Raw genomic sequence first — 56,715 nt, 5'->3', positions numbered from 1 at the left:
TTGCTAACTTTTTAAGACTGCTGCAAGGAAGCACAGCAGACAAACATTTTCGGGTCTAATCCGGGTGTTTAGTCCTTACTAGAGTTTTTCAGAGTGGACAACTGCACTGAAAAGATGTTCTTTACAGAGTAACTAGGTCTCGAGCAATGTCAGCCGTTGCTGAGGCCACTTCGTCCACGTGAAGTGCGGCTGACGCAGCGCGCAGGAGCCGCACCCTTCTTTCTTTTTTCTCTCTCTTTCCTCTCCTCACTTCTCTGAGAAAACAAAAACGTTTACGACAACAGCAACTTAAATGTTTATTAGATTTCTAGCATGTTTACTCTACGCCCCTGTACAGGTTCCACTTTTGTCACGGCGCCCGTCTTAGGCCACTCCGTCTCTCAGCATGGTCTCTGAGAGGTGAAAGAAACTGTTTGGCAGGAATAACCTCGCACCGTAGCCTCCACTCCATTGAGAACAAATTATGAGGGTTAGAGAGGCCTCGAAAGATGTAAAGCACTGCGCTCGAGCCGTCGTGGGAAAACTGTGTGCTTGTTTATGCAGTCGCTCTTTCAAGTCAACCGCAATTGCAAGCTCCTGAACATCTCCTGTGCGAACAGCTCCTGTAAGAGGAGCGCCGATAGCCCGTTAAACGACTGGCAATGCTCGAGTGTTTGGGCACACCTGTAAAACGTAATCGACTGCTTAGCACTCCTCCTTACAGAGCAGGAGGTTGAAATTATCGTCGGCGATATCTATGGGCATGTGTCCCAATAAGCTTCCTCAAGCGCATCTATCTAAGCTTTCCTGCAGAGTGCCGAAACGTCCTGAATATAGGATGTGAAAGACTCTGCAAACGTTTCGCCGCGATATTAAAGTTTGTTCGTTGCGACGAGCCGCCGTCCAATAGGCTCACCAAGCAAGTCCGGGAACTTTTGTTTGCATACCACCCAGAAGGTCAGTTCTTCGTGGGTTTCAAACTAAAGCCTCGCGCTTCCGACCGGATAGAAAATCACGCTGGCGAGGATGAGTGTCGCGTCCCACCTGTTCTGTTTGCCAACGGACTCATAAAGCGAGAGTCAGTCTTTGAGATCAATATTTTCTGTCTCGCATGAAGTTCTGGGGTTTCGTGGGTGGGCCATGATGACTGTCGGCATTGTTGGCGTAGCGGAATACACTCCGGTAGACACTGAGATGATGCCAAGACTGCGGCCTATGTAAAGATCAAGCTTGCGGCAGCGGAGTTCAACCCCGCACCTGCATCAAAAAGGTTTAGCAGGAAGGTCTCTACGAAGGTCTCTACGAAGGACGTACTCCAATCATAGGAACTCAAGGTCTGAGGCTTGGCGGTAACTCACGCAACCACCACTCATTCACTCAACGTCGTCGTCGTGAGCATAGAAAGTCACTTCACCATCACAAACGTCAGGGATGGCGGCACGTGGTGCGCCGCACAGTTGTCGAGCCCGAACATGACCTTCCCATTTTCATTTTGTTTCTATGTCATGGTCGGACCAGACACGTCACTGGGCAAACAGGCCGTGGATCCTCATCCTCCATATAAACTTATGCGAACTCGCTCGCTAGTCAAATAAAAAGAAGCCGCGCGACATCCATACCTTTATGTCGTGGCTGCATGTGCGAACGAGAACATAGCTCCCAGAGCACCGGCTGGCGAGACTTGCCGATAATAAAGCGCAGCCACCGGTCGCTGCCGGTGTTGCTCGTGCACAGAAGGCCGGTAAAACGAAGCTTGTGCTCTCCGCTGGCGCAGATGTCGTCTTTCAAGGCATGCGTTTTTGACAGAATTTAGTAAAGCAGTGCAATTTGATCGGAACTGGAAGTGTTTTCATTGCTATTTTGAGCGACGGCGTTTTCAGCAGGGGGGAATATCGAGCTGTTTTTTTAGGATTTTTTTTGAGGAAACAGCGTAGCGATGAAAGCTACTTCAGGACAGCCGCTATAAAATTAAGCTTTTATTTGCTAAAACAAAAAAGAACAATATACACGGTCTAAAAGAAATTAAGCAAACGTTGATACTTCAATCAGTGCTTTATCAACTAGCTTAACTATCTTTTTATTGATGTTGTCAGGGGGCGGTGAGACGTTCTTCAGTATTCGTGACTGCGGAAAAGGCAAGTTTCTTTTATAGTGGAGACGAATCTTTATCGTCTCGCGGTTCGCTCTTACTGAGTCATTCAATCACGAGTTTTCGTTGTATCCGAAACGCAGTAACATTTTCCTAATGGTTATTTTGACCCAGCAATGCAAATGTGGGCGTTCGTTATACTGCGGCCGTTATGAGGGGGCTCGAATGCATAGTTTTCATTGCAGATATCCAGGACTACCTCTTTATTCACACGTATAACAGTCACCCTGAAATTCTATTTTGCTCATTTAATGTGCTTACTTCTTTCACTCCCTCCTTTATCCCTTCCCTTACGGCGCGGTTCAGGTATCCTAAGATATATGAGGCAGATACTGCGCCATTTCCTTTCCCCCAAAACCAATTATTATTATTATTATTATTATTATTATTATTATTATTATTATTATTATTATTATTATTTAATTACGTCAATAGAAAACGCGAAAATTCTCCTTTACGTTATTTGATCTTTGTCGCAGCCGAGTGCAGGGTTTGTTTTACTATAGCACAGGCAGCTAAAAGGGGAAAAATTTCGTTATCGCCAACATTTTGCTAAAACTGGGAGGGTGCCCGCTCTTCGATATCACAGAACCCGGTAAAGGGTCCCGATTTTGGTTTCTTCAATGTTAAAAAAAAAGTACACGGAACAATTAACACCACGTGTGGTGTAGCCCTACATCACGACTTTACTGCAGCGGAGACACTTGAGACAGGACACTTTTCAAGTCCTGTAATATGGCGAAAAAGCTTCCGGGAGTGGCTCATTTCCTGAGAATGCCAGCAAAATTAAAAAAAAAGCAACTTTTGCGGGTTAAACTGCAAGGCAGTGTCTACAATCAGAATCTTCCCAAGGCAGACACTAAAAAAATTGATGAATGTTTAAAGACAACAATCGTCTCAATGGTGGCTACAGTGTGGTCGAGCTTTAAAGGAAACGCTCGCTAAATTCGTGACATGAGCCTGCAGTTCTACTACCTTAGCACCGTGAGCGGGGCCGTGCTTCAGCTCTCTTTTCCTTATATGGCGCTTCAGAACTGTCGGAACCGCTTTTCATCGCACATTCTCTTTTTATATCAACAGGCATACGAAAGTTTTCAATGCTGCCCATAATATCGTCATAATATCGTCAGCAAACAAGACGCTAGTTCTCCTCAAGCGCCATCTTCACCATGCTCCCCAACATGTAAAGCTATTAGCTTACAAGTCATTCGTCAGGTTCAAACTAGAATTTGCATCGCCCATTTGGAATCCTCATCAAGTATACCTCATCAATGCCCTCGAATCTGTTCAAAATCGCGCTGCTCGCTTCATTCATTCATCTTACTCTTACGACATCAGCGCTTCCTCCTTAAAAACAGCATCTGGATTATCGCCCTTATCGCTCCGCCGTCGCATTGCCAGCCTGTCTTTATTTCACAAATTCTTCCACAGCCCTATGCACATCGCACCTTATATTCTTCTCACAGCACGCATACCTCATCGCACCAGCCATCACCTACAAGTTGCCCGTCCGCGCTCACGCACCATCATTTTTTCTAATTCGTTCTTTCATCGTGCAGCCGCAGACTGGAACGGCCTTCCAATCAACGTTGCCATCATAACTTGCCCACGTCTTTTCGCTGAAAATGTAAAAAACTTTCCTGCTATTGTGAATATGTGCTTTTAATTGTTGCCACCTCTTATGTAACACCCCTCTTTTGGGGCCTTTAAGGCAATAAAATGAAATGAAATGAAAAGCTGACATTTACTGAATATTTAAGCCATGTGTATGGAAGCGAGCTAAATGCACAAAGACGTGCAATAGCTGTGCTCGCAAATAGTCATAAAAAGTTCATGTCTGCATTCGTATCTAAGCAATAAAAGCTTGCGCTCTGACGCTAAACGCACGAGAGACAGCAGTTGTTTGAAGCAATATCAGCCGACCATATGCCATAGCGTGACTTCCTTGCTTTCTGTGGCTTAGAATCACCCTTGAATGGTGAGAGTACCGGCGACGACCTCTTGAAGACGCGCGTAAGTTGTTAGGGATATTTAAAGTCAATGCTTGCTCTGTGAATACTCGGGTGCAGCAGGACTTCCTCGCACGCAGACATCTTGACACGCAGATCGATCTCTCTTTACCAGGATTTGAATTTGATTAATTTAACCTGAAGACGGGCCTCAGGTTAGTGAAAATTTTTTGTCTGAAGGTGGATTCAGAAGAGCGGACTGGATCACGGAGGATCCACGCGGACCACCCACCACGTCACGAAAACGTCACTCCTCTGAGTGACTGTCAGCGTCCTGCGCTCACTCCTCTGAGTGACTGTCAGCGTCCTGCGCTGAGCTCGATTGGCAGCGGCACTCTCAAGGCCACTTAGAGAAGTTCCTCAAAGGAGTGACCTAGAGCTCGCCTGAACCCACCTTTACTAACGACAACATCATCCTTGTTTTGACCCGCACTCCTGATACTAAACTGGACGAGTGCAAAAACATAGCACCGCAGTCAGACTTGACGGTACGACGTGAGCATTGGACATGTAATGAAGTGATCCGGCGTTCTCTGTGATGAAAGTGAAAATATTTTAAAGAACACTATATGTTCTTTCGCTGTCTCCTAGGATTTCTAATCACCCTTTCAAGAAAACTGCAAGGCTCCAGGCTTTGAAAAGTAGTAGTTACATACATACATACACGAGATATCCTTTCAGGGGAAACTTTATTAAGCACTAAGACTGGTTGTGTTCAAGCAGCGTGTTAAGAAAAGAGGTGTTTGCACACAGGGCTTGTACACAAGCTTACATTATCTGCAAAGACGTCCCCCCCCCCCTCCCCCTCCCCACCCCCGCCTTCCGCGCACTTTGCTTTTAATGACAGCCGACAAACGCTATTGTAATATAGCGAAAGCACGGAGAGCTCAGATACCGATGTTGCAATATATACAGATCATGACGCCTTTAACCGCGCGAAACTGGACTACTTCATTTTTTCCAAAAATTTCTTGCAGAAACTCTTTACTTCAACAAAACTTCGTAAATTCTCGGTTAACACGAAACTTTTCATTGAAACGAGATCCAAATTTGCCTTAAAATGCTTCAGTGTATTTTTAGTATCGACAGTTTCATGCATCTTGCATGCTCTCTCATCGCCTTCAAGGACTATCATTGAATGAATTTACAGCTCCATCGTTCTCTGCTCGCTCAACACATTCACTCCTCAGCACCTTTTGCGCAGGCTTTATTTTCGCTGCCTTCTCACACAACCGAACACCTGCTCACATGAGCAGTATACCGATGGTGAAACGGGTCATTAGCAGAAGTGTCTTCACTGTGGTGTAAACGACTTTCCCGTGTAGGCAATGGTACCTTCGCCAGAACATCTTTTTTCTCCACCTCTTCTTCAGCAATGACTCGAAGCGGCAGCAAGTGGATGGTGGCTGGGCTGATTGCGTACGCCTACAGCCAAAGCTCCGTCCAAAAGTGCGACTACGGTGAGAACCAATCCCCTTCCAAACACGGGTTTCAGGCATGGTGGGAAGGAAGAAATCTAGCACTGAGACTCATCAGTCTTGTAGTGATCGTGTTTGATTTGCGTATGCAAGTGTGTCTGGTCGATTGAAACAAGAGAGCTGGAAGAACTTATTAAAACGCTCATTACATTGAAACAAGAGAGCTGGAAGAACTTATTAAAACGCTAGTTACTATTGTACATATTTTTCAGACAAGCAAGAAATAAAACAGCTCATTCACTGCGCGAAAAGGCACTTCGACAGCATGGTAAGGGATAAATCGTTTGAGTCCGAAATGTCTCATGTTCTCATGCTTTAAGCTGTGCGCACGATTTCATAACTTCATCTATGAATTTCTAATTCTCACCTTTTCCACATATGTAACTCGTATTGTGAAATATTTTTTTCAACAAGAAGCCATACGTTTCTAGGGCCCTTTCAGTGAGGTCTGGTCTTTTATCAAGCAATTTTCTCCACTCCACATTCCTGGTGATTCTAATGACGTGTGCACTTAAGAGTGTGAAATCTGGCAGTGCATTAATGACAGTCTTTTTTTGTTTATTCATGCATGACACCGTTATCACAATCATTCCTGCTACATACCTGTTGGACGTACAACACCATAATCGAAAGCTTTAGGAGGTGTTTGAATTCTGCAGCCTCAGAACCTGAGACTGACATCGTCTAAAAGGCTTCTACACAAACGGCTGGTCGGGATTGCAATGAATTTGGCACAGCGGAAAGAGATATATATTTAACTGTCGAACTTCAATCGAAATTAGGTGGTGTTAACACAGATCAACTCCTCAAAATGAAGCAGGCAGAAAAGTTGTGCATTCCTTCTTGAGAACGAAACGCGTAAAAAAAATCACTGAAATGAGCATCTTACTTTGCAAAAGTAAGCTATAGTAACATTTATTTTTTTCGCACTATTTTGAGTTGTGTTACAGAGGTTTTGTAGCATTTATCATTGTGGTGGGGAAGGAGTAGGCGAAATTAATGGTTAGCTGTGTAGACGAGGCCACGCTTTGTCGTTCGCGCAGAAATAGTTTAGAACGAAAAAAATTGGCAGGGCCTTAACTTGGCTAAACCTGGAATTCAGCGAAAATCAAGCACGCTTGCTAAGCGTCTGAGGCACGTCCATGGCAGCTCCGCTGCACGCTCGCGACAGCTGTTCGATATATACCCACATGACCACGTGGCTATGATGTGCTATCACATGGTCATACGGCACCCCCATCATATGTCATCAGGCGGCTTCACATCACCCATCGGATGTTGTTAAGGTCAAAGGTGAACCCAAATGTCACCCAATGTCCAAGGTCAAAGGTCAGAGGTCAAATAAAGATAATGGGTCAAGGTCAGGTGTTTAGGGTTCGACAGCATAAATGTACCACGTATTGTCATACACGGCTACCGCGCTTGGTCTGAAGGTCGTTCAAAGTCATTCTCCGGCATACGCGACGACCACTTTACCTAGCGTAGTGAAGCTTTTCGCTTCAATGATCTATGCTTTTACCATTCTCCATGGCAGCTCTAACAAAGAAGCATAATCTACGAGTTAAACACTCACCCCAGGCGCAGTTAAAGTTGAACAAACTGCTTGCACGACTATTCGCGAGCCTTGTTGTTGAGAACGGATTGATAACAACAGCCAAATTAGGTGCTTGTCTGTTTTGATTTCCAGATTTTGAGGAATGTTTCGATTAAGGTGACTAGAAAGATTATTCACGATGTGCTGCGACGTGAGAACGTTACCAGCGGCTGTAGAGATCCTCATGTGGTGAGTCCAGTGCACGCGCTCGCACTGTCGTTATTGATGGACAGCGGTGTTGCATGAAGAATTGACAACGGTTAGGCGCTTTGTACTTGTCTAAGCAGAGAAAGCTCATGGGTATGAAGAACGCCGCAGTGCAGTAACTTATGTGGGACTAAATTGCAGCGTTGCTAGAGCAAAAAAAACGTTTGACAGAATCGTGTACGCAGTTAAGAAGTTTTAGGTGGGCGAGTGATATGTTTGGTACGCTTCACTTGGAATAAGATATTAAGTAGTTTTCGTCACATCAGTATTCACCAAAGAAGACATTAGCGCATTCCCTGACTTAGATATAATCCAAGATATTTGCATGCCTGAAATAGTTATTAATGAAACTGGTATTTTAGCTTTATTAAACAATCTTAAAATAACTAATAGTTCGGATCACCTCGGTTTCAACAATAAGTTGCTGAAGAACACATCCCAAAGCATTAGCGCTGTGTTGTCCTGTTTGTTTTCGCAATCATTATCGCACGGATTAATTCCTAATGACTGGCGGATAGCCAAAGTAATACCTATATTTAAATCAGGTGAGCGTTCCTCTCCATTAAACTATCGACCCATCTCGTTAACCAGCACTGTTTGCAAACTACTCGAACATATCATTCACAGCCAAGTCATCAGCTATCTCGAAGATCATAACATTATTTTCGATTATCAGCACGGTTTTCGCAAGGGATTTTCTTGTGATACTCAGTTAGCTGGCTTTATTAATGACTTACAATTATCACTTGACGCGGGCTTTCAGGTCGACGCAGTGTTCCTGGATTACTCAAAAGCTTTCGATCGGGTTCCTCATCAAAGACTTCTACTGAAACTAGCACAGCTTAATATACACCCTAACGTGCTCGCTTGGATTAAGGACTTTCTGTCATCTAGAACTCAGTTTACCTCCGTTAATAATTCTAACTCTTCCACTGCTAATGTGACATCTGGGGTACCACAAGGAAGCGTGCTAGGGCCTTTGCTTTTTCTAATCTATATTAATGATTTACCTGCCTGTGTAACATCTAGACTTCGCCTTTTCGCTGATGACTGCGTAATTTACCGTAACATTACTACAGACAGTGACCGCCAATCTCTACAATCTGACCTGAACGCAGTAAGCTCTTGGTGCTCATCATGGTTAATGGCAATAAACGTTTCTAAAACTAAACTAATATCTTTCACTCGCCGTACAGCTCGCATTCCAACCACTTATATTCTAAATGACAATACTGTGGAACTAACATCAACATACAAGTACCTTGGGGTGCACCTTCAGTTTGACCTAACATGGCATCACCATATCGACCTCACCCTAGCATCTGCTAACCGCTCACTTGGTTTTCTTAAACGTAACCTCATATACGCCCCTATACACGTTAAAAAGCTTGCTTATATAACTCTAATACGCCCTAAAATCGAATATGCTGCGGCCATTTGGGACCCTATTCAAGCCTACGTTATCACTAACATTGAATCCTTGCAAAACCGTGCTGTTCGTTTCATATTTTCAGACTACTCACCCTTCACAAGCCTTTCAGCATTAAAAAAACGTGCCGAACTGGAAGATTTGTCATATCGCCGTAAACTTGCTCGCTTAACCCTTTTCCATAAGCTTTATCACCACCCATCCCTTCGCCGTGATTTGTTTCAGTCACCTGATGCTCTCTTTCCACGCCGTGATCATTCTTTCAAAGTTAAACGCGTAAACTGTCATTCATCGTCTTATGCCAATTCATTTATTCCCCGTACTATCACTGAATGGAATAGTTTGCCATCAGTCATCGCCACAGAAACTGACAATAAAAAATTCCAAGAGCTTCTTCGCTGTGACGGAAATGTGTAAATGTTTGCTGTTTTTGTTAGTGTTCAATTTTTCTTTGTGTGATGCCTTATGTTTTAATTAGCGTTTTTTTTTGTTACACTTACTTGTTGAAATGTATCGCGATTACTTATGATTGTACCCCCCCCCCCCCCCCCCCCCTATGTAATACCCTCTTCTGGAGGGCCTTTAGGGGTAACTTGAATAAATATCAGTTTTAAGACCGCACTTATTTCAATACCAGACACTACAATGCATGGGGAGCGTGGTTTATAAATTTGCAGTGGATAAAACGCATCAAAAGCCGCCGCGGTGGCTGAGTGGTTATGGCGCTCGACTGCTGGCCCGAAAGACGCGGGTTCGATCCCGGCCGCGGCGATCGAATTTCGATGGAGGCGAAATTCTAGAGGCCCGTGTACTGTGCGATGTCAGTGTACGTTAAAGAACCCCAGGTGGTCGAAATTTCCGGAGTCCTTCACTATGGCGTCCCTCATAGCCTGAGTCGCTTTGGGACGTTAAACCCCTATAAACCATACCAAAACGCATCAACTGAAGAAGCCTAGAAGTTCTTAACTCGATACTAATATGGAAAATCAGAAGTTTTTTCTTTTTTACTTTCACTTGAAGGCTACCTCCCATGCCAAAGTGTGCCCCTGCGCTGGAGCTCCACAAAACTCACTTTCGACTTTTTTCTCGATTTCATAAAATTAGTAAAGAACTCTTTCTGTATGCTAGATTTGCGGTGCCACATAGCTCGCAAAATATAGTTGAGAGGGACCAAATCGTGGTGGGGATATGACATACGATTCCTTATTTTATGCCTCAGCACGGTGATTTTGTTGGAGCCGATCCTTTGCTTCCATTGCACCTTAATGATGAGTGGCTGCATACTGTTGCGTTAAAATATTGCAGCATCAGAAATAGAAATTATGAAGCAGTTTAGACTGCGACTTGCTCTATTATACTGTACATCTACATTATTATTATTATTATTATTATTTCATGCAGATAGCAGCAATTCAGATGAAGGTGTTTCTCAACTTCACAACTAACATGGTGCGTTTCCTACCATTTCAATTCTAAGCGTTTCTGTTCTGGATAGTAGGCAGGAGTGCCTCGGTTGGCGTACAGTGATGCTTCTTGCAAACCAGCGCAACGGCTCGAAGCCAAACAAGGAAGGGACAAACACAGTGCTGTGTTTTTGTCCCTTCCTTGTTTGGCTTCGAGCCGTTGCGCTGGTTTACAAGAACCATGTCTGACCAACTCGCCCACCAGTTCATGTTGTACAGTGATGCGCTCTTCCCTTATATGCCTGATAGAGGTCTGTTTTTTGATGATGATAGGGAACTTTAAGGCACAAGGGCATCTGCGTTCAAAGAGCGCCATGGCACAAGTGTTTTCGTTTGCTCAAGGTGTTTTCGCGAATTTCTCTATCAGTTCCATAGAGCAATACCGTGACGCTACATTGAATTGACTTGGAAAAAACAGACCGGCTCTGTATTGGACCCACATGTAAAGAGCTTTTGGGACACGGCGAACAAATACCGGACCTTATATTTTTCAAAAAAAATTTGATTCTATCTGCGTCACCAGAACGTCTACATGGGGTCATTCTTCAGATGACATATTGGGGTGCAGAAAAGCTAGACATTTACGTCAGTGTCCAAGGAAATGAACCGATTCCTCTTGAAAATAACTAAAATACAAGGTTATTTTGGAGGTTATGTTGATATGGCATATCTATACTGTGCGAAATACCCGCCCTTTGGTAACGAATTAGAATTAATTTGGGCTAAAAGAGTTACTGCTTTAAGTTTGATATTCCACAGATAAGGCGAAATGCACGTTAATGCGGGAATAATGCATTGCGCTTTCAGTAACAGCTAGCATAGCTATACAGTGCCCTCAAGGAAAACCACTTCTCTATGTCACACACACACACTCACAAACAGCCACGTACACACTCACCACACACTAGCGTACATATGCACTCAAGCACGCACACATATACACGCATGCACGCAGGCATGTTCAAACACACGTGCGCTCGGACACGTTGCAGTTTTGTCATGAGCGGCATTTTTTTGTTGTTTTTGAGGCAAGCATTCTAACCATCGTTTGTGCGCCTTGAAAACTAAGCAAATTTGAAGGTATTGTTCTTTTTTTTATTCGTGATATTTGCGATAAGGCATAATGAAAAAGGGAGAGGGGATATGGGAGAAAGAAGAAAGAGTGTAGACAAGCCTCGTGTGTGTCTATCCACTTTATGTTCTGTTCGTGTGTTTTATTTCAAAAATATGTCAGTAGTGATAGGGTACGGTGCTTGACTATGCCTAAAACGAGCACAGATTGGAGAAGCCGCACTGGCTTTCTAGTTCCGGCGGGAGTAACTTTGGAAGCTCGTTCAATCGAGCCTTTATTTTCGCCCGCGTGCGTCTTTCGTTCTTTCTTCCTCTTTCGTCCCTGGCGCCGTTCCACCTTCATGCTTTACTTTTAAGTATGACAAATGGCCACGGAGAGAAATGAGGTGAACCGGATGAAAGGAAGGATATCGGCCTGCTGTGCGAAGTGGAACAAAGCATAAATTATTCATTCGTCATCTTGTGGGTCTACTACCACGCTGTCCTGAGGGGCTTCGAGCATGAATGTTGGTGCATCGCGGGCATGATAAGGGGCTTGAAGTCAACGCTGGTGGCCGAAGGGTGGTTTGTACACCACATCTGGGTTCATTTCAGTCTGATCGAGATGTAGGGAGTCACTTGTGCTCTGCCTTTGGGGGCTAGAACGTCAACCGTTCTTGGAAGGCCAGCGGTGATGGGAGGGACCATGCTGAGCCATTTTGTCCTAGTTGTATATTCTTGCACTCAAGTTTTATGCGAGATTTTTTGTTGCCCAATATTGTGGAGGACTCTTAGGAGACGTAAGGGCGGACCAGGGCTGCAGGCCTGCCGCCGAGGTTAGGTTGGCAGTCTACCTTTGGATTTCATGGACAGCTTTCTGTGGCCGGCCTCTTCACTGTGCCTGTCCTGCTGTGGCCCCACCTTTACTGCAAATGGATAAAGATGCGTTTGTCTCTGAGCAGGGGGCTTCACACCTGTTCATTGCAGTAGGAAATAGCTGATATGTGAGACCGGGAAATAGGCTGTTTGAGGGCTTCTTGGCCGTTGCTGTAGTATAGTCTTTCTTTTTGGCTACTCCGTAGATATAGCCGCTGTGGCAAGCGCTACCCGGCTGAACGCCCTCCCGGTAACAGCAGAGACTGTAAATATCATTCGCGTATCTCATTCACACAGTAATGAGCTACCGGTACATTTCCGACCAAGCACTTGTTACCTTCTGCCCGGGTGACTGTGAGAAATAGACTGGTTTCTGCGACTCCTACCGGGAGGGAGAGCGTCGTGACCTCAGACAAGTGCTGATATGTCCTTAGAGGGGTTTGTATAGCGTGTTGCTGTCGAATCGTAATTTGGAGGCCCGCACGCCTTAGCTTCTCGATGAATACTGCGACGATTAGACGCCTTGCAGCCCCAAGTCTTACTATGGGTTTTACGCAAGTTTCGTTTGCCCCAAGTTTTCATACCTAGTTTACTGTGTTTTAGTCGCCTTTTGGGTATGTGCTTGCCATCACTACATGGCTCCTGCTGTAGTGCACCCGTACTGCCAATGCCTGCTCATGTGCTGTGAACAGTGGGGTGTTGTCCAGCTGCGCATGCGGAATACCCCGTGAATAGACCTGTTATACACCCTGTTGCCCACTGCTCGGATAAGCTTGCGCCAAGGTAGGCGACAGTAGTGCGTTGTTTTGAGGGTCACCTCGGTTTCTCGCATCAAAAGGATGCTGAGGTAGCTGACTCTCTAGATCTCAATAATTCAGCTCACATGTGTTGGCTTGAAGCTCTCGACACTTCCTACAAGAAAATGCCGGTGTATTTTCGTGAGAATTTGGAACAGTTACTGTTCATTTCTTGGAGGCTGGCCAGAGGCGCATTTGGAAAGGACCTCTAATCGACGAGCAATTTTCAGTGATAAAAAAATAAAAAATAAAAATTTTCTAAAAAACATGTGAGCGAAGATATGACTGCCCCTGGGGCAGTCTTTGCAGGCGGAGCTGTGCCGATGCGTGTCGTGGCAGGTTCATCTCTGAGGCATTGAGTCATTGATAGATGTTATGATGATCTAAACAAGACCTTTGTTGTTCTGCTGGAATCTACCTAGCCGGGGACTTCAAGAAAAGCCAAGAGGAGGCATCCATGAGGGCTGACATGTGCTTGTGCGTGCTACTCATTCTGGTGCTTCTAACGGGCTTGTAGTTACGCAGCCTGCCGAAAGCCTTGTAACAGGATGGGAAAATCTTTCCGCCTGGCACCGTTGGTTGTGCGCGTTTTGGTGCTGGTGATACATCGTGGGCTGTTTCCCGTGAGTGTGGCCGCAAATGGATGAGAATCCCCAAAACATGCTAACGGCTCTTTGCAGGCTTGTACCTGCGCTCGCATTTACTGGTGCTTGTGTGCTTATTGACAAGACTTGAAGGTATTTTAGGTGAAAATAAAAGATAATATACGAAGGGAGGCAACTTGTTTTAGTGCTGATACGTTCGTTTCAACTCACTTCCATGGCACACACGCTCAAAGTGACTTACGGGGCTTGATTTAGTCACTATAGAGCGGCTAAGTGTCCAAGACACTCAGCCGATAGCCGCGCGGCTACATGTGCGTAAAAGTGTCCAGATGTCTATATAACAGTGGTCAAGTGTCTCTAACCTCTGGATTTCTTGGTTTTTATCCTTCTTTGTGCTCAGAAACCTGCAGTGCTGGCCCGTGCACATGACTTTATCAATAGTATACGTTTATTCTTGCGTAGACGAAATAAATATGTTTGCAGGAAGGACATTTCTTTCCTTGCATATGTGTCATTTTTCTCCTCGTTTTTGTTGCGTCAGTGTTAACGTTCAAATATTGCAAAGCAATTGAAAGCGACGCCCAGCCTGCTGTTTTCTTCTAACCTCCCCTTAATTGTTTTGCTCCGGCAGCGAAATTCGGACTTGAAGGTGAGTGATTTATGTGCTTATTGCTCCAGTTTTCCGCAGGTGTTACAGCAAGAATGCTGTGAGCGAAAAAAAAGCAGGCAAAATAACGGGTGCACTTTAAGTCTATATGGCCGTAAGAATAGGCTCTCGCTATCTAGGTTAAGCAAGCCTACGGCTCTACATGCGAATTCCAGTACTCCGCAATTCTTACGCTTCCGCATAGTTCGTAGTTCCGCATGGGTTCCAACTAGTAACTACGACTTAACTGGTGCTTCGGTTTTAAATGCCTGGTTAGAAAAGTGGAACTGTGTTACAGTTGCAGAAATCAATAACATACGTGTGTTCCAATTGAACATAGAAAGTTCTATGGCGAACAGTGCTCCATGTATGCGTGCATCTGAGGCATTGTTATGCATGACATCCTTCCTCTCGGAGTTCAAGTACTTAGTTGACAGCCGTACTTGATAGCTGAACAAAAAAACACGTGTCGCCTGGGAGACAGCCGTTTTATTTTTGCCCCGTGTGAAATATTTTTGTGTTTTAGCGCATTGAGATATCATTCCTGATTCTTTGAAATAGAATAGAAAAGAAACATTCCTCATCAAGTTATGCCTTTTTATAGACCGAAGGAAGGTAAGGTTCAGCAGTAATTTGGCGGGGAAGAAAATATAGGCATAAGTTGCCGAGGGCCGAGACCACAGAAAAAAAAAGGGAAGGGGGAATTTTTTGCAGGTGATGACTGTCTACTAAGCGGCCCATAAGAATGAAAAGTGGGAACGGCTATGCTCTCTCGTTTTCGGCGACCTTGTGAACTGAAGAGCCGTTGGTTGTCATTCTGCGGCTCCGGTCATCGGTCACTTAGGCTAATCATTTTTACTCGCCATTGTACCATTCCATGCCGGCCCACACCGCACTCTTCAGTGCTTGAATCGGTAAGGCCCACCACAATTTCATCACTACAAAGGACCGACTATTTACAGAAGTCATCTCGATCTCCCCCCCCCCATTCTTCAATATTGTCTTAAGACAGTGTTCTAACTCCAGGCCAGCGCGTGAATGAGAAAGTGTTCGGTTCTCTTTATTCCTGACAGGTTAGTGAAGAGGGACTGCGAGTTGGGTGTGTTTTAACAGATTCATAGTTTGTCCTGTTTCCTGCTTCCTGTTCGCGCTGCTTTTATTTCTACATTGTGATCCTGAGGAGGTCTCCTGCTCATCTCACGGCGTGAGGAAGAAGAAATTATAGAATTTTGACAGAAGCTTTGCTTTTCCTTCCAGCTGCTGCGAAAGGGAATCAAAAAGGGCAAGACCATGCAGCAATTTTCCGTGAGTATACGGTGCGACTGAAGGGGAGAAGCACTTCCTAAACTGTGTCAACATAACCGACAGCAACTCTGGCTTCGGCCAAGCTGTGCAAATCCTGCAGCACCTTCATGTTATTACTCAGCCGCAGAAATTACCGACTTTGGCCTTTCCTTCCTGTAAATTCCCGCGTATAAAGAACAAACAGTTTATACCAGGTGCGGATGCGAAGAGCTGCATGCTACAGGCTGCGCTACTCCAATTTCTTTTGGCCTACTCAGCCGATGAATATTTACAGCGCACTCGCATCTTCACCGATGGATAAAGTTCCCAGCAGACCTCCTCCTGCAGCCTTTATGTGCCCTCAACAAGCAAAATGCTTTCTTATCACCTGCAGCAGAAGACATCTTCCACGATAGCACAGTATAGCGCTTAACGTACTTGAAGAAGCTGTCTCCTATATCCTGTTCCAAACCCCTGGCTGAAGAGTAATTTTGACGTGCTTCAAAGCAGCACTAGAAACACTATATAACCTTCTGGATAAAACCAATCACCAGCCAGTTTTTTCCGACATTGCTTATCTACATCACTTGGCTGCTCTCGCGGGCCACTATACGTGTAATTAACATTTCAGTGGATACCAGCACACTGTGGCATTCTAGCCAAAGAAAAAGGAGATGAAACAGCCTGGAAGCGTTTACCACATCAGAGGGGGGAAGAGGATTTTCTTCAAAAAATGGGATGGGTCCCGGCTGGCCAAAAGATATGCCTATGAAGTAAAGAATAGGCTCTGAACTCACTGTCACGCCTTACCCATTGCTCCAATCAGTCCATCAGTCTACCCACATTTCAAATTTAGACTACCACCCTTTCTTCCACTTCATATGGAAAGTGTTTATCATCGTCTCCGTCCGAACGCCGCATTTACAATGATTGCAGCACCGCTTAGGACAAGTGAACCGTCCGCACTTCCAACAATTTCGGCTTAATGGAAACACTACAGCATATTCTGCTTGATTGCCTAGTGTATGCCGACGAGCGCGCGTTCTATGAACATTGTATGTAGCAACTCACTCAGGTGCCTGTAAGAGTGGCATGTGTGTCAGGACCCTTTTCCTGAATTACCTGGCGTAGACATGCAATTAAATTTCTTATTGCCTACTTAATTGCATGACGGTGGCCTACTGGACAAACCCTAATTTCTCCGCTAATCTCACCATTATGTGCTCTTCATTCTTAATGCAATGAACATTCTTATCAACTTTGTAGGACACTGCACTTCATCACCTAATATTTCGTAGCATTACTCGTTGATGGAACTCAGCCAAATTCAATTCCCATATATTTCTTCTTCTCAATACACTATTTCATTTTTCTTCTTTAACTTATCAATGTCTTTATATTACGCGCCTCTCTCCTTCCGTCTTTTTATTTTCAGTTTGCTTCCCCACGCAGTGCAGCATGTCAGCCAATATTTCATGCCGGTTAAAACCATTGCTTCTCAATAAACGGTTTCTCTTTGTCTCCGTCACCTTTAGTTCCGAGACAGTCAAGGTTTGAAGTCTTTGTTCTTACTCGTGTGTTTCGTCCAAATGCTGCACTGCAATGTTTCCTGCGAATTTAATATCATCTTTATTTCGTTATCGAGGCCTACCCGATAGTTTACCAGCGCCGATACGAAGAATTCGCATTTTTTAACGGTTCATTTTATTTTAATTCAATTTGCTCCTCTGCCATTGGTCACTGCTCACGGTGAATTGGTCCACCGACTGAAGAGTCGCAGGCGTAAGAAAAATTCTTGGGCTCGACGACATCACCTAAACAAACAAGAGCCAGTTAACGCAAAAGGCATCGCTGGTGATTCCGTACTAAAATTTAGTCGAGCGTTCGATGTCATCTACACCCTCCTCCTGTTTCCTGGTTATCTTAAAATAAGTGAGAAAACAGAGTCAATAATTGTCCTAGTTTGTAACGTATGAGAAGGGCGTAATGTTACGGTTATAAAGCGGCTTTAAAAAATTATCAAACGTTTTCGCAAGGGGATGAATTTCCTCGCATTTCGATTAGCACAGTGACCATAGATTTAGCAAAGTTACTCTGTTTATGGTAGTTTCAACGATTGTAGATGACTGTGAAGCCTAGTTTTAATCGTAGAAAAACCGACGTCGTGGGGGGCAGGAATAGACGCGTCAAGTTTGAAAGGCCGCGAAGAGCACCGTTGTATTCACAGATCATCTACGTTTACATTTGTAGACATCTGACAGGCAACGCCTGGGCCGTAAGAAAGCGTTCTTACGAGGATCTCGCGTTATCGAGTGCGCGCGCAGAATTTTAAAACATGCTCCTCGCATGCCTGCGGTAATTGTAAAATGCTGGAGTGATTACACCTTAGTCGTGTCGTAATTCACTGCAAAAACTGTATTCTTTCAGGACTGCTTCACTCATCTCTACGAGTGACCTGAAATGAACGTCAGAAATCAATAAGGACCGATTGTTCAAGATCCAGAGCGGCGCAAGCTTGTCACGCAAAAAGCTTGACGTGAAACTCACCGGCAGATTAAAACATTTTGAACACAGCAAGTGCATACAAATAAATAGAAAGCATAAAGAACAAAAATAAAAAAATAAAGTTCAGATGATATTCTGCACGGCAATGTGCCACTCGCCTTTTTTTTTTATACAGGTGATGTGGAGATAAGCCATTTCGAGCTGTTATTGGGCATAGTGGTTGCCTGAAATGCAATGCACTTTTTTCTGCGCTGGTCAAGCACCTAGGTAGCAGCGGATACCCTGCAGTGACGCGTGCAGAGTCCTTTCCGCACAGCTTTTTTGCTCAATGTTTAATAGCGCCTTCCCTTTCAAGCGCTTCCTTTACCGCTATTGACGATTCTTAATCTCCGCATCACAAAGAAAGAGCTGTTCTCATTCTACACACGGTAAGAAGAGCGCGCTGAAAAGAGACAAGGTTGATCGAAACAGATCAACCCTGAAGGCCGCATTTTTAGCTTTCCTCCATTGTTGTGTTTTGAACTAATGACTATCACTTCTTGCTCTGCGATAGCAATCACCCCCATGCCATCACCAGCAATGCTGACATGCTGAGCACGCAGTCGGGGATTCATTCTCTCTGGGGAGCGTGTCGTGTCTCCAAGCCGACAGGAGTAGAGAATTTAGGTTAAATTAGCCATTAGTTTCAGAGCGGTAGCTGTATTCCTGACGTAGAAACACAGAGAACGGCTGGTTCCGCCAATTTCACCTTCAGGCTCTGCCAAGGTCAGGCCCCGCTCGGGCCGAACGGCGTAAGAATCAAGGAGTAAGAAACATTGTGCGGCCAATGGCGCGCCTTTCGCATCTATCGTAGTGAACAGCGCCTCTCAGTTAAGACAGGAGAAAACTCCATAAGCGCACACGTGCGTTGTCTCTTTGTTCCTGTGTTTGTCTGTGGTTGAGCGTGTTTAGTGTTGGTTTCTGTGTTTGGTCTCTGGCGGTTCTTTTCTAAATAAGCCCTACGATTTGCGCATGTTGCATGCGCTGCTATAACTCATCCCAATAAACCGTTTCTTTTGGAAGCCTTTCTTCGCTGTTTTTCTCGTTGCCTGGCGTGCCATCATCATAACGAGACATCTGGTGGCGGTGCTCGATGGCCGTTCATGTACCGAACACCCCCTGCAAGTCGTGACGTCAGACGCCTGCGTCTCGCTCCTGAGGACCTGTCTCCGGTTCACCGAGACAGTCGACGTCTGCAAGGAGCGTAGCCTGAGTTCGGGACCCTGCTTGAACGCTCCGGCATGGCGAGAGGAAGCAGCAACGTCCGTCATGAGCTCACCACAGACGTTGATCCCGTTCGCTGTGCAGCAGCCGCGGGCGCCGCCAACTTGCAGCGACTCCCCAGGCAAATACCCCAAAAATGGTAGGACCAATTTGAGCGCGTGGCATCGTTCAACAATCGGCATGATGAAAGAAGAAGAATACCGCCTGACCCGAGCAGCAAAGCATGCCATTGTATGAGCCACCATACTTGGGTACAGCAACAAGTCTGTTTTTACCACCGCCAAAATCAAATCAAATCGACTACCTTGGTATTTTTTTTGTATTTTTCAATATTATTGTTATTCTTATAATTATCATTATCATTTAACCACTCGGCTATAAACATCAGTCTCAATCTCCTGCGTGCGTTATGCATTTCCCGTTTCATTTCGTTGTTCCTTTTTGTTTACTTCTTCCTTCCTCAGCATTCATTTTATTTTCGTCCAGGAAATATTTACCTTAAAAACTCTCTGTGCCCCCCAATTCTTGATCAGTCCCCGTATGCGGGCATGTGCAATTGTATGAGGGTAACAACAACAACAACAACAACAACAAAAACAAAGCATGCAAGTCGGAGACACACTGCCGTTTATGTGGAGAAGGCCATTCTGGTAATAACTGCGCCTCAGAGCAGCCTCATTGTCGCCTTTGCAGCAACATCCACTAAGCTGATGATGCCGACTGCGCAAAACGTAGTGAAGAGTGTATCTTGTTGGATATTATCAAAAAGAAGCGGTGCTCTACAGCCGATGATTACGCTGTTCTTAACAGGAAAAAAGACTCATATGCTACTCGTGTGCGCGCGCGCTTCTGTTGGGGACATTCAATACAACCTGACTGCCTCCATTAAGACCACAGTAGAAAAAGCCTTTAATAATGTGGTTGAGTGACTGCTAAACACTTTTTCTGAGGCGTTGGCTCAGTTTGTTGCAGTTCAATCTGTCACCATCAGCATCTGCTCTGTCAGCAACGTCTGCATCTGTTTCAGCTTGTGCAGCTAGTGCTAGCCTCTCAACATCACCCAGGTCCCACCTAACATCTCTATTACTAGCAGTGCATGTCGCACTGACATCTGCATAATAGATGTCGAAATGTCGTGCCCTACTCAGAATCGCCGTGCTTCCTCGTCACCATCTAATTCTAGTTCTCCACAGATGAAAGCTAAAAAGGGACCACCCGAACTTCTTCCCTATGTTGATATCCTTAAAGAGGCGGTTTATGCCTCTTCAATTGGTTAGTAATCATGGCAGGTATCAAAGTGTTGCAATGGAATTGCCACTCTGTATTGCCTTCTCTTCCAGATCTAGAAATACTTATTCTCAAACATAAACCTGATATTGTGTTTTTACAAGAAACGTGGTTACCACGTTATATATCATTTTCAATGAGAAACTTTCCAGTTTTCAGGTCAGATCGAAATCTTGGCAGGGGAGGTGGATTGGTAACCATGCTTTCTAAACATTTATACAATCAGGCATCTATCTCTAAGAAAATTCTTCTCCCTGACTGTGAGCTTTAGCGATAAACATTTATTTCCGCATTGTGCCGATATTACAATTGCTAACGTATATTTTCCTTTAGGTGTACACAGAACAGACTGTTTAGACAGCTTGGTGACTGGCGGAAGCACTGCAGACATCGCAGGAGATTTTAACTCTCACTATCGTGACTGGGGAGGTCGTAGTGATTCCTGCGGCAAGCTTCTCTGGTCGTGGCTGTTTGAAAATGCTGTACGCTGCTGGAATTCCGGAGAAATAGCATTTGTGCGAGGGGTTTCTCGCTCAGCCATTGACCTGACTTTATCAGCAGGTAGGCTAGAGGTTACAGATTGGTCGACACAGGATTCGGGTACATCTAGTGACCACTTTCCTATACCTTTCACTATGCGGTTATCTCCGCTCAAACCTAGCTGTGTAACCCATAAATTTGTCAGCCACAATATTTATAAAATTCTGATGTCCGCCTCACTTGCCTCTCTAGTTTGTACAAGCTGGGATTACAGAGCGCTGCAGACGGTTTCATTTTTTCAAAATGCAGTAGACCACTCAATATTCATTTGCCCGCAACAGCCTGTAATAAAAAGCCGTCTCCTTGGTGGACAGAAGAATGTGAGAAGGCCTATCGTCGCCGAAAAGCGGCCTGGAAGAGGCTATCCTGCAACCGGTGTCCAGCTAATTGGTTAAATTACAAATTCTTCTCAGCATATTTCAAAAGAACGATTCTAGAAGCCAAGGAGGAGTATAACAAAATTTAAACACACATATTTCAAATCCTCCTAATCGGAAGGCCCTGTACATAATCACGGAACGTAACAAGCGTTCTGCAGTCCCTCTCCTCACTGCTTTAACAGTGTTATCAACACAAAACGCTCAGGAAACCCTAGAGCGTACTGCTGAGAGATTGGCGTTCCGTTTCCAGACGCAGAGAAACGTCCCTTTGTGCACAATCTCTTCTCTTCGGGTTATACCGCGGTTAACGCATCAGAGCTCCTCTCAGTCCTGGAAATGCTGCATCCTGCAGCTCCTGGTCAAGTTGGTGTTACTGTTGGTATGATTAAAATTTTAGCCCGGGATTTTACAAGCGACCTCTGAGGTATCGTCAATGCTTCGTTGGAAAATGCATAGATTCCAAGCATTTGGAAGACAGCGAAAATTATTTTATTGATGAGAGATGCAGAAAAAGGATACGTCTTAGATAATATTCGGCTAATTGCGGTAACTTCTAATTTAGTCAAATTAATTGAAAGAAAAGTGCGCAGTCGCCTCACAAAACATGTTCATGACATCAACGGTCTCAGCTAAGCCCAGACTGTCTTTCGTCGCGGATGCTCTATTGCTCTATATGGTCCGCGCATGTGAATCTAGACAGCAGAATTCGGCTTTCGCTACGCAGAAAGGAAGTTTCAGATTTGGTGACTCGATGTAGCAAAGGCCTATGACAGTGTAGAACATGTTATACTACTTAACAGACTTGCTCAGTTACATCCTCCAACCAACATTTATGCGTGGATGTCTGAATTTCTGAAGGAGAGATGCTTTTACTGCACAGAGGGAACCCTATTTGCTAATACACATTATCAATCAAGAGGTGTGCCGCAAGGATCGGTGCTATCCCCGCTGCTTTTGATTATTTTGGTTAGTGGCATCCACTTTCGTCCTGATATAAGTTTTTGTGTATGCAGATGACAGCCTTTTTCGCCTCGGTCAGGGATATCCATTCCCTTTACCAGATTCTGCAGGAATATTTGGTTGCTCTTGGATTACGGTTGCACTGTATGCTGACAAATGCGGCGTTTTGGTATTTCCGCCAGACACGCCTTTGCACATTTCATTAATACATCGCTCTAACCAGATTCCACAAGTGGAATCCGCTAAATATCTAGGTGTTACTTATTACGCAGCATTATATTGGAGCCTTCATATAAAGAACATTGTGTCTAAAGAAGAACGCGCTCTAGTCCGGCTGACAAGAATCGCCAATAAAAAGTTTGGGATGCGCCGCGACACATTATTGTTACTATACAAAGCATATGAAAGACCTATACTTGAATTTTGTTGCATTCTGTTTTCTGGTAGTGCAAACTAAAAGATTCAACCCTTAATCTTACTGGAAAGGCGCGCTCTACGTCTCTGCCTTGGTCTCCGAAAATCAGTTTCAAACGCCGTGCTTTATCTGGAAGCCCGTATCCCTGATCTAAGTTCCCGCTTTCAAATAATCACGATGCGAACTTTCCTCAGGCCGTTGGACCCGGTGACTGATGTCAGTACTCCTAATTTTGTGTCTAAGACGGCCTTATTCTTTGCTCATCATTGGCCACGGTATCAAATTCCACAAATTATGTTAACGCAGAACCTTTTAACACCGATTGGTGTTGATCTCAATTATTTGCAGTAGGTTGTTGACACGCCGGCGGTCAGTAGAAATACATTTTGACCACGTCTTCCCATCTCATGCGAAACACATGCCGGGAAACATTTTAAACGACCTTCTCTCTGATCACATAGAGGAATACCCCTATAATATGGTGCCTTCTACCGATGCCTCCGTCAGCTGCCAAAAAGCTGCAGTTGAGATGTATTCGTAGGATTTGGCCTGGAGCTATTCCGTCCGCATCCCTGATTACATTCCTCTATTCTTTGCAGAATTTTTGGCTTTTAGATTGGCCCTGCACAAAATCCCATCTAATGTGTGTCACGTTATTATTCTCGCTGATTGTAAGTTCTAGTGTCCCTTGAAACATCACCAAAAGATTCTTTGAGCCGTTTCCTGCGATTTTTTGCCCCATGCACTTTGAAGGAGGTCCGTTTTTGTCTGGGTCCCTGGCCATTCAGGTATTCATTCAAATGTGGTGGTGATTGCTTAGCAAGGTCGGCTCTTGACGGGTCATTGACTCATCCTGTCCCGAATTTCAGCCTCCTGGCGAATTCCAGGTTTCAGCGGTTCCAACACATATCAGCCAGGTTACGTGATTCCTTACTAAATTCCACTGATTATCAGCACTTAGCATATAACTGGAACATCCGTTCGTGTAAAACCAGGCTGTGTGAGGTATCAATGGCGCTGTTGCAGTGCAAGATTCACAGTTTGAATTTGTATCTATGCAGGTGTGGGTTGACACCGACAAACCTATTTATGTGACGCATGCTGGGAAGTTTATTTATTTATTTATTTATTTACATTACCCTTAGGGCTAGTGGCATTAAGGAGGGGGAGTGGTAAATATACAAAAACAGTGAGAAAATACAGATGGTTACAAGAATATTTAAAAAGCATCTGAATATACAATGTTAGCTATTGCTACGCGGAACTGCTCATAATTTACAATGCCAGCAACTTCTGCGGGAAGGTGGTCCCAGTCATGTGAGGTGCGCGGCAGGAATGACTGCGAGAAGCATTTCGTGTTGCATGACACAATTCCAACTTTGAGATTATGATTAATACGACGGGATACATAAATTGGCTGGGGGATGAGGTGATCACGTAAAGCAGGATGATGAAACAGCTTGTGTAACAGGGCGAGACGAAACACTTCTCTACGCGATGTTAGTGTAGGGAAGCAGAGATTAGATTTCATTGCAGTTATACTCGCTGTGCGGTTGTAGTTAGCAAGGATGAAACGTACAGAGTTATTTTGAACCATCTCAAGATCATTAAGTTGCCATGGGCAGGGTCCCATACAGGTGTTGCATACTCAAGTTTAGATCGTATTAGTGTTTTATAAAGCAATAGTTTCAAATTCGAAGGGACATTAAAAAGTTGAATCTGTAGGCTATTTTGTCCTCAACTGTCCAGAGTTCGCACTTCAGAGGAAGATTCACCTGGAGGTTCCTCTCTCCAGGTTAGGGCACCCATTATCTCTGCCAGTTTTATTATCGTTCGGTGCAAGCGCCAAAGGATTTGCACTGGGCTCAATTTGTAGGATTCTGCATGATTACGTAATTTCCACTGGTAGGTTGATTTGATAATTCTTTTAATATTTTTCGAGCTCTTCTTTTTTCACCAAAATGCTATCTGTTATTTTACTTTAAGGATTTTTTGTCGTTTTTATTTATACATTTTTCAAAATTCACGCTTCGTGCTAAAATTTTGTCGTAATCTCCTATGGAAATTTCTTTGTCTATGCCACTACACCTAGGCCGGTACCCCAATGTGGGTATGTGCCATGTTTTAAGAGGACGAAGAAGAAGAAGAAGACCCAAGCAGAAGACGAAGAAGAAGGAGAGCACGCTGCATGGCCTCGCGCCACAACAGCCACCCGATTCTTGGCCGATCCCCCAGTGTGGGTATGTGCCATCTTTTGATAGGCTAACAACAACAACAACAACAACCACGAACGCGCTTGCAGGTTCTCGACGACTCCAACCGTGTGCTCTTCGTTGCGTCCACCACTGCGACCTCTGAAGGCTTGTCTTCTCTTTCGAGCAGAGCATCTTGTCGGCTGGCGCTCTCTCCGGCACTTCTAGGTGTTGGCCGCTGCCGCTGACACCGCTGCCCTCTCAGGCCTCGCGAGGATACCAGCTGCCAGTCGCCCAACGGCTGTCCCTGGTTCCGGTGACCTGCAACCCCTAGCGGCCGCTGCTGCTCGCTGCTGTCTCAGTCGTAGCGCCACAGGGTACCACATCGTAATCGTCCGCAGCCTTGACGTCGGCACACGTCAGCAACCATGAGTGAGTCTGCTCAGATCATTTATCTTGCTACCCTCGCAATGAAACCCATTACACAGAGGGCAGTTCTGCCTTTGAATTCATGCTTTTAAACGCAGCGCTTTCCCTGTTGCGCATAACCGGGCTTTCCTTTGCTGTATGGCGCATGGAAGTTTTAAATCGTTAATTTTATTTTAACGTCCCGAAGCGACACATGGACTTTCAGGGACGCTGTAATGGAGGGTTCCGACAAATTTAGAGCGTTTAGGGTTCTCTAACGTGCCCTGACATCGCACAGCATACCGGCGTTTTTATATTCCGCCCCCATCGAAACATGGCCCCCTGGTTGGGATTGAGCCCTCGACTTCTTGATCATCAGCCGAATGCCGAGGCCATTGAGCCACCACTGTAGTTGGTACAGTGCTTGACTGAACATCCAGAGGCGGCACGTGGTCTATGAAGGACGCCGTTGTGGTGGGCCAAAGCCACTAAGCAATCGCGGCTGGTTAACCCACAAGAACAAGCTTCGCTAAGGAAGATGGAAATGGCTAGCCTTTGCGATCGGCGGAAGCACTGACTGTCGCGCCGGCGGCCTGGAAGTCAACGAGTAAGATACTACGGTAGCAATGCTCTAACAGCCTTTAGCTCCTTTTTTTCTCCTGATGGAGTTTTGCAAAATAAGTGCATCGACTGATCCGTGCTAATGTTTTTTTTTTTTTGATGTCCGGCAGGAAAATGTATACGGGCAGAATTAAAGGGACACTGAGGAGAGCTCTATCAATTTTATTTTGTTAGCAAATTCTGATAGTTCGGCATTTCATGGCTTCGTTGCCGCTTGTCCGGGCGCGAAAGATGCATTTCATTCAATGAAATTTGGATTCGAAGATGAAAAATTTTTTCCCGCCGCTTTGATTCAAACTCAGGGAACTCTTATGACGCCATGGCAACTCTTATGACGTCTCAGAACGGAGTGACGTGCCACGTGACGTAAACGCAGACTCCGTGATTTCTGACAGCTAGCGGTGCGGTGCGCAACCTTCCTTTGCCTGCCTCAGAGATTCGCGACGTCCATGAAGTAAGGCAAATTCCTCCAAGGTGGCACCTCTTGTCCTAGGAAATCATCACACTTGTACTTGCGAGATTGGCCTGTGGCGGTGATACATGTATTTTGGTTCTTGCTATTTTCTACATTACAAGAGCTTTGTTTTCAGTAGGAGTGGCGTTTTTGTGATCAGGAGCTGGTATTCTATCGATACAAGCCAACTTCAATTTCTCCTCAGTGTCCCTTTAAGGCCGCATGAACGCCAGGATATGTGAGAAAAAAGAAGTTGCCCTCTATTTAGATCATTACGGTCAGACTCACTTCCTGCAAGCGAAGCAAATAATGCACCAAGTCTTTTTGAATGATGTACTTAGTATGTCTTATATCATCCGATATTCTATAGGCCTACAGTGGGTAGAGCCTGCGTAGCGATTGGCCGTCTTATTTTCCGGCAAGTGCTGTCGATTCCGCAAATGTGCTGCCCGCAGTGGCTGCCGTTGCTGTTACTGTCTGAGTTATCCGGTTCAAATGACTGGTCGACAAGAAATTGAATTTAGGAACTGCCGGTGGAAGCGAATGCTTTTTTGCGAATTGTGCTTACCGGCATTGTGGTGGACAGGTGCGCCACATGTGATGCTGCGCCCGTGCGTACACTCCACAGGCTCCCGACTTTCGAATGACGTTTGATGTGCACATAATTCATAGTTCAACTGTACCGAGTGCAATTGTGGTTTCGAAATTCTTGAAATTGATATTGCTGCTACTAAGGTCCAGTCAAAAATCACTAGGCGCTACCAAATCCCCAACCGTGATAGCTGAAAGCAAATGAGTTTATTTCGCGTTTTTCGCGAGTACTTATCTTTAGCGAATTCATACTTAAAACGTTGTTAACCCTCTTATCAGCTGAAATATTACTCACCTGTTGCGCTTATCCACCACCACTGTGCGGGGAAAGCCTTTCTTATACCTGAAAATTAGTGGCAGGCTTCGCTGATCGGTATTGAGACTGAGGGACACCGATCAATGTTGCTTGTCGTACCAGCACTGTGTGCGTAAAGAGAAGCTGAAGTGCGGTATATTTTTTCTAAAGAATAAAAAAAAGCTGGCGCTAGAGAAATATCGATGTGAGAATTTTTCTGCGCAAATGTATTAGACCACTAGGCTGCGGTGCGACGTATACGGGAGTGTGTACGCTTTGGCTTACAGCTACGCAGTGTTAGATTGGCTAACCGCGTTATAAATATGACGATTTTGGACAAATTTGCTGCTTTTCTCGATGAAAATATATTTATATCACAAGAAGCCTTCTCTCGTTTCTACTTGAAGGAGCTGACAAAAAACGATTACACCAGCATATTCACAAAAGCGGTGTTTTTTTCACACGGTAGGGCTGTAAATATTCGTTTCCACCGTAGACGCCCAATCTGTAACTTTTATTGGCCTTAGAACAAACGTTAAGCGAGACGTCGAAACGCTGCTGCCTTTGTCGTGTGGAGCTGGTAACTTAAAACCTAAATTATTCGAAAAACCCAGTGTATCCTTACCCTATACAAAAATGCCCTATGGCCGGCTATAGACATTTGGCCCAAATAGCTATAAACCTTTCCTATTTCTACCTATAGCTGTAGATACAGGCTGATATATTTTTCTATAGAGAGCTTAAAACAGTTGTATGGTTCCAAAGCTATAGCTTTAGTGGCATAGATTTTTCAATAGCTGGCAATAAGCACCTCTGTATGTGCTTATAGACGTTCATAAAAGGCCATAGACGGACATAGCTTTTTCCACAGACGCCCATAGGACGGTTTTGTATGGCACGTTTTCCTATACCAAAGTGCACCATCGAAGCGGAACTATCTAGCAGCTGTGCAAAACTGCTGATAACGAAACCCATTGTTTTTTCGCTCTGGTTAGTGAACGATTATGGTTGCGTTTGTGGATATCAGCACATCTGTATGAGGGGTTGCATATAAGAACATGAATACATTTTAAATAAGATCGAAAGTGCACGGCCGACCACGAATTAAATTTAAGGCTTCTTCGTAATTTTTTAAAATATTTCGCCGGCCTTCACGTGTTGTCGAAGACTCACCATCTAATGATAAGTAAAATTTAAGTGCTAGTAACTAGAGGGATACAGAAGGCACTGGACATTTGCTTTCCTTAACACCCTGTAATCACTGTCGGCACTGGTAAGGCTATAAGACAAAGAAAGGGTGGAAATCAGGTGCAATGAACCGCTTCTAGTCTCGAATTTTTGCTACAAAACCTTATTACCGGGCTGCCGCCGTCTTGCCTTCCGGACATTCTAGAGAGGCAGGCTCGGCCTCAGACACGGGTGAGGTTTTGCGAGAGACTGGAGGAGAATCGACGGGGGACCCGGCATGCGTGCTTCTCGGGAGCCTGTTCGAAAGGTCCCTACCTTTTTAAGCTGTGCTTCGTCATAGTGTTTGCTGGGCTGTTTTGTGCACCTGCGGTACCATGGTGATTGTGTCAGGTATCACACAGAAGACCAGTGAGCAATACGGCGACGCCCAGGTTGGAGAGTTCTGTAGACATTTACAAAAAGTTCCCCTTTGCGCCGCCATAATCCTCGCTGTACTGTTGTGTGCACTTGGTAGTACGGCGTAAGCGGTAGCGCAAACTTTCTGCACCTGTTAGCGACAATCCTATCAGCGTGCTTCGACTTCTGTATGTGCAGATAGAAGTACGTCTATAGCCGATGTCTGCTGACATCGAAACTTAATTCAATTTTGTGACAGCTCTTACTCTGCGCTATTAAAGAGTGTCTCGTCATTGGCCTCGAACAAAATCGACCTAAGTTGTTGTGCAGTAATAGAGCAGAACATCACTAACGAAATCTTATTTTAATTGCAGGTGCTGCTTCTGGTAAGTCAAACTTTACTGCCATCCTTAAGGAGAGCAAAGATCAGTGAACACTTTGAGCCGTAGGGTTAAATTGTATTGAGCCTAACTGGCGCTTCTTTTTGTGCTGTATAAACAGTTTATTCGAGTTCGTAAATGCATAAAACTATATATATTTGAATTAGAAGCTGCCTGTAACTTTAAGCTTTGCGCACTTCAAGTTCTGAACTAGCACTGAAGTTCGTGTACACTAATAACTGAAGTGCTGGATGTGAGTAGCGAATGGCAACTGTATCATAAAGCTGACCCATCATATCACGAATAGTGAGGTCGAACTGGGGTGGCTGCATAAAAAAAGATACATAATGCAAAAAGCTTCAGAGATACGCGTTTTGAAGCGAAGTACGCCGGAATTCCTCCGCCGCACCTTGTACCTCAGCGGTGGCCTAGAGGTTTGCGCAGCCACCTCGCATGCGGGAGGTGTGGGGTTCGACCCCCAGTGCCGCCGAGTACCCACTAGGGATGTAATGGGCACAAACGTTACCATCGCCCAGTGCTCGGCTCATCTGAGGTGAAGTGGTTTGGAAATGGGCCTTTGACACCACCTTGAGTAGACGAAAATGTCGTGTTCCATGCGCTCTTTGGCCATAGATGCCTTTGCGCCACAAAAATTAATCGTCATCATCAGGCGTATATTCTAGCATATAGACGTATTGGTTGTATTACCCTATATAAATTGAACTGAAGCTAGAAGTGGTTTTTTTTTTCTAGCGGTGCTTACTTCGAAGGCTCGTTGGTTTGGAAGGCAGTGGCTACGGAAACTTCGCCTGTGCACCCACACTTGTGCTGGCGCATAGTGCTATACAAATAGTAACGTAACAGTGAAAAATGCGTTTGCCAGCATAGTGAGGGTAATAACACAACACAGGCATGTCACTAAGAAGAGAAGGTACCAAAAGTGTCGTGTGCGTGCCCTGTCTCCTTTGGGAATATGTTATTCACTATATTATCAAGTTAGCGACTCGCTATACTTTTCAATCCTTACTAAAGATGCGTTTGCCGATCTTTTGTGAGCCGTTACAGGCGAAATATTTAAAAGCAAGTTGGTTGTCAGGCTCCGCATAATGCATCATTTCAACGCCTGCATACAAATTCTTTAAGACAGCATCCTAAACATGCATCGTGTATGCCTGCGAACATAGCAGATAGTGAAGGAGATAAGCTGCACACCTTTGATGGCGGGGAAAGAAGGTTGGGACATGGGCACCATGGAAGCAATCAAGAAGGGCGGTGTGTTCTTATAGTGTCGGACATTGTCGAATGAAGCGCTTAATAGGTGTAGCAATTTGCTAGCACACACCCAGGAGATTACCAAATCGGTTTTTTCAGCTAACGCGGAAAAAAAAGCGACATTTCGAATTTTTCGGACCAAACTTTTCCTTTTTTTGTGTGTGAAAGGGATATTCATTATAGCTGTATCCTTCTTTATCTCTTTATAGAACTCTATTTTGCGACTTTATATGGGTGTACTGATGCTCCTCCGGCAACAAAAAAAAGGCATTTGTTACTGAGAAAATCGAATTTCTCGCCACTCGACTCAAACTCGGTGACTTGTACACCTTAAAAGACTCCGGGGTCACAGTTATGAAGTGAATGTAAGTAATGTCTGGCCTCTGGGGTCCGAGACGACTGTGAACCCATCGGAGTTATTTGCGAAACCATTCGGTGGTGGCGACATCTGTGTTCTTTTTAACCTTTTTTAGGTTGCACGTTTATAGTTGGAATGCGGTAATACATCGATAGAAGAGAAGTTAACTTTGTCCGCAGAGTCTCTTTAATATTACAGTGGTAATGTGCCCTAGTGGTTTGAGCATCTGACCTGTATGCGAAAGGTGTAGGGTTTGATCCCCAGGTCCACCGGGTACTCGCCGGATTCGGCAGCTTTCCCCTCACTGGACGCTGGAATTTTTTCGATTGAAATGCTTGGAAAAATGTGTATTTGAAAGCACGACGTCGTCAATCTTACTTCTGACCATGGCACATTTGCCACGGGCACAGCAGAGCGTAGAAGTATTCGTTGTAAAAAGTTGCCTTCTGAACATTGTGAAAATTTAAGCGATAAAACTCAGTGACTGATTAAGGATCTCTTGCTTGAAAAGTGCTGTATAGAGTAGTTTTTGTTGAGCATAAGTACTTCAATAAATCAAAAGGCTCCACTAACTCGTTTTTATCTTTTCGTCCAGAAATGTCTATGATGCAGTCATCTATAGCGGAGGCTCCAGGCGGTGAGTTCAATTCAGCCGAAAGTGCTTTATTATGGGCCAATATTGTTTTTACATTCTTCGCTTGCTTCCTGCATTCGCTAGGCTATGTTATGGAGAGTCTGTTTTCACCCCAGATTAATTGAGTTAAAGACGTCAAGCGTTATGTAAATAAATGGCATGCTACAATTGAGCCTATCCTTGAAGACGTACAAATAGAGCCTAATGTTCTGTTTGCCACGTGAGATTCTAGATTGGATTGTTTGCTTACTTAAATGCCAGCACAATCCGCTCGAAACCAGCAACAAGCTTGGCGAGAGTGCGGCGCATGCACTACATTTTCTACCGACAGTGCGCCTAGATTTTATTCTAGGCAGTTTACTGTGCTCTAACGCGATTTATTGTGGTTTTGTGGTACATACCCAGGATAACATCGATAAAGTTTCTGTTTTATTTGCAGCCCGTGCTAAAGAGTAAGTCGTATTGACTGTGCACTAAGTATCGATTTTTCTTTAGTTACACACTGGGAAATTTAATGTCAAATTCACACACTTTATTTTTATGATCATATGGCGCTCGCTCCTACCTCCACCTCGTCGAGAGCCAACGCTTTGGGGAATGTGTAGGGCGCCCAACAAGACATTTGGTGCCGAAGAAATTTCTCTGAAATGCGCAAGACATAAAGATCGCATGAACCACAGCATCGCGACTTCCGGAATGAAATGGAAAGTAAAAGAATGAAGGAGATAGAGGTCCCTAAGCGGAGGACTCCGGAATATCTTCGTTGCTTTTCGCTCCGCTGTTACTGGGATCACTTTTGCATATATCACATTTTTTTAATTTCTATTTTCTCCCTACGTTGCTGTCTAGTTAATAGGTTGCTCACTGCCGTGTGGGCAGGTTTTTATGGCGTCACAAGGTCACATGTCTCCACGAATCATTGAATTAACTGCCACCTGCCACGGTGGCCGGGTTGCGTACAATAACGTGGCCAGGTTGTGATGAATAAACATGGTCACGTTGCCTCTCTAGACCAATAAGCGAATTCCGTCTCGGACGTTGACTGGCTTTCGATGTCGCGGCAATTCTAATACTATGGCATTAAAAATGATGTGCATTTTTCCGTAGCTCCTGCGCATTTCAAAGCCCCAAATTGAAGCAAAAGGACTAGCTCCGCTGTATTGAAAAGTACCACCTTGAAATTCGACAAGTACTCGCGATTAGTCTTCATTTTCTAGTCTCTGAAAAACAAGAAAAGAAATGAAACTAACAAAGTAACCTTAATCTCTTCTTTTCATTCGTAGGGACGACCAGGACAACAAAGTTTTTCTTGTCTTGCTCGTGTTGGCTCTCCTCCTGCTTCTTGCCATCATCGGCGTCAAGAGCACAATGGGTGAGGTTCTTAGTTGTTTTTTTTCACAATAACATTTTCGTTGCTTCACACCCCTGAAAATACTGCACACCGCGGGCACACGTGTTTGTAAGCAAGGCTACTTGTTAGAAAAAAAAAACTGCAACTCATTAGTAATTTGTTTCCTTTCCACAAATTGTACAGCCACCGCTGCAATCAACATTGCCCCGTAGAATTTGGATAACCCTTTCCTCAGCTCTGCGGTACGCACTAAATAGTCGCGGTCAAAAAACATTAGAGATAGCAGAAGGTAGAGAAAATTTCGTTTCCGAATCTCACTTCTCTCACGTCTTCACCATACTGGGCTTTAATCGTTACCATTGCGTGAAAATTTGCGAGGAAATATCATGTAGAACCGGCGAGCGCATCGATCTCTTCAGCCAGGCGTGTGCAGTGCTATGAATTCTTCATGATAATGGGTGCAGGGGAACGTGCTGGCAGTGTTCGTCGTATTTTGCCCGTATGCCGTCGTCTATCCCGTTTTGACAAGATGGAGGTAGTTTCGTATGGGCCGTTGCCGAGCCCATTCTTCGCAGTCTTTTCAACCTTCTCCAGAAAAAAAAAATGGTACGCTTATTAGGTCGCAAGTGAGCTGCATTTTCGCACCCTGGTTGGACGAAGGATGAACGTCTAGAATGCTAGTAGAATTTTGTTGCCCGCCCAGTAAAGGCGAAAAGAAGCACTGAAATCGGTAAAGTCAAAACCCACGACACTCGATGGCACCAACGTCACTAGCTTCAAGGCTTCAAGTGGAGTGGCGGAAAAGAATATTTTAACTTCTACCCTGAAGTTACCCCTGCAACGGAAGCACCGTTCCGTGACAAGGAAAAGTCGACCGTCCCGAAATGATTAGCTACAAATAACGCTACTATCTTTTAAGCACTAAAAGGCCTGGAAGATTACATGTCTCATTAATGGAGCGCAGCGGTTTGCAAGATTCTGCAATTTAAGATTTTGCAAGATCTGAAACTGCGACCACCTCTCGTCTTCTTTTGGAGGCATGCTTGCGATGAGGTTACTGCGTGAGAGTCACGTGGTCGATAGAGGGTGATCTTGGCGGCGTTCGGCTCCATTCGCGTTCATCACACGCCTTAAGCTCACGTCAGTGGTTCTGTCACGTGAAGCTCTCGCTTGAGTGACGCTGGCTTGAGAGAAGCTTCAACACTTGCGTTACGTGCGGCGCGAAATTGTACTAAAGGCAGCTGCTAATGGATAAACGACAGAACTTAAGCACGACGGCATCATCTTTGTAGTCACCCATTGCAGCTGAGAGATTTAACGTAGCAGAGCCGAACTAGCATGGACGTATACCAGGTTACTGGACTCATCCTGCGCATGAGTAGTGATATGGGCGCGGCCAGGCGGGGTCACTGCACGTAAGCAGGAGCCATCCGGTAAACTGGTATACGTCTGCGCGAATACGTCTCCGGTATGCGAAATCTATCTAATAGACGTTTTTGGCATACCGTAGACGTACTACCGGAGACGTATACCGGTTTACCGAACGCCTACTGCGCACGCGCAGTGGTTTCCCTTGGCCCAAACAATGTCAGTGCGCATGCGCAAGAGGGGTCCGGTAAACCAGTATCCGTCTACGCTAATACGAATCCAGTATGAAAAATCTATCTAATATTCCAATCAACCAGACGGATGGCTCTTCCGGCCACCGCTTTTTTCTCGTAGGAGCATCAAACGAGGAATTCGATGATGGCGATGATTCTGAAAAGAAGGGCTCGAATCCGCCCAGCGGTGGTCCGGACTACAAAGACCGTCCGACTGCACCTCCAACTACGAGCAAGCGCACGCGCAAGACCACCACGACTGTGCCGACACCGTCTCCGTCAGCGGACAAGTTTGTTGGTGAGCGCATGGTGCCCGCTATTGTTGGAAGCACTTGTTTCGAAAACCGCTCGGCCAAATACCTCATTAGAAACACATGAGCGTATCCGGCGGGACGCACTCTGCGGCTGGAAGAGCTCTGGATTTATTATTCACCATACACTGTGCCAGAAAAGAAGAAATGCGGAGGCCGCATCATCAAGCGATCAATTCAATTATTTATTCACATACTCTAAAGGCTCTTACGGACATTGCAAAAAAAAAGGGGGGGGGGGGGGGAATGTACAGTCACAAATAAATGATAATATTCGACACTCATTTTACAAACACAAAACTAATCCAAAAGCTCAGACAAAATGGATGGAGAAGAAAATTCAAAGTTGAGCGAACATAAGAATGGCGCCTTCATACTCAGAATTTATTTAAAAAAACTCCAGTTTCTGCACAAAGGCGTCATGGTCTAATGTGAACGCAATTTCACCTGGTAGCTTGTTTCAATAATGTATGGCGAGGAAAAATGGTGAATGACTAAGGAGGTGGGTATGTGCAAACATTGGTACCTTTTTTAGAGCATGACCTAAGCGCGGTAAAATACGGAGGGCGGGTCTGATACAGCATGAAGAGAATGAAAAGGAGCTGTGTTACAATCTTTGAAAATGGGATAATAATGCTAGTATTCTTCGCTTTTCAAGTGATGGTAGCTTTAGCGATGTTTTGATGGTCGTTATATTAGAATGGCGTGAATAGTCCCTAGTTATAAATCTCACTGCTTTATTAAATATTAAAGATGCGTACTCTATTTTTGAGCAGACAAGGGTAGTGTAAGCTAAAAGCTTCATGGCAGGGTTATCTTGTTGCAAGTGACGCTTGACGAAACCATGTGCTTTAGATGATTTACAGCTGCATCGATATGATTGTTTCATGTTAGATCAGACGAAAAATGAACACCTAGGTATTTAACTGTGGAGACATTCTAAATGGAAATACTAATCGTGGAATAAAAGTGACTTTGAGGCCTACTATTGTGGTGAATGTAATGGTTTTTGTTTTAGAGATGTTTATTTCCATTTTCCACTGTTCACATGAATTTTATTTGCATCCGGGATCATTTCGTGATGTTGTCATCCATGACGAAGTCGACTACAGGTGGGAAAGAGCCAATCATATGCACGACCCGCCTTGTCACGACACAGCCGCAAGCCACCGTCTGCCACCCAATCCAGCCCATCCGATTAATCTCCGCAATCGAATCGAAAAAGTAAATTTTGCGGAAGAAGGCAGACCTGTGCCTAATAATATTAGTCTGCCAAAAAAGTCACCTTATACCTCGGCCAACGCGGGAGGTCTGGGAGGTAGCATTGTCTAGTTCGAATGAAGGATGTCAACTTACGGTAATAGAACGAGCAAGGGCAGTAGCTCTCGCCAACGGAGTCCCTAACTGAGGACACTACCACCTCTTCCTCATTCTATACCGGCACTTCTAGAAATATTTTCATCATCACGTTGTGTCAACTAGCTGTAAACCGCCGCTCAGTTTTTTGGCGATACTAATCATAATTTGTATAAAAGTTCCAACTTTTTTTAGTTGCACTGCCACTGAGCCTCAAACTGACAAACAAAAACGAAGCTGGAAAGAATATCAAATGTAAGACATATCTGTACAGGTAAATGGCTACAGACACACGGAACCTGTTCTTGAAAAATCCAAATTCAACAGCTAAAAATGTGCGTTTCGAGCGTGGCACGCGGTAGAACTTTATTTAAATGCGGAGGAGTGCCTGCTGTATGTGCACTAAAATATTGACAAGTTCTGGCTAAAGCGCCGCAAAATTATGTGTAGAAGCACCTAGAAAGAGGCTTGAGAACGATTGGCTACAGAACATGAGTGGCATCATTAATACTGCCTTTCTTCTTAGCATGACAGCGCCAGTGCTGGGACCGGAAGCTCCTCTCATTGGCCGTTCATTTCTTTTCTCGGACCGAACCAAAGTCTGGTTCCAGATCGCTCTCCAGAATACACTTGCAGTACGCTTGCACACTTTCTCTCCTGTGATGTGTCAGCAGTACCTGTGTGGTGAGGAGCGGTGAACGCAGCGACTGCTGAATGGAGGATCTCAGCCGTCGTCGCTTCCTTGGTCACGACGCGCGTCTATTCTTTCCACAATGACGTTTTTCTCTGCCTACTCCCCGCTTGTATGTCCACGCGGCAGTATCCGCGTTTGCATGAATGCGCCAGAAAAGCGACTTGAGTCGATTTTTCGACAGAAATAGTGGCATTTGAGAAAGAAGGGCGCTACTCGTCCTCTACTTTCTTCCTTGACGTTTTTGCAGTTTCCCTCAAAACGTGCACCGCTGTCGACTTCTGTCGCGTTCATGTCAACGCTACTAGTGACAGCGGCCCAGTTGGTGCCGGGCGACATCCCACGCACTTTCCTCTTCATGCAACCACATTCGGCCGCTAATGAGATGTTCGCAGCTTCTCAGAGCGATTGAGATGCGTACAAAGCCAGCTGAACTACTACAGCTGATCTTGCTTTGCGCAGAGCCGCGAATGACGCCGCCGCTGCCCAAGCCACAGCCGGGGGACCAGAATGAGACTCTGCTCTGCGTGGTTGGAGAACGGTCGACCATGCTCGTTTTCCCGGAGGACGGTCTCTGTAGCCTGACCTTCTTCGCCGACCTGGTGTATGTCAACGGCACCTTCCGTGGCAAAGGGCATCCAGTGACCAAACGGCTTTCACAGAGCTGGACGGTCTTCCAGCAAGTGGCCGAGCAATCCAAGAAGACTGCTTACGGCATTTCTGCTGATTTCAGGCAAGAGAGGCCTCTTTCAAGGCCTCGAATAGGCGTCTAGCAACCTAGGAGGCAGGTGGGCCACCTAGGTCTAGTGACCTTGTGGCGTCATCACAACCTGCCCAACGGATAGTGAGCAAACTGCCCACCGCAGCAGGTGGCAGTTAAGTTAATGACTCGTCGCTCGGGAAGAGCAACCAGGGCCGCAGAAGGCCTACCACTCGGAGCACCTGCCTTCGCAGGGCAGTGGCGCTTCGCTTAACCGCTGCTTTACTGCGCCAGGGGAAGGGGGGGGGGATGTATGAGGACTCCGAGGGATCTACGAATATAACGGAGAGAGTGACCTTCTTCATACATGGGAATTAATTCATTACGTTATCGCGTTTTACTCCTAAAGCAGAGCTTAGATGTCCCCTACTTTTTTTTTTTTTTGCAGTGCTCCTCGCGTAGAATTATTTTGATCGCTGTATTCTTTTTTAGTATGTGTCGATTTGCGGAAGAAACCACTAAAAATGAATTCTGGCCATTGACTCTCCTTATCGGGCGGGTAAAAAATTAATATAGAATGTTAGATGCCTTCATTTGCGTGGACGTATGCAGGAACGTGCAGTGGAGGGGGAGGTTAACTATGTAGGCATCTGTTGATATCTTTAGAGCACGATATGTCCATTCCCAGTTGAAAACACGTTTCTAATGCTGCTACTGCTGCTGCTGTCTCTTGTGCTCTATTGTATCGTGCTGTTATCATGCAATGTTTTGCATTGCGGGATCCACTAACTACTTTCTCTGACCGCACATAGGTTGGGTAGTCACGGCGAGGTCCTTTGGCTGCTGCACGCTCTGCCGCTTTCGATCGCGTCTATTCTTTCACCTTATCAACAAACTTGATCTCCCTGGCTGCTTTCGTTGCTTTACGAGCCGCTTCTTCGAGATGGGTGACCATTACCACTTTTCATGCTTTACGCTATTACCTAGTTGACCCAGAATTCCTGCTCTGCAGCGCGCCCTCCTCTCCTCCCTGCTACTCATGCTTGACGCACCATAGCGTTCATTCAGCTTTCTTCTGCCTTTGCGATGTGCTGGGATGGATTGGCCGCCTTCTCACCTTTGTGTGCGACCTGAGCAGTTTAATCTTGGCGCGGCCACACCAGGCTCTCCATGCATTAGGGCACCGTCGAGTCCTCCTCTGGCGTTGCGCTCGCGTAGCGGTCGCCGTTTAGAAGACGCCTCCTGTCTCTTGTGCTCTATTATATCGCGTCAGCAGCATCCCGCCCAGCGTTTATAGGCTCTGGAAGAACGGATGGAAGAGGATGATGACTACGTTGTAGTTCCACTCTGCGTCCCTGTGGTGGGACACCACCTCTGGTTTCACGCAGCAACTTAGTCCGCTTCAACTGGAGCGGAGTTTGCGCGATTGCCTATTGAGTTGCCAGCAAGTGCGTCGGGGTGGTATACTAATTAAAATCTGCAATGCGTCTCCTTTGGCCCATGTTTGAATGGTGTGAGGTGTCAGGTAGCGAAGCTGCGCGACTTTCTCGGGCGTCGGTTCGAATGCGCACGTCTCAAAAGTTCATGACTGGATTTCGTTTGGACGGAAAATACGGCTTTGGTGGTGGCCAGTTTCGGCGTCAACGACGCTGCATTTTTGGGAAAATGTTAATTGAGTTTCCCGAAAATGGTACTAGAAATATTGCGCGCTTAGTACCCAGAGTGAACAAGTGACGCCTTGAGGCAAAGTTGCAGCTTGCTTCTAAACGCATATTAGTGGGACCTGCTTGATGTGAACCGCTGGGTCTCTTTTTGGAGATTCTGAGATAGTAGATAATGCCCATGTTTATTTTATACAAAGGTCAGTAAAAAGCGATTATCGTGCGCTTGTATTCATTGCAGTTCTATAACCAAGTTCTCGGAGGCCTTCATCGGTTTGGGGCCAGGCAAGTTGATGTTGAAGGAGTTCTTCGACAAGAAGATCGTCCACCATGGCATCCTCAACGCTGAGGGCAGCGAAAACAGCCTGGCACACGACGCGGGAGACTCCAAGAAGCTTGGACTGATTAAAGTAAGACTAATCCGCAGCTGACTATCTTGCAAATTCAATGGCACAGATCGTTTAGGATTAGGAGCAAATTGTGGAAATGCCGTTGCGGCATTGCATTCAGGGAGAGTATAGCCATTTTACTGGCTCTTAAATACTAGCGCAGTTTATTTTCTAGCAAAGACGATAAGAGAAATAAATGATACTGTCTCTAGTGGACGTACTACGAGTCATAATCTTACAGATAAGTCGCTGCGAATGCAGTAACAGTGCGTAAAAGACACTAATTTCAGAAGAAGTAAAAGAAAATCTGCATTAAGTTTCCGGCGTCTGTTTGCACGCGTAAATTCCGCTAAAGGTATCAGGCTTTAGGTTGAAAAGTATGCCACAGCCACAGCCTGGAACAGAGGTCGAAGCAATACCAAGTTTACGGACGCTTTTTTCGAGGTGCGCTACCACTCCTCCGAGCTTAATTTATCAGCTGGGAGGAGGAAGCGGAACAACGTTTACTTGCACGGATTTTTCTTTTCAAGGGTTCTGAACAAAACTTCATGGGTTTGCCGGCGGGTTACTGCAGACTATTACAGAAGCTTTCGGAGTTATGCACGAGTTCCTCGTTTTGTAGTTGTATCCGTATTACAGCAGGTATAGATAGTACAATAAAATATTAATTGTTAAAGAAGAAACGCAGAGAGTGAATAGAAAACATTAGTTCAATCACTACTGAGGCCGTAATGAAGAAGTGCAACTATTTGCAGTCTCTCGATTTGCCTCTCTGTTCATACTTATTTTGACAAATCAAACTCTCTTCTGTAAATGAGGTGTTCAATATGACTTTGAAATGTTTTCAAAGCAATGAGCGGTACACTAATGTTTCTGCGCATATTAAGTCCCTCAGCAGACCAAAACTGAGAGGTTAAGTGTAATAACTCTGTTACCTGATGAACTGAAAGCAATTATTAGTGTTTTTAGTAAATGCAGCTAGCCTGTGTTCTAAAGAGAGAGCTTTGGAGCAATTGTATTCCCTCTTGTCAGAATCCTCGTGCGACGCCCGTAGTTTGACGTGTTCACTGCCAGATTTCACACTCAACCCTTCGGATTAAGGACGCAAGACAGTGATGACGGAACCAAGACTGCTCCCAAGACTGATGCCACTTTTGTGCATGCTGCTTCTTATGTTCTTTATCCGGAGTCTAAAAGGAGAACAACGATCAGCTCCGTTGGTCACTCCTAGTTGTTGGCAGACGAAACGCCATAGCCACGGTAGCCCCCAAAATTTCAATAATGTTATGGAGTTGTTATACGTGTAGGTTACAGTAGCTTTATATGTGCATTGGAACGTTCTATCAAATTACTGTAACCAGGTTACATCCTATGTAAAATAGTTGTTTTAAGACTGAAAGTAAACATTAATCAAATGCCTGAAAGTTAAAACATTAGGAAATGCTGCTTGCAACAATAAAAAGGCTTTCACGTTCTATATAAACACGTCGTTAATGCAGTTCTCTAATATTTGTTAAGTGTAAATAATAACTATAAAATATTCGAATTAATTTTCAAGCACTGGGTTCCAGTATTTTTCTCACTGTTGTTACAGTAAATATGTCTTTCCAAACGTCAAGCATTACTGTGCAACTAATTGTCTTAGATTGTGCCTGCCATATATTGCATACAGGGCCCCGTTATATTGTTAGAACGCTCTCGTTACCACCTATTCTCCACTATCACTCACAGGAAACCCTTAAGTAATGTCTACATAAGTTACATGTGATCAACAACAGGCTGCTACACGTTATCCTTCCGAGGGTGATTGTATGAGAGGTATGTTGTGCTGTATTGTGGAGCTCTAGTTTCGCCCACGTTTTTGGCCCTTGCGAAGCCTTGATCAAGTGGTGTTCCATCTCACCTGGAGTGTTGCAGGCTTCTGCAGGGCTGTTTCAGCATTTGCGAGAAAGTTGCATTTATATCTACAAAATGTACCGAATGTTTGCGAGACGTTCTTCCAACGTTCACATTTGACATAGCAGGAACACTCGAAAAAAAAAAATTACGACCATTTAGTTTATGTTTCACGAAAACAAGTCTTCTCGTCTTAAAGTATTTGTGGTACGAACCTGGTACCACTAATACTACCACTAATTCTACCATTAATACTACCACTAATGCTAATACCGCTAATACTAATACTAATACTAGCTGGTACCACTAATACTTCTACCTGGTACGTTCGGAGCATGCTGCAAGAATTCTACCAGATGTCATAATCCACGGATATCACTGGCTATGCGAAGCGCTGAGTGTTTGCCACGTTTTGTATTTGCTCTGACGATGTCGATTTTTCTCGTCTATGCTTTTGTAGCGAAGCTACATTGGCCACGAACTCGCAGTTTCGCGGTTCTCGCATTCCCATCGTGGTCGCACCGCACCACGTGACCAGTCACGTGACTGGTCACGTGACCCACGTGACCACAAATAGCCAGGCAACGGACTAGCCTGGACTTGCAATCAAGATTAAGCAAGGCTAACCAAGCTATGCCTTAGCTTTGGCTACGTATATCCTTGCATAGCCGAGCTAAGCCACTGCCAATTTTTTTTTACTGTAGCGGGTAGGGATGAATAATAGCCGTTACTGCCGGCGCCAAGAGGTGAGCTGACGTGACGACGTCTGCGAACCCTAAGGAGCGAAGCAGTGTGCGAAACCAGGAAAATATTTTAAGGTGATCGCGTTAAGGGTTCCGTTTAGCGGTAACCCCGGCGTCGGCGTGTCGAGAAATGGCGAACCACCTGCCACTTAGGTCACGTGATCTTGTTACGTCATCACAACGTGCCTACTAAATTTGTGAGAAACGTGCACACCGTGGCACCTGCCATTTAAATTGATTGGTCGCTGGTGGTTGCTGGGGAAGAGAAACCAACCTGGGTCTCACAAGCCCCACCGGTGAAACTATGTTCGAAACTGCCTCCTGCCGGTGCAGTGGCGCATGGCTTAGCCGCTGCACCACTGCGCCAGATGTAGTATGTGGACTACCCGTAATATATGAATGCATAAGTGACCGATTCCGCGTTTATGCATTCATATATCGCGGGCAGTCCTCATGCCACTTCTGGCGCAGTGGCGCATCGTTTGGCCACTGCGCCAGAAATAGTATGAGGACTACCCACGATATAAGAATGATAGAGAACGACCAATTTGGCATTTATGTACGCAGGTACAAGACAGGCGAAAGAGTAGGAGTATTTGCGCGAGAGGAATTTTGAAAGCTATCGCATGTACTCTATTAAAAAAAATACTCCGTGTTTTCGTAATGCTACTAAAAGAAGACTCCACGTTGCTGATGTCACCCATTATTGCTATCGCACCAGATAGTTGGTTTTTGACTCTACCGAGGGCACAGACATAGTAATTAAGAAGGTGATTGGCATGACCAAAGGCTGATGCTATGCTTCTCTGAGAATCAGCCACATGAGAAAAGTTTTCTTCTCGCTACTTTGTTAATTATTTCTAAATAGATAAGCTTTCTCTATGTTTTTCTTTACCAAATTCGTGACCATTGAGTCCCCGAATCTGAATAACATGTACGTATCTTCCCATAAATCCATCTCTTTCAATTCCATCTCAAGGCAAACTCATCTGCCTCTGTTTTCGACATAAATATGCGCACTAGTTGCAATTGCAGAAAATTTTCTCAATTTATACATTCTTATAAGAAAACTGGCATCAAATATTACACTCTCAATGTGTGCTCGCTCGACAGGTTAACTACCTCTCAAAACCGTTTTTGTTTTGTACTCTTTGTTTGTTTTTGAAACATTGTCAAAGCAAAATGCTCAATAGCCTCCCTACATTCCATGTAATTTCGCAAACTTTATTGCGTCAAAATGGCGTTTTCTTTCTAAATCATTATACTGAAATCCGTTTGTTGAGGCGGGGGATCTAGATGTGAACGCGAAGCTTAAATGCGACCTTTTATTGGTCATTTTATGCTTTCGATCATTCTGACAGGCCAGTCAGGAACAATGCCCAAGTCACGACGCCTTTATTCCTCCGTACGCAGGTAGAACCGCATATGCGAAATCCTCGCTAGCTTGACCGCTTATTCCTCTCTAGCTATACTTTCATAAAGCTGTACGCGCCGCCGCCACCAGAAATTGCCTTTTGATTCTCTTAGTCTTGTGCGCGTACAGACTTTCCGCCAGCTACACAATGAGTGGGGTGCTACCAACAGCCACCTGATCATCGGCTTGCGATTCACCTCGTACAAAGACGCAAGCAGAAACACCGCCAAGGCCGCTGCCATAAAGACCATCATCAGGTTTGGGCATAAAAAAATTCGCCTCTTTAAGTGACGTTCTTATTCTTACTCTATAACAAGTCCCGCTTTCTGGGCCTTAAATTTTGAAAACTGAAAAATTGTATAGCATTGCTATAGAAATATTGCAGGTAATGGTCCATTCTTCTGATATGTACCAAAATCTTTCTTTTAAAGTGTTTCCATCGATCCCACCGAATAGTTGAGCGTCATAGAAAAGCAACGGGGAACGCTTTTGAAGATAGCAAAAACATGAATAGAAAAAAAAATACCGGACTGCCGGCGAGTAATCTGCAGATATATAGATTGGTACTGTGAAATCTTTCATTATATGAAAAAATTGCCTTCATAAACAGTTTTCCGCTCAAAAATGTTTTAGTCCAGAATTGCGGGGTATGAGAGTTAAAAGTTCTTAGCAACGTGTCGCACTTTGCAATCATTCCGGCAAGGAATTTATAAGACTTGCTTGGCGACGGCTTTTGCAGCAAGCTGTCGCCTACCATCGTGGTGGTGCACACTCACATCAACTCCTGGAAGCCCGGCGACAAGCCAATGTGTATGACGCCGTGGGACTACCCAATCAGCCGGGAGCACCAGCCGAGTATGGTGAGTTTGAGCGATTCGTTCGCGCCGAAACGGGGACACCGAACAGCATTCTGTGGTTCATGAGGAGTACGTTTCGCGGTGTTACTGCCAAAAAATGAGAAGGCTTAAAATGAAAGCAGTTTGAGAACAAGCACCGTTGTCATCTTTTAATAGCACGGCTTTATTCTTACGGCGGAGCAACGTGCATCATTAAGGTGCAACGGCCATTTGCTCTAAAAATTCTTTAACAACGAACCAGGAGAGATTAAGTAATTTGTTTTAGGTAGTAGTGAGGTACTCTCGGCTGCGACATGGTGGTGATGCGTATTGCACGTCGCAGAGCACCCAGACTATACCAATGTCCTTTACTTGCGGCCAATATCTGTTTAAGGCAGCTATATACACCTTCCCAATAGAGAAGACAGTCAGCAGGTTTACGAGAGCAGCATACATTCCAAGAAAGCACGTTATTGATTCGTGGATGTGGTTGCTGAGTGTCATTTTTAAGCTTAAAACAGCGTCGCTTTTACGTCATCGAGTCATCATCTTCGGGAGTTAGCCGGCAAGACGTGTTTCCGGGCACTAAAAGCTTGCACGATGATTGACGCCGTACTTTGATTACTCTAATGAAAGAAATGAAATTGAGCATTAATTTTTTCCACTGTTCGCTGTCTCCTCAATGTGCTGCTTTTAATACATGAGTGTTGGTCGCCTGTCCAGGTAGGCGCCGACTTAATTTGGGGAGGAGAGAGACAGAGAGACGTATTGCGGGACAGATGTGTCACAGGTCTGACCGCCGCCGTGGTCAGTTGCTCCGCAGCCGCTGGGGACTGAGGGCCAAGGGTTAATTGGTTTGTTCGTAGAAGGTTGAGGCCAAGGACTACACCAGGGTGGCCAACTCCTGTTCTGGTGAGGGAGTGCGTTGTCGGTTCTGGTCACAGCGATCAGGCCGCACCCCAGGCCTGGTTATGCAGTTCCATCGACACGCGGAGTTTATTCTTATTTTTTTCAAACCCGGTGGAGGATTGCGCGGCACCGGGATTTGAATTCTGGTCCCCTCGCACGCGAGGCAGAAGCTCTACCACTCCGCAATCGCTGCAGTCTCTGCTTTAATCTGCCCGTAAATTTAAAAAAATTTTAAGCTCATTAACCCTCGCTCCTTCGGCAAGTGCAAGTTTAAAGAGTACGGACTTAGGACAGATCTCCCGTTTTTTCTCGGCTCAAAAACTCCTTCGAAATGTCGCCCATCAGGTGTTCAATAAATTCCGTTCATACTTCTTTTTGGTAAGGTGAGGAGAATTTTTGTGCTTTTTGAAAAAATAAATTGGCGGTAGTTTAGCTCTGGTTAAACCTGGAGTGACGCTATACCTAGAGCTATAGTGCCTAGAATATCCTACTAGTGTGTCGAGCGGAGCGCTCTCCCAATGGGAGAGGGTGGCAGCGTGCGCGATGCCTTCCAACTTGGGCCGCTAGGGGCGCTGCTCGTCGTAAAGGTGCCATCGCTGCCGGACATGCCGCAGTCGCTGCAGTTGCATTGATCGTGCGCGGTGTGGATCATAGCATTTTGGTCGCATCTACGCTTTTTTTCTGTTGTTTTGTCCGTGTTGTTCCATGTGAGGGAAAACCACAGCGACTAATGATGGTAAAGTCGAAGAATCAAGGCCGGGAAAAAACGTTTCGCGCCGCTCTGTCGGAGTGGCTACCGATCGAATCCGGACAAGGCTTCCATGTTCCGTGTGTCCTCGGACCCAACACGGCTTGCGGAGTGGGAGCGGCTGATCAACAGACAGGACCGCAAGTTGACTCCAGCGTGTTTTCTCTGCGAGACACATTTTGAAGTCTGCCACATCTAGTGACGGTGAACGGTGTCGTCAACGAGCTCGCCAGAGATACACCACGTCTCATGCCCGATGTCATGCCAGCAGTATTCGACAACTATCCGAAATACCTTCTGCCTAAGAAGACATCGAAAAGAAAAGTGAGGAACCTGTGTGACCAACCTGGCGCTAAAGGGCAAACGCGTAGTGCCGGTGCAGGCGTCAGCCATGGACCGTCAAGCACGCTCGACGATGTTTCCGACGAGCCGACAGCAACAGAGCAGCCGAGTGAGAACTCATGCCCGCAGCAGCAGATGGGTTGTATTGCTATTGAAGATCAGCATCCGTTGGACACAATTTGTATCCCTGCAACCTGGACCAAAATATCTGAAGCGCCTGCTGGCTCTGTAGCCTACGCACGTTATGGAGCGGAGAAAAACAACTTTGCCACTTTGTATATAGAAGGAATGGTAACATTTGGAAGCTTGATGCCAGAACGCAGCCTTGTGGTGGCTACAGTGTATTTTCTCGGAAAAGAACAAAGCAAGCACGTTCTTACAACAAGCTCTGTTTTTTATCTGTTTTTACTGTATTCCGGATTTGTATATGAGAATGAATGGTACACCATTTTCTTTTGTTCCGTTACGAAGGGAAGCGCAAGCTGCTACACATCTGCATAAGTTGTATGAAGCAAGCTGTGATTTGCAAATAAAACACATCAATAGTGAGGCCTATTCCAACTGCTTGTGTTGATCGTCGCATGCGATATTTGAAGACGGAACCCGTGGTGGGAAAGAGCGAGAGTGCCCTGCTTTTCTTTTACCTATATGCGACGCCATTCCGGGTTAGATATTCTGCTCGCCATTGAGAATTGGGGCCACGACTCGGTCTTTCCACCTGGACAGAGCTAGCCGAGCGCTCACTCAGCATGAAGGTGTATACGATATCCTTCACTCGCGATCGCGATGCGTGGATCGCAATCGACTGGCCCCTAGTCGAATAAAATCTCGATAGGAAGTTTCCAAGTAGCAACAATGAGTGCGGACCATACTCGATCGTTCAATCACAACAACGTAATGCGGCCAACGCATCAACTTTCATTGCTTATTTCAAGTTGGGTATCTCGCTGAACATTAGGCAGTTAATATGACTTCTGCTTAAGTCCTTCCGCGGTTCACCACAAAGAATAAACAAATAAAAATTTAGCAAACTGGACCTGGTGGTACGTGTCAAACGCTTCGGCGAGCGCTGTTTCAGTCCATGATTTTCTCCTGGTAATGCCAGGCTGGTAAGACTGACTGCAGCCAGTAGTGTTTTTATGCAAAAAGTGCTCACAAGGCGTTCAGAGACAGGCTTCCGTAGTGGAAAGCGCAGCGCACCTACGCAGCCTCGGTAGAGAACGCGGCGTGGTGGCACCTTAGCGACTGGCAGCGCCACCACGCGGTGGCTGCAGGAAGGCATCACTGCAGCGGCCACGCGAGCGCGCGCCCTCGGCACACTAGCAAGTATATTCTAGGCACTACACTACAGCTGTCAGAGTGGAACTTGGTCACGTGACTAACCACGTGATCAGCCACGGTGCCGTGCCGCCCGCAGCTGCTCCTCATCACGTGACCAACCACGTGACAGCGTGGCGGCGCAGCCACAGGGTGGCAGCGCCGCCACAGGGTGACAGTGCCGCCACCGCCACGCCGAAGGCTCGGAATGCTACCGTAATGTAGCTATTGGCTACAAAACAACAAAGAAACTGCATTATCTTTTCGTCTTTATTTATGCTTTCCCTTTAGAAAGATGCAGTCACCCAAGTTATCCCGAACGCCACCGTACCCGACAACACCATCGTTTTGACATCGTTCACCATGGGCTCAATGATATTTAGGACCAGTAAACCTTATCATTCATCGCAAAAGAGCTTCAACGCAACGGCCTTTGGGTTCGTCAAGTATGCACAGGTAAGTGCCCTTATGACGTTCCACGTTTACCTCGGCGGATGTTAATTTTCACGCCGAGCTGCTCAATTCTTAAATTCATTAGGCCACGAAGCCTTGAGTTGTCTTTTAAACACACTTTAGATCAGCTCCTGTACGTTGAGCACTCGATCTATTGCTTAATATCCATCAGGGAACACGTATCTTCAAAAAAAGTTTTGGAGAAAAATTCTGCTATATGTGCATTTTAAGAAAGCATTCATCTCGAGACTGAGAGATAAGCGTTCATTTTCGCTCTCAGCGCAACACGAACGGGACACAAGACGAAGGACTAGCACAAACAGGCGCTGTTTGTGCTAGTCCTTCGTCTTGTGTCCCGTTCGTGTTGCGCTGAGAGCGAAAATGAACACTTACCAACTCGCCCAAATTTCCGCCTTGCTGACAGATAAGCACAAGTTCTGGATCAGTTATGAGTAGAATTTCAGACAGGATTCATTGTGTTACGTTGATACTAGTATTGATATCAAAGACAAGAGCGAGGCTTACTGCAGGACAATGCAAACCTTCACTTGTTTCCAATCATTAACCAAACGATTTTTACAATTGCCCATGAAATCCACTTTTACGGGGACAGTGAAGTGGTTGTCATTATTACGCTTCTCGGAAGAACCATTGCTGCCTTCAGATTTGCGGTTGCACATCACCACCTCAACTTCTTTTTTCTCCAGTTAATGCTTCTATCTTTCTGTGTGCAGCGTTACCCTGATGAATTACTTTGGCACATTTCGCTGAGCTGTTTTTTTCCATCTTCACGTTTCCTTGTTATTCACTCGCAGATTAGTATTGGAATGAAGCATGTATTATGTACTCAGCATTTGGGCACAATCGGCAGGCGGTTGTTGACAACACGAAAATGTCTGCCAATTGCACTCAAAATCAAATCTTATTCTCTTCTCAGCTGCCTTCTCAATGTCAAGATGTGCTGTCATTTCATTTCATTTATTTTCTCCTTAAGGGCCTTAGGGCATAACATAAAGGGAGGTGAATTAACATATATATTTCTTGGGCATGGAAAAAGGTGAAGAGAAAGATACAAATACGACAAAAGCAAGCAAGAACAAGAAAAAAATTGGCGGTGGTTTAGCTGTGGTTAAACCTGGAGTGAAGCGATAGCTACAGCTGGCCGAGAGGACCTTGTTCACGTGACCAACCACGTGACGAACCACGTGATCAGCCACGGCGCCGCGCCGCCGGCAGCTGGAATGCACCACGTGACCAACCACCTGACAGCGTGGTGGCGCAGCCACGCTGAATGAAGGCTCGAAATGCTACCATAATGTAGCTATCACTACAAAACAGATATACAGCAAAAAATGTAGAAATACATCTAAGTGAAATAACAGCAAACAAGCAAGATCAAGAGATACAAAAATTACACTGCAGCTACAATGCAACTAATCGAAGTAATAATAATAATAATAATTGGTTTTTTGGGGAAAGGAAATGGCGCAGTATCTGTCTCATATATCGTTGGACACCTGAACCGCGCCGTAAGGGAAGGGTAAAGGAGGGAGTGAAAGAAGAAAGGAAGAGAAAGGTGCCGTAGTGGAGGGCTCCGGATTAATTTCGACCACCTGGGGATCTTTAACGTGCACTGACATCACACAGCACACGGGCGCCTTAGCGTTTTTCCTTCATAAAAACGCAGCCGCCGCGGTCGGGTTCGAACCCGGGAACTCCGGATCAGTAGTCGAGCGCCCTAACCACTGACCCACCGCGGCGGGGCCTAATCGAAGTAACAAAGGAATACTAAGGGTGCAGTCTATTCAGGATGGCTGAAGTTTAGCTTACTAACAAATGGAGTTCTATCCGTGCATTCGGCCATGTTTTCGGGTAAGGAATTTTATAATTTCATGAGGGAAAAAGGAGCTATTCATTGCAAGTGTGCGGGTAGAAATTCGTGCTAGAGACTGGCTGTGGCTTAAACGGGAAGATCTTATTAGTGGCGTTGTTAGTTGCTCATGTCTGGACCGTGAGTGATAATAAAATGTGTTAAGAAGGCACAAACGAGATATGATGCGGCGTGATGCGAGGGACAAGTCGAGGTCTCTCTTCATTGAGGTGACGCTGAAATGGAACAGTTGGAGATGATGAATTGTGCTGTGCGGTTGTGAATGGCTTCAAGGTTTGCGACGCTTGCCCCTGACAAACTCGCCCATTACTAACTTCCGGCACCTAACTACATGCTACAAAAGTTCGGCTGATTTCTCTCATCACTAAAAATTACCTCTATTTTATTGATCATGATTCTCAAACCCATTGGTGTGTTTTTCAGTGACTAGGCGCACAATCTAAAGCACCTTAGCAGCCAGTCGCGTCGCAGTCAGTCGCGTCGCGTCGCGATTTTATTTAATACGATCCATGTGACAGTACTATACATAAAGTCGGTCGTTTGAACTCGGGACAAGTGACAGAACTGATTTCTTGGATTTTTAGCCTACTTGGAAATTGAAGTCTCGGAGGGGTGATGCTTGCCTCTTGGCAAAGCTGCAACTGACTGTCAAAGCTGCCTGTTAATTGCAGCAGCGCGTATAAAAGTATGGAAGTTATTGTTTAGAATAGTGGATCACACGATGTGAGACACTATAAATTTTCGGATACCTGATGATTGCATGGAATCTACCAAACCACGCAGGATTAGAATATTACACTAAATCTGCCCTATCATTGCAACTGCACACGGGTTTGTTTAAGATAAGCATCGCGATTGAAGTGGCTCATAATATTATACACTTGCAGGCTTGCAAGGGCGTCCTGAAATACAAAGACTTCGATGCCAAAGCGGAAGTTTTTATCTGGTCGCATGACACCGCATTCAGTGTATGCGCTGAGACATCCGAAACGATGATATCCAAGGTGGGTCTCCAGTTGTTCTAATTTGATTAAACAAAACAGATCGCAGGCGACATGGATAACCACGTCTTCATCTACGTCGTGCATGTTTTCTATTCAATTTTATTTTCTGCATATCCTCCAGCAGGAGAGTTGGGTGATGAAGGATATGAACTGACACACATAGTTGAATTATTGGCGTTTTTATGAAATTGTGATATGTGCCGTTTAGGACGCGTGTCTGGGCTTGCACAACTCGCGTGACGTGCATTACTTGGCTTGAAGCCTTAGAGTTAAGGGTCCCGTTACGCGGAGAAACAGCCCTAGATGGCGTCGGCGTCCACAGGGTCGTGGGTAATTCAAAAACTCCAAAAGGATTAGCACAGCGCAAAGATAATCACGTCAATACGCAATTCCGCATTGATCTTCATAGTCGTGACGTCATTCCACCACCATTACGTAGTACCTCTTAAGAAAGGAAATCAATTACGCTGAAAAGAAAAATGGTCAAGTCGGAGCTCTAACCGGTGCCCTTTGAATCGTGAGCCTGGCGCGCTACTATTACTCGACCACTGAAGAAGGGCCATGCGACTTGATTAAGGGAAGGTTTTGGGTTGTGGTAAATAAAAAAATATAAGGGATAAAGTACAATAAAAATACAATGCAATAAAAATACAAGTCCACGCATGCGACGTGAAATGCAAAAAGGACCTCAGGACCATGAAGGGACCCATTAACGCTATCGCGTTGTGCCCTTAAGGGCCCATTCACAATTGCGAGTCGCAGAGGTTGTGCGACTGTTTTTGTCGTAATGCGACCATCGCAAACGGTCGCATAGGTCGTAAAGCGACAGTCGCAGGCCAGTCGCTCGGTGCTCGATTTTCCAGCCTTTCGACTGCGAGTCGCAAACCGCTGAGCCAATCAGCGAGCGAACCGAGTTTTCGGCATCGACGCCGACCGCGGGCGCTCTGGGCAACCAACGGCGCTGGTCCCTGGCTGCCGCAGTCGTCGCTAAGCCTAACCGTTTCACACCGATGCCGCACCATAGAGCGCTTCGCAACTTACCAGCGCTGCAATAATGATGCAAATCTCGTTACCGTTTTACTGTGCACTTCGTCTCACAACAAAAAAAAGATATGCTCGATTTCTGCGACGCCTTCAGCAGCAGATCTAGCAAACGTCAGGCGAGCCGATCTGGGCAGCAGCAGCAAAGCGTCTATGGGATGAAATTTGCTTGTATCACAGTTATCACTTCTGCCAGCAATTCGGTACAGGACAACGATCCTAAAAAAATATTCATTTTTGGCATCCCTCTACTGCAGGGCTTGGTATGAAAACGAACAAACAATATTAGAGCATTTTTCTGACGACGGCGGCCAGCACACAGGCTGGCAGGCCCGCCCTGAAAAGCGCGCCCTTGTCGCCATGACGCTTGTGCGGCCGCGATGCGCATCAAAACCACGACGACATTCTCTTCTTCGCTCATGTGGTCGCAGTACACTGTGACTATTAGCATGTTAGAGGACCGAGCGCGGGTGCAGGAGACGCGGCCAATGCAGACGAAACTCTCGAAAGCGCGCGAACGTCATCCCGAAAGTATTCGCTTCAAACGAGAATTTAACGAGAAGGCGACCCGCAGGTTCTACGTGCAAGTGTGAACACCGATGTTGCCGAGCTGTTGCCTGGTGGCAAGCGACTGCTGGTCTCATGCTCTTTGCGACTCGCAAGTGTGAATGGTCTTAAGCGGAGGTTAAGTGTGTTACGAATTTTGTAGTGAATTTTCACTTACTCGCATCGATTTATTAGGAGGACCGGATAAACTGGCAGCAAAGAGCTGTGGATTTAATACCACCGACCTGACCTTGAGTTGAACCAAGAAGCTAGTAAAATATTGACGACAAGTGGTGAATCTTGTCTATTTAAAGTATTTTTTCTCGGTCTACCGCGTCTCCGTACTGAATTACCGGCTGCGAGATGCAGTGGGCTTAAATGTTTTTCTTTCTATTCGTTTTCTTAATGACTCTAGGTATGGGACATAACATCAGGTGTGAGCATAACAGTCACTTGAAATGGCTGCAACTGATACGTTGTACGGCGTCTAACGTTCGATTATTCCATTTCTGGGTTGCTTGACGAGAAATGACCAGAGATAAGCGGTAGTTTTAGTGAAGGGGGCGTAGGCTGCCATGTGATGGCTGTTCCGCTGGAAAAAGAAGGACCTTGGTGGATTTGATGCTCCTGAAGATGAATGATGAAGTTTCTGAAACGGCCATAATTGGGATTTGTTCCGCTCTCTGTTTGAGGGAAAGAATGTTTATTGCCCGACCCAGATACCAGCCGCCGTCTCAAGTCTTCGTGTTGAGGTGCGGTGGTTTGGCTCTCGGTCTTAAACCTGAAACAATAGAACAATTTGAGTAAACAGGATAAATGAAACAGTTAACTCGATTTTGTATTTTTGCAGAGGTTGCAGACAGGCTGGACTAATGACTGCCCCATACTTTTGACGCGTATTTCAAAATAGAACGGAAGAGAGAAAAAAAACGAAGTCGTCGTATCGTAGGCTCGCACTTTCACACCAGGAAATTCCTTCCTTTGTCATCGAGAAATCCTCAGTTCTACTCAGGAGAGATTTCTTGTGGAGGGACGCCGCCCAGTAAATCTCATTTTCGTTTTCGTGTACAGCTCCCTCTGGTGTAACGCAAGAAGTACATTGCTAGAGGCACTTTTAACTCGGCTTGGAGGGCTCCACTATCCAAGGCCCAGGCAGCTTGAATCATTCTAGGGTTGAAAATTCCAGGCGACTATGATTGTATCTACTGTGCTTTGCCTCGCGTCCGCTCTTGTGTAGTTCCCGAGTATAGCTGGTCACGTAACGGAGCCTTCTGCTCAAGAGCCGCCATTTGGAGGTACCGGTTTCTGCTAACGCTGCCTGGGCCATGATAGCATAATGAACATTTCAATTCGAATTCATCCTCATACTTTTCGTCATTGGCTGAGGTTACGCCGCCATTCTTTCTTACGACTGGACCCTTATACTCTGCGCAAGCGGACAATGAGAGCGCAAGAAAATGGAAAATAGAATAAGCGATATTGAGCGCTAGTCGTCAATCTTTACGTCATACGCTGCACCTATCAATCCTAAAGGGACGAGAGAATTAATCACAAAAAACAACCATTACTAAATTCAGCTTTTTAGGGCTCTATATTGAATTCACATTGATGGCTCTTAAGAAGCACAACTGGCTGCAGAAGACTAGGTGCCGGTATTTTCGTGTGCCTGGTATAAAAAATGTTGATGGTGTGAATTCGACAGCCTAGACAGCCTAACTGGCGTACGATAAACAAAGCAGCGGCCAATCACGGGCCTCTGTAATGTGTGAACAGCTCATATTATTGCTTTTCTAATTCGCTGGCGTCACCTGTAGCTTCGAATTAAGGGCACAAATTCGTGGGAGGCTTCCTTGAAGCAGCGAGTTTTTGGCGAAAGCTATACAGATTCTATTGCTGCTTCATAGAAGGAACAAATATACTGTTCAGCTGACTTCCAGCCGTGCTTCTGCTGAGTGTATACACTTCCCTCTTTCCGCGGCAGGTGAAGAAGTGGTTCAAGATGCAACTGCCCAAGTATCACGGTGTCGCGTTGTTCGACGTCGAATTGGACGACTTCGACAACGCCTGCAAGAATGGCTCCTTCTCGCGGATTAAGGTGCTGAAGGACTACCTGTGGGCATAGGACATCTTGCGCCCCTTATGTGGCCAGAAAAGGGCTTTGTCAAACTTTACGGCCTCCGTGTTCTATTCCTGCGTTCTTATTTATTTGTGTGAATGTTTAGTTGTAAAAGCAGTCATGCGTGACGCATTATGCGTCACACTCTCTTGACGCACGATAATAACAACAAGACTCTTCTATGCACAGTCTGTGACCAAGTCGGATGTCCGCGCATGAGGACGTCTCTGCAGCGGTAAAGAAGCTTAGCGAATTGTCGGTCGGCAACATGAGCTGCTTGGAAGTGCTCCCGCAGTTATCAAGAACACCAAGCTTCAGAATGATTAACTGTGTTTGGTGAGTGCAGACATATAAGGATTCCATATACGTAAAGATTCCGTAAATGTAAGGATTCCATATATGTTTTTCTTCACTACAGAAGCTAAGTGAACGAGAGCTTGTCAACGTTTCTTCAAGAGGACGAAGGCTGCTTCTTGTCGAAGCGTTGGCTGTGCACCCTGGCGTTTCTGCCGCCCTTGTACACTTTGCGTAGGCTAAATCAGGGGTTCGTTATGACTTGGTGAGCCCTAGCGGGTGTATTTATGTATGAGAATAGGTAACCTTTTATTGATAGCGTCCACCAGTGTGTTTCCTTACAGTGGCACTGGGTAATGAGCAATTAATTTTACTTGCTTTTTCCCTGTTCTGCCGCCATACGCACTCTGTGGGAATATGTGCAACGTCATGGCAGACCGCTTGATTTCCGGATGATTATGCCTTGTGGTAAGGTTTTTTATTCCAATACCACAAATACGGAGCAGTGCATTACTAAACGCGAATAATTATTTTCATCTATTCAAAAAATTTTAAACAATTTCAATATCCAAGGGAAAATGAAAAAGTTTCTCTTGAGAATTCAAGGTTAAAAGTTTATATACATGAAGCTTGTCAACAAGCATGCCAAGTACTTTTGCGCTACCATTTAAAGTTTTGGCGTGATAGTCTATTGAAACCACGATGATATTCGGGCTTCTCTTCACTGCTTTGTAGAAGGGCGGGGAGTCTCGCGATTTCGTTGCCACCAAAATTTCAGATGTCTCCGGCCTTCAACCTAATATTTCCGAGCGTCGTACGATGCCGCCAAATAATGCTTCGTTTGTGTTCATTTTCTTTCTTGAAGCAACCGCTTCTTTGCTGGATGCGTAATGCCGCTGAACGTGACGTCACCATTCCGGTCTCTTTCCGTCACTGTGCACTGCAGAGAAGTACGAACGTTGGCGCGGCTTTATTCAGCGTTTACGTCACCATTCAAAATGCTGGCTTCAACTTTCACTTAATGGCTGGCGGTTTAGCATTGCTGTGTACAAAATATTGTGCGAAAGCATAGTTTTTTTACAGGTGGACACCACCGCCACGTGCCTGAAAACGTAACTGAGGAGTCAACTTTTGTAGCTACATTACGGTAGCATTTCAAGCCTTAAGCGTGGTGGCACCGCCACCCTGTGGCTGCACCGCCACCCCGTGGCTGCTCCGCCACGCTATCACGTGTTTGGTCAAGTGGTGGGGAGCAGTTGCCAGCGGCGCGACGCCGTGGCTGCCACAACGTTGTCCAAGCCAACGCATACAGCGCACACCTGTCTGTCGCTACTGCCACATAGCTCAAAACGCAATATTAGTTTGATAGACACAAACACCACAAGCACATACACATCGCA

General features: G+C 45.4%; 2 protein-coding genes across 6 annotated transcripts; both read left to right on the top strand.

Moving 5' to 3' along the window:
- Positions 1-4,023: 4,023 nt before the first annotated feature.
- Positions 4,024-18,135, top strand: LOC144094804 (uncharacterized). 5 transcript variants are annotated; one of them, XM_077628696.1, is made up of 8 exons: positions 4,024-4,141; positions 5,511-5,597; positions 5,828-5,883; positions 7,303-7,398; positions 10,247-10,294; positions 14,268-14,285; positions 15,540-15,587; positions 17,994-18,135. In XM_077628696.1, exons 2-8 carry the CDS (start codon positions 5,513-5,515, stop codon positions 18,018-18,020), a joined length of 378 nt encoding a protein of 125 aa, XP_077484822.1. In that variant the 5' UTR covers positions 4,024-4,141; positions 5,511-5,512; the 3' UTR covers positions 18,021-18,135. The 5 variants fall into 5 exon arrangements, with proteins under 5 accessions (XP_077484822.1, XP_077484825.1, XP_077484824.1 ...); XM_077628697.1 differs by lacking the exon at positions 4,024-4,141 and adding an exon at positions 4,155-4,292; XM_077628699.1 differs by lacking the exon at positions 10,247-10,294.
- Positions 18,136-32,994: 14,859 nt separating this feature from the next.
- Positions 32,995-55,027, top strand: LOC144095351 (uncharacterized). Its single transcript, XM_077629115.1, has 9 exons — positions 32,995-33,077; positions 34,779-34,955; positions 37,478-37,748; positions 39,618-39,786; positions 43,948-44,075; positions 44,558-44,678; positions 48,262-48,426; positions 51,202-51,318; positions 54,887-55,027. The coding sequence occupies exons 1-9, from the start codon at positions 33,074-33,076 to the stop codon at positions 55,025-55,027; spliced, it is 1,293 nt and encodes a 430-aa protein (XP_077485241.1). The 5' UTR covers positions 32,995-33,073.
- Positions 55,028-56,715: the final 1,688 nt, after the last annotated feature.

This window comes from Amblyomma americanum, chromosome 6 (assembly GCF_052857255.1).
Source record: "Amblyomma americanum isolate KBUSLIRL-KWMA chromosome 6, ASM5285725v1, whole genome shotgun sequence".
NCBI classification, from domain to species: domain Eukaryota; kingdom Metazoa; phylum Arthropoda; class Arachnida; order Ixodida; family Ixodidae; genus Amblyomma; species Amblyomma americanum.
The sequence above is the reverse complement of the archived record's forward strand: the minus strand, read 5'-3'. Positions and strand labels throughout refer to the sequence as shown.

Excerpts from the sequence above, each read along its gene's own strand:
- LOC144095351 (XM_077629115.1), top strand. Across the intron at positions 34,956-37,477 it reads GTCAGCGGACAAGTTTGTTG|AGCCGCGAATGACGCCGCCG; the intron begins GTGAGCGCATGG and ends TGCTTTGCGCAG. Across the intron at positions 39,787-43,947 it reads AGAAGCTTGGACTGATTAAA|ACTTTCCGCCAGCTACACAA; the intron begins GTAAGACTAATC and ends GTGCGCGTACAG.
- LOC144094804 (XM_077628696.1), top strand. The coding sequence starts at position 5,513 with ATGACTCGAAGCGGCAGCAAGTGGATGGTGGCTGGGCTGATTGCGTAC. Across the intron at positions 5,884-7,302 it reads AAAGGCACTTCGACAGCATG|ATTTTGAGGAATGTTTCGAT; the intron begins GTAAGGGATAAA and ends TTTGATTTCCAG. Across the intron at positions 7,399-10,246 it reads GCTGTAGAGATCCTCATGTG|ATAGCAGCAATTCAGATGAA; the intron begins GTGAGTCCAGTG and ends TATTTCATGCAG.